A 60,948-nucleotide genomic window follows, 5' to 3' on the forward strand; every position below is an offset into this window, starting at 1 on the left:
CACATCACTTCGAGGGTGTTTGGCTAAGCTTACTTCAAAGAGCTTATAAGTTCTTGGAGCTTATAAGATGTTTCAAGAGCTTATAAGATGTAATTTTTAAGAGCTTATAAGTTGTCAAAGTGTTTGGATAATTGAGCTTATAAGCTAGAGAGAGAATTTCTTTGCTAGAGAGAGAGAATATTTTTTAGAGAGAGAAAATCGAAGAAAAATAAACTTGAATGATATATGATGAAAATAATAAATTATAGTTGAAAAATATTTGTAAAAAGATTATTGCATATGAGATTATAAAAAAATAAGTTGGGGTAGAAGAACTTATTTTTTGAGGAGTTCTCTTGGAGCTTATTTTTGGAGCTTATAAGCTGTTCAGGAGCTTATTTTGCCAAACACTTTAAATGAGCTTATAAGCTCAGCCAAACACCCTCTTTCAACATCGGCACGTCGCTGATAATTTAACTTTGATAAGAGTTATCACACATCACACATCACACATATCAACATGACACCAAAACTTCCCTCAAAAAATAAAAAAAAATAAAAAAAACATGACACCAAAACGAAATAAACAAAAAGCATGAAAATTATACCAAATATAGACACATACATATAATAACTGCTCGGAAACAATCAAATCCCACATGAGATAAATTTAACTCACCGAAAATAGTGTGGACACATATATAATGAGTAATGGGGAACAATCAATCCACACAAGAGAATGAACTCACCGAAAACAGTGTTAACCGAGTTAATGACGACTTGATTCTTGGCAGCGTCACCGACGAGACACTCGGAGTCGGTGAAGGCCACATAAGAGGGCGTGGTGCGGTTGCCCTGATCATTCACTATGATCTCAACATGCTCGTGCTGCCAGGCCGCCACGCACGAATACGTCGTCCCTAAATCGATCCCAATTGCCCGTCCTTGGCCCCTTCTCGCCATTAAAGATGCCAATAATAAACAGACAGTTTAAATGCTTGTCCAGCACGTGAAAATCTGAACAAGGACTGAATATGAAATGCAAGAAACTCGAAAGAGGTCAAACCGGCTAAGAGGGGAATGAAATGATGATGTACGTTGAAAGAAGTCTCAATCTGATACGCTCAATCTATCCAAATAGAGCAAACAAAAAAGTAACTAGGTGTAGCAGGCCTCTTGCTATCACATCTCGGTGTCACGTCAGCATCAACATCAACTTCTTCTCTTTATCTCGCGGTTCGACTCATTTTCGTTGAGACTGCTCAAAAAAAATATCCATCAGTTTCAGTGGAACAGAGGAAGTATGAAACAAAAAAAAATAATACTCCCTCCGTCCACGAAAAAGTGCCCCATTTGGGTGCCGGCACGGGTACTGAGAAAGCTGATAAAGTTATTTTGAGTGGGGTAAAAATTACAATAGGGGTAGTTCTAATGACATTGATTAGTTTGTTAATATTTTCTTGTTTTTTAGTTGTTGAGAGTTTAAACAATCATATTCTTTATTGAGTTCGATTTTAATGTTAAAGACTAGTATTTAATTTTTATGCCTCTTTTAATTCTTGTGTTTTTTTAACATATTCATTCTTGTTTTTTTATGCCTATTTTAATGTTAAAGACTATTTAATTTTTATTTTATTGTGTAATTGTAGAGAAATCAATTGATTAGTTGGCACTAATATATAAAAATAAAATTAAATTTACTTTAATTTGTCAAAATATAAATATAAAAATTATTATCCACACATATATTATGTGTGGTTTAAAAAAAATAATAGAGGTGCACACCAAATATAAAAATAAACTTTATTAAATAAAATAAAACTTAAAAAATAATTACCGCCATATAATAATTGTACAAATAAATTTTCTGCTACACATTTTAAATGTCAATAATTAATTGAAAGTTTCAAATTGTTACACCTACACATTTTTTAAAATATGTGTGGGTAAAACATCAATTAAGATTTACATAAATAATTAATTAAAGCCAAAATATAAATGTAGCTAAAAATATTTTCCCACGTTTCTTACATGTCAAGAATAAATAATGATAAAAATTCATTACCCACACATACATAATTTAGAATTATGTGTGGTTAATAACTTTTATTAGTTTGCCACGTTGGCACAACAAATTTAAAAATAAATTTTATTATACATAAATAAAACTTAAAAATAACCGTAAAATAATAAATGTCACGAAAATATTTTTGCCACACATTTTAAATGTCAATAACTAATGAAATTTTTTTGTGTGAATTACCTACATATTTTGAAATTATGTGTGGCTAAACTACCACACATTATATTATGTGTGGGTAAAAACTCAATTTCTTGTAGTGTGGAATTCACACGTGAAGTCGAGTTAATTTTTAGAACATATTTATTATTCCATTGAGCTAATCAACAAACACACATAGCCCAAAAGCAATTAAATCGGGCTGTAGATACAATTGGAGATACAATTTGGAGGGTTTGTGTGTATTTCTTCCACTTGTTTGAGTTCATAGAAATAGTAATTTAATTTTGGGGGAAATAGGATTGATTAGGCGTGGGGGAGTTGGTTTCGTAGTTTTAATTAGTGAGTTAATTGTGTGGGTTAATTGCATAGATTAAATAAAAGTGTGGATTTATTAATGGCATAAGTTGTAAATAAATTGAAAAGTAAAGGGTATGAATGTACAAAAAGGTAAACAGGACACTTTTTCGTGGACAAAAAAAAGGGGTAAGTAGGGCACTTTTTCGTGGACAGATGGAGTAATAATTAAGCGTGAATAACCGATCATGCAATGTATTGGCAGACTAGCTTTTATAAAGTCGAAATTGGAGCCAAAACTGGCAATTGTGGTGATCGTAGTGAGATACATGTTGCTTCCTGCAGTAGGGATCGAAATTGTAAAAGGAGCAGCGCATTTGGGGCTTCTCTACACTGAAGATATATCTCGCTGCAAAGTTAGATAGGCCAGTTGTGATGACACCCGCTCTTTTTATTTTATTTAAATCCAGTAGCGCGATAGTTAATATCGCATCTTCTAGTAAATGGAATCCAGTTGACAGTTTATGAGAATCCAGCTTATGATCCTGATTTTTATTATCAGAGACGGAGTTATTATTTTAAATGGAATCCAGTTGACAGTTTATGAGAATCCAGCTTATGATCCTAATTTTTATTATCAGAGACGGAATTATTATTTTAGCCTTATGCTTTTGTATCGCGTGAGAAAATCGCAATGAGAATTATTGAGCTATTCAATAATTATTATCTCCAAGTTATAACTGACTTAGCGAAGTCATGTTATTTATTAATCAAGAAACAAATGCAGTTATATTTTATTAGTGCTACTAGAAGTCGTGGAATTATTTTCGACTGCAAAGCAGATTAAATCCACAGACAAGCAAGGAAGCAAATACCAAACAGATGCAGAAACACGATTATTAGCGATTTGAAGTCAATATTTTATTTACAGTTCACGGATTACAGTTAGTTCCCAGCTTGGGGAAATTCGACTAGAATATCACAAAGGTTGGGATTTACATGGCCCACTTACTGCCACTCACTCAAGTTTGGACACAATAGTCAAAGAGAGAGAGAAAGGTAAAAGTAAAGTGCTGCAGGAGGAGCCGACCACCCTCTCTGCACCCCATCTCTTCAGCCGCCTTCCATGGCTGCCCGGTTCCCTTAAATTTCAACTTCCAGCCGCCCTATCTCTGCACACCTTACTAGCATACTTAAGTATGCGACGCTAATTTTTTCTATTAATACCAACCCAGCCAGCAAATGCAAACTTTCACTCTCACTTTATTTCACCAAAAATTATCAAAGAGCAACTGTGAGTTCTGCCAAAGCATCGAGGTAAGGCTTGGCCTCAATGCTCCTTCTCCTTTGATTAAGTTCACTTGCATTAACACAAGAATCACCATTCATTTCAGTTATTCTCCAATTAAAACCAATCGGCTATAACAAATAGTACAACAACTAAGCTAAGCAACTTCAAGGTGAGTTTTATATTTTAACTCTACCATTTCTGTCCAAAGTCTCCTTCATTCATTAAGCATCGGCACCTTCAATTCATTTCAGTTATTACACATTTCTTTCAACTCCAACAGCAAGCAATCAGTTCAAACACATTCGAGGTAATTCACTATCTCAAATACCTATTCCAGTAAACATTCATACCAAGCATGATCATGAGTAGTTTCACAAGGATAGACGACGTTATAAGCATCTTGAACTTAGTAAACACACCAACTACCTTTCATGAGCTAAGGATAGATGATATGAAGTTTTAAACGAGCATAATTTGAGTTTATGCAAAACAAGAAGAGATTACACCTTGTCTTTGATTCACGATTAAGAACCGATAGAAAAGGGGGCGAGATTTTGACTTAGCTTTAGAGAGGAGTGGGCTGCTGCCCTGCTCTGAATCGGGAAGACGGCGCGACGACGGAGCTTCCAAAGGCATCGGAGCTGGAGAATCGCTGAGGCCGACCGGAACTATGGCCGAGCAGAGACTCGTACGCAGCAGCAGCGGTCGCTCGACAGGGGCGATTTTCCCTTTTCTGAGATTAGGGCTCTGTGATGATGGGGGATAGATGCTTCGACAGTCAAGGCCGATGCCGGTGACAGCAAACGACGGCTGGACAGTCTGAGAAGGTGAAGCCGATCGGATTTTGGGGAGGGCCGATCGAGCGCCGATTTTCAGAAGAATGGGCGAGCGGCTCCTTGAGAGAGAGAGGGCCGATTTGAATTTGGGGGATGGGCTCCCATTTTGTTTGAGTTTGGGCTTCCCTTTATTTTAATTGTTTTGGGCCACTCTCATTATTTCTGTTGGGCTCTAAGTGTTTAAAGATTGAAACAATGGTGTCAAATGGCCACATTGAACATGCAAACACAATATTTGACCACTAATTGAAAAAACACAAATTATGGCCATTAATTAGGCAATATGCCTAATATACCCCTAACTGGGCGGACTGGGTAGGGTCAGGAGCGCGGGTCGCGTGCCGGGTAAGATCAGGCACGCGGGTCGGGTTAGGCACTTATGGCACTATTAGTGCCATAAGTGCCAACGAAAATTTTTTTTACCTCCCCCTGCCCTGTCTACCCCCCAAGACCCCCGACCCCACCCACCCCCAAGCCAAAAGGAACTTTTTAAACACTTCCCCTAGGGTTTAGATATTTCATTTAGGGTTTAGATTATCCATTTAGGGTTTAAATGTTTCATTTAGGGTTTAGATGATGTTGTTGTTTCTATATTTGTTCTGCATGTTTGGCACTTATGGCACTAATAGTGCCATAAGTGCTAAAAAGACCATTTTACTTTATTTTATTTTGAATTTTCGTTGGCACTTATGGCACTATTAGTGCCATAAAATAAAATAACAAAAGTAAAATTTGATTTATTTTTATCTAGGGGGAGTAAAATTTTTTTTTTGTTTTTGGCTTGGGGGTGGGTGGGGTCGGGGGTCTGGGGGGTAGACAGGGCAGGGGGAGTAAAAAAAATTTCGTTGGCACTTATGGCACTAATAGTGCCATAAGTGCCTAACCCGACCCGCGTGCCTGATCCTACCCGGCACGCGACCCGCACTCCTGACCCTACCCAGTCCGCCCAATTAAGGGCAAAAACGTCCCAAAGCTATAAAAATGGCCAAAATTTATGTTTTTTCAATGAGTGGCCATAATTTGTGTTTTATGATCCATTTTGCCTATTCCAAAATTTTACTCTTAAAGATTTGGGCTGATGTAAATTTTATGATGTACTATTATTCCAAATCCCCATTTATATTTTGTTGGGCCAGTTTAATTCTTCATTTGGGCCAAATTATTTTTGGGCCATCTTCACTCGAAAAAGTTTGGGCCGATGGTTATGTCAAAAAATGGGCTATTCCTCTTTTAAGTCCTTAAGCCCAGAGTTTTTAGTTCGTTTCATCGAGCTATGTGCTTGATTAATTGGGATCAACTATTATTATTTCCTTCAAGCTCAAATCAATTATTGTTTTTGGACTTCAGACTTTAAAGCGAGCTGTCATTGTTTATTTCATTAAAGCCACTTGTTTATTTAATTAATTGGCTACCCTCTTTTGAGCCTATTAATTATTTGAGGTTATGTTAGTAATTATGTTTCTATCGAAAAGCCCGATAATTTCTACGAGGTCACATCTTGATTAAAGCCGAGTTAGTTCTTTTTTTCGATCGAGTACAAAGGCGAGATTTATTTCACAATTAGAATATTCCGATGAGAACGGAAGAGTCACAGCTTTATTCGACGTCGATAAGCGAGAATTAGCTAAATCTATTAACGATGATTAATAGTAGAATTCCCGACTATCGCTCAGAAGACTAGTACATGTATACCAGATTCATGCATGATATTTATGCATTCTCATTCTGAGAATTTTTCCCGAGTAAGTATCTTATGTATTTTATCGAAATCAAGGTTAAGGTCGGGAATAACGATCGATCAAGGACAAGCGCGAGAGTGAGAGCTACTCAAGGAATCACAGAGCCTTAACAAATCCTTGCTATCAGGTGGGCATTTCTTACGCATAAAATAAGAATGCTATTGAAAAACTATGCAAGTTTTATGCTCAAAAATGCAAATTGGATCTTCAAGTATGTTACGCTTTATTACGCTTAAATGAGTTAAGCTTTATTATGCTTTATTATTACGCTTGTTACGCTAAATGATTTACGCTATGCTATTTATGCTTATTTACGCCTTATGTGAATTACGCTTTGTTATGCTTGAATGCTTTATGCTAATAAGTTAATGCCTGTTATGATGCTAGCGTCTATTGGGGGAGGCCTCCCTCAATAGTACGATGCCGTGTCCGCTGAGGGAGGCCTCCTTCACGGCGCGATGCCCATGTCTGCTAAGGGAGGCCTCCCTCGCGGCGCGATGCCAGTGTTCAAGTAGCGTCTATTGGGGGAGGCCTCCCTCAATAGTACGATGTCGTGTCCGCTGAGGGAGGCCTCCCTCACGGTGCGATGCCTGTGTTCGTTGAGGAAGGCCTTCCTCACGACGCGATGCTTATTAATATGACTTTCGATGAAAAAAGAATGCACTCACGCTATTTATGGTTTTGGAAATGTTTAGTGAACAAAGGATTTGAAAGAAGCTCATGTCTCTTATGCGATGTTATGGGTGTTAATAATGTTATGTTTATTGTTTAACAATGCAAGTACCTATAGGCATATGTGCCCACTGAGTACTTTTGTACTCAGCCCTGCATATATTTCTAAATGTGCAGGTTGAGCAGTAGCCGGTGGTGATGAAGTGACGAGCAGGAAATCCCTTTTTGTCTGAAGTTATATGTATTAATGAACTCTTGAGTACATGTCTTCATACATGTAATCAGAACCTTCTTCCGCTGCGTACTCAAAAGAACTTCATGTTATTTTGGCTAAGTCAGGGCTATCCGAACTTACTAGTTTGACTAAGTCATTACGACTCCAACTCTGTTTCCCTTCGTTATTAATGATTAAGCATGTTTCTTCATTGTTTATTACTTATTCGTTCATCCCCTTTCTATTCCGCTTCTTATCTCCTACCCTTGGTCATGGTTTCCCGGCTTAATTATCCTTAATTAAGTCCGGTCGTGACACCGGTTGAGGAGCCCATGGCTGAGGCAACGGAAGTTGTTGGTGCTTAGATGTCTCTGTTAGCTTTATGTTAAACGGAAGTTGTTGGTGCTTAGATGTCTTGTTAAGCTTCACACTTCAAGCTTAACACTTTGGTAGTAAGAAACATAATCAGAGCTTCAGAAAATGCACTTGAATTGGAAAAGAGGAAGCAACAACTTTATGAAACATAAATGTATGATTGTTTTGGATGAAATATAATATATATTATTGATGGTTTTATCATATTTTTGTTTTAAAACTATTTATTTATTTTTGAGATAAATAGTAGGAAAATTGAGAAAAAAATATTAAATATGCTGAAAGCTATAATTGGAATAGATAACGGTTGATATATTCTATAATAACGGTCACAACCGTTATCTATAATTATTATAGATAACGGTATACAAGCGTTATGTATGAGCGCATCATGTTGTTATCTATTACACTATAGATAACGGCATTCTACCGTTATGTATGAGCGCATCATACTGTTATCTATTCGGCTATAGATAACGGTATTTTATCGTTACGTATGAGTTAATCATACTATTATCTAATATAATAGATAACGGTTTTTTTACCGTTACGTATGAGCGCATCATAAATGACACTACTATATATGACGGGTTTTTTTGGGTTATAGATAATGGAGAATCTCCGTTATCTATGTGCCTTTTTTTGTAGTGAGTCTTAAATAGCTCACCAAATGCAAGAAATTTGCGGGATATGATCTTTTTGAACAGATTTGATGAATTGTTAGTTTACCACTTTGACCTTATGAACCAAAATGACATTTTTTCATGAATTAAAAATGTTAATTAAAATAAAAAAGTGACTTGATCTCAATCGTCTATTCGCTTTCAATGAATAGATCTGATTTCTTATTCCTTATATCTATAAAGGGGGTTTTCCTATAGAAACAGATCATATATAGGGTCAAGTTCTATTGAGAATTTGATTTTCGTAAGAAAAAAGAATAATGAACAAATCAATAAATTCTTCGAACATACCGGTATATCTGATGAACAGATGTATCTATTTAATTTGTTAAAAATCATGTCACCTCCAGGATTCGAACTCAGACCAAAACGCCTCCGTTCATAAAAATTATTGATATGTTCATCAAACTCAAATAACTTGTTCACAATTGTTTGAATGAATTCTCAATCCTCAAAACATTTAACATTCTCAATTGAACATCTCTCTCTCTCTCTATATATATATATATATATATATATATATATATATATATATAGGGTCCGCATCCATTGAGATTTTAGCTTATACTTAGATTTAAGATAGAATCCTGAGCCTCCATACCCAATGATCTAACGGATCCTATGCAGCTGAAATTTTCGATTTTTATTTGTTATTTAATGTTTAAAATACTGTTTTAAGAACGAAAAGGGTAGATCTGTCCCTATGTATTTCTTCCGATATTACAAACAATAACACAATCCCGATAATTTTATGTTCTTTCCAACTGAAATGGAATTAAGATTTGGAAAGATCTGTTATTCCATCACTATATCTTATTTTTATAAGAACTAACCCATACACTAATTTAATCTAGGCACTATATCGTATTTTCATTAGCTTCTATTACTTTAGATTTTCACGTATAGTTAGATATAAGATATAATCTTGTAATTCCATCATGACTGATCCAACGGTTAAGATTAAATCAATTATGCGTATTCTTAATTTTATAGTATATTTCTTTAGACTTTTTAATGAACAATACGGGTATAGATGTCAAACTGTTCACCGGCCAAAGCTACGAATCAAAGCAAGATCCCCATAATTTTGCTAATCCCAACTGAAATTAATCCTCGATTTGGCAAGGATTTGGTTATCATTGTATTTTTTGAACTTACATTAATAATGCGACGAACATCGAGTGTATAAGCAATGAACGTATGGAATGCATCACATATTCTGTTTTTTTAGGAACTAAAGAATTCTACATCTTGCTTGTTTGGCTGAAGATGTAATACAAAGAATTATACACCATTAGAAATTAAGTTAATATTTTTTAGTATATACTGTATGTTTTTTCAAACAATAAAGAGCCACGTATTATCCCGTTAATTAGTTTTTAACCTAATTAAGTTTGTCTTAGTGTTTGTGTTGAACTTAACAAGTAAATAAATGCACATAATATGTTTGATGCATGAACTTATGTTCATCCTGATACATCCTGATACTTGAATTTGATCCCCTTGAGCTTGAGTCGTCAATTTGCCAGCTACAATGAGCAACCAGCCGATTCTCTGCCAATCCCAACTCTCATAGCTATAGTTAACAATCAAAATCGAAACTGTGAGCGATTAAGAAATTTTATTTTGGTATATTATTTATTAATATAATATACTCCATAATTAAATACGAATGATAATTGTAACGACATGCACGAAATAATCTTTCAGATTTTAATTAGCTTAATTACCGTTGCTTGTTGATAAAGATATGGTGTATTTCCGTTGAGAATTATGTATAAGATTACCATGTTAGCCTTTCTATAATTTCTAATAAACAATAACGATAAGATATCAGCCGTTAGATGAATGAATATCAATGGCAGAAAATTCATCTCAATTCTACAAATATATGCTTATCTCAATTGAACCAAATCCTATATATATATATATATATATATATATATATATATATATATATATATATATATTTATATTGCAGTTATTTATAGTGTTACGTAATTAATATCGACGGCCCTGGGCTACGACTACTAGAATAACTACATGTGTACAAACATCGTGGGATATAATAAAGATAATTAACATAGGGCTAGACCATCTATATGGTTGGACCCTCCACAGGGTTAGCCCTTTCACTTGGTTAAGTCATTCACGGGGCTGGACCTCCACAGGGTTAGACCCTTCATTAGGCTAGATCATTCTACAGAAATGGACATTATAGTTGAGTTACACGGCTACACCTCATGGGTGTATGCCTGATCATAAGATGGCACACATTCCTTATTAGACACGCCTAGTCACAAAAGAACAAACGACCAATTATCGGAGGCACACACACCTGATTTTGCATATGCCACAATCATGAGCGCATTCAATTTTTGTGAATATTAGGAAAAACACTAAAATACCCTTAATGTATAAAATAGTATAAATAGTCCACTGGTATATATGCCTTGTATTGATAGGCTCACTTCATCAGTAAAATATGTAACTTTAATTGATTTTCCCCCGAGTGTTTTTTATTCTTAAATCTCTTCCTCTTTCCAATCCTTTATACTAAAATCTACATCCATTTAAAGAACCTTCAAGTTTTATGGTGGAAATTACGTAACAAGGGATCTTGAGTTATATTCTATTTATTTGTTGATATCTTCATGGCTTTGTGAACCAGGTTAAGATTTTTCATTGATTTTAATATCCTATATGAGATTTATGTTTTATGAACTCATCAAATTGCACTTTTATTTTATTTACAACAACTTTATTAAAATCAGTGTCCAACATGATATGAAACTTTTCTCTATAGATGTAAAGAGTACTAACTAAACATTGTAATATAAAAAAATTAATAATGTCTTTCTTTTCTACATACACAACCTATAATTCAACTCAGTTATACAATATTTATATTTTATTAATATACAACTCTCAACCTAAAATATTGGTTAAAAGAAATTTATTTACCCAATGAGCATATGATCTGAGTCATAACAATAGATGATAAAGTTAGTTAATTAATAGTAAAAATCTCACATAGAAATACTTACTAACTTAATACTAAGAAATTTTTAAAATCAAATTTAATACTATGAAATTTTTAAAAACATAATTTAATAACCTAACCAATGTAATAGGAAGCTATACAAATTAGTTTTCGCTTATTTATTAAAAATGATTAAGGGCTCCATTTACACACTTTACTATATGGAAAAAATACATAGAAGTGCAAATTATCACGCTTGAGTATCAAGTTGTAATAAAAAGATTAATAGTTAAAGTGTCACAGAGAACTACTTACTAACTTAATGTTACGAAATTTTAAAAAATATAATTTAATGTCACGACTGGACTTAATTAAGGATAATTAAGCCGGAAAACCATGACCAAGGGTTGGAGATAAGAAGCGGGATAGAAGGGGATGAACGAATAAATAATAAACAATAAAGGAACTTACATAATCATTAATAACGAGGGAATTATAAGTACAGAGTCGAAGTCGTAATGACTTAGTTAATCTAATAAGTTCGGATAGTTCCGACTTAGTCAAAATAACACGAAGTTCTTTTGAGTATGCAGCGGAAGAAGGTTCTGATTACATGTATGAAGATATGTACTCAAGAGTTCATTAATACATATAACTTCAAACAAAAAGGGATTTCATGCTCGTCACTTCATCACCACCTGCTACTGCTCAACCTGCACATTTAGAAATACATGCAGGGCTGAGTACAAAAGTACTCAATGGGTACATATGCCTATAGAAACTTGCATTGAAATAATCAAATTGTCATGCTATCTTAACAGTACAACAAGGGAGTTTTCGTGAAATAGGCCCAAGCTCACTAAATTTTTTTGTGATTCTTAAAGTTCGACTGATCAGTCTAAGTTCTCTTGTAATCTATCATATCTGGAACTGTGTGCCGGAGAGGTGGCCACCTCTCACGAACACTTGACCGGCCAACCCGCTAGATGACTCACGATCACTGGTGTATACTAGTCCTGACAGGATAGCTATCAACTGCTCAGGACCCGAATTCGATTGCATCATTGGCAAAGCCAAAGCAGATAAATATCATACTAAAATTTAAACATTTATAGCAAGACAATAATTGAAATAATTTACAGTTCAAAGATTTGTAACGAAATAACTTTTCAAATGCAACATTAAACTCATTTGATATATATGAAAGTAAACCCACCTGATATGAAATCTCTGTGATTCGGTGGTTCCTTGATTGACTGTTATTCCCGACCTTGACCTTGATTTCGAGAAAATACATAAGATACTTACTCGGAAAAAATTCTCAGAATGAGAATGCATAATTAACCATGCATGAATCTGGTATGCATGAACTAATCTTCTGAGCGATAGTCAGGAATTTCTACTATTCATCCTCGTTAATTGATTAAACAACAAGGTCAGTCGACTCTCGTCTAACGCAGTCGAATAAAGTTGTAACTCTCATTTCCCCATCAAAATATTCTAAATGTAAAATAAATCAATCTCACTCGTATATGCGGTAAAAGAACTGTCTTGGCGTGCCCCATAAGACTTTATCGGGCTTAACAATAATAGAAACATATTTACTATCGTAAGTTCCAATAATTAATAGGCTAAAAAATAGGGTGGCCAATTAATTAAATACACAAGTGGATTTTGATGAAATAAGTAATATAAACTCAATAATTAAGAGGCTCAACGAAGCAGCCTGATAATTAATCACGAATGGCTCGAATTAAAGCACTGCAACTGTCTAAATAAAATAATGGAGGAGTCCAAAATAATATAATAATTAATATGGGCTGGGGAGAATTAATCTTATCCAATAGTCAATTAAATCGGCCCAAGGAAGAAATAAACAGGCCAAACGAAGCATAACTGAGATTAGAATAAACGCCCATCAAAATTTGTACACCAACCCAATTCTCTGAATAATTAAAGCCCAACAGAATAATGAGAGTGGCCCGAAACAACTTAATTAAAAGGGTGAGCCCAATTACACAATAAAGAGAATAGGGCCCAAATTGAATAAAAGAGGAGCCCAAATTAAATAAACAAAACACAGCCCAATCTCTCTCTCTCTAAACTCTCGGTCTCTTCTCCTCATTCCTCAAAGAGCCGCCCGCTCGGCTTCTTCTTTTCCCACCGAGAATCGCTCGGCTCCTCCTTCTCCGGCCATCCAGTCATCGCCTGCTACCACCGGCGTCGGCTATTGACGCGTTTAATCCCGGCGTTGTCCTCTCTCTCCTCATTTCACTCGCAGATCATAAATTGAGCCCTAGGCTCATCTGGTATGTCGCCGTTGCTGTCACGTCCTCGTCTGGAATCCGGCGAGCGGTCGCCGTCTGAGGTGGGCGAGATTCCGGAGCGTTGCTTCTGCTTTCGAAACCCGGCGGAATCCCATGCCTGGTTTGCACCCATCGTCGTTGGCATTCTGGGAGTCGGCGGCTTTGCCGCGATTCTGATTCGGAGCGCCGGTCGGCTTCTTCTTCTTTGGCCGCCGTTGCTGTCATTCCGATGCAGGCAAGACGACGAGAGTTCGCCACCTTTCTTCTTCGTTCCGACAGTTGGGGTTCGGCAGTTTCCTTGGGCAGCCGGCCCTTCCCTCCCTTAAAGCTAAGTTATACTCTCTCTCAATTCGATTCAAAGTTCTAGTCGGTAAGGATTGGGGAAGTTCTTATAACTTGCTATTCTAGAGTGCATCAGGTTGTGAAGCTCATAATCTCCCTATTGTACGACATCTCTTGGCTATTTGATGTAGATGAACTGTGATTATGCTAAATATGGATGCGAACTGAATTGAATACTTGAGATAGCAAATTACCTTGAATGCTTTCAAACAATTGGGTTGTTGTTGGAATTGAACGTGTTGTGGAATATCTCTTGAAGTTTTTTTCTGGTAGAGTCAGAGTAATGAATGAGGGTTCTTTCACCCTTCTTCAGTGTTGGATGTATCAACTGAACTGGAATGGCGGAAACGATTTAAAATTTGTTGTTCCTTCAATAATTACAGGTGGAAGCATGGAGAAGATGGAGGATTTAGAGGCTGGATTTACCTTGAAGTCTTGGCAGAATATTCAAACTAAGTCCCCTTTGCTCTTTGCGTTCGTTGGTGCAAGATGGAGGAGAAGTGTGAAGTGTTGGGAGCAGAAATGTGAGACTAAAGGAGGCAAATGGATAGGTGATCATTGAGCAGCCTAAGGGGAGGTTCAACAGTAGAGTGGCTGATAGGTGATCATTGAGACAATTTCCTCCCTCGACACGACACAAAAGACTCCAAAATAAAAGAACAAACTAACAAGCACACGAAAACTAAACAGAAAGAAGACACTAAACAACGACGAACTCAACTAAAAACAATAGCCAAATAATCATCAAAACACTAGCAACACAACATACTGCCAAGTCAAACTATACAACTCACAATCAACTCTCAACTCTCGAATTCAAGAAAAGGAGAATGTCAAACAAGTGTTTTCATTGTCAATTTAGTCCAAATCAAGCAACAACGAGTTCCTCTCAAGTATTTATTTTGGAAATTCACACACAAGAAGAAAAATTCACTTAGTCGTGATATGTCATGGTCACATAGTAACCTAAGAAGGTCTTTTCTCATTGGTTGTAATGGGGCTAAGGACCATTCATTATGTTGGCAAGATCCTAGGGGTCCTAATCTCAAGCAGTGAAACTCAAAGTGTGCATGTGCAATCCGAACCATCATCCCTACAATCAAGACTATAGAGAGAAGGAAACACTACAAAGCTAAGGGGAAAACTCATCAAAAACTCTAACATGTTTCAAAAATTTGGTGCTGCACTTCTTTCTCTCTTTTTTTTCTTTTTTTTTTTTTTCTTTTTCTCTTTTTTTTCTTCTCTTTTTTTTTTTCTTCTCTTTTTCTCTCTTTTTTTTTTTTACAGCATACAGCAACACCCATTTTTATTTTCATTTCCAACACATGATCATCAGATATAACATTCCCCATAATATCATGTCCCAAAGCTGTTCTGATCAATGCCACTGTTTGGCCAAACGGATCACAGATCCTTATCATTTTACACAAGACATCAGTTTGGGCAAACGGCACATAAATACACAGTGTAACTCTCTCTAATAAATGATGGAATGAGGTTCAAGATTAAACATGCATCACAGGGTCAAGAGAAAAAGTCCAAAACAGGCCTTAGGCTTAATTATTTAGTGACTATTAAGAACAAAAAGGTTCAAGGCTTCAAACATGGCTCACTAGGGGTTAATGTTCAGGTAGGAATTCAAAAGCAGGTCAAATGGCTACCATAGTGCCTCCTATCATGCATTACCAATGACTCACAACATATCACAACTTCATGAATAACAAAGCACTCAAAAAGAAATATAGTAGAGAGTGCTCTACTCTAATAAGCTCAATTCTCACTTATATGTGGCTTTTTACTCATTGTTGCTCTTATTTGTCATTCCAAATGTCATCCAATAAAAACACAAAATTTTCAATCACCAAATCCCAATTCTCAAGTATCTAATCTCAAGTTCATCACACAACTCAACCGGGCAGCATGCTTATCACTAATTCTTCAACAATCACAAAACTCAAGACTCACAAAACAACATAAAACAGACTCAACAGAAAACAAACTCAAAGACGCCCGCCTCACACTTAGATTTTGCTTGCCCTCAAGCAAACAAAATAAAGTATAAGCAAAGGAGCAACAAGACACACAACGGAAAGAGAAAGACAAAGACATAAACGAAACAAGACAAGAGACAAAACACGAAACAAGATAAGGAAGAAAGTCAGCGTGTACGCTGCCGCCGCAGCTCCTGTCGAATGGTGGCGCTCAAATTCGTGATGCTCTCCTATAGGGCTGCTACGTTCCCGTCGATCTGTTTTTTTTTTTTTAACTGAAACATAACAAAAAATTTAAACTAAGGAAGGGAAACTAAGAAACTGAAAAACTTAATGAAAAATGAAAATTAAAGAAAAGAATAATAAAGAGAAAAATTAAAAGGGAAAGAAAATTGGGTTGCCTCCCGATAAGCGCCATTATTTAAAGTCTTTGGCTAGACTATTGATGCAATCAGAATCTCGTCTGAGGTGACAATGGAGTTTCTTCCACTGTTGTTATATGAGATGCATCGCAATATGGCTCCAACTTGTGATAGTTGACTACAAACGTCTTTGTCGTAGCCAAACTCTTAATCTCCACTGGTCCGCCTGGCCAAACAGACTGTATCTCAAAAGGACCTATCCATTGCCTTCCAAGCATGAATCGAACCTTTTCACAGACTTCAAATGTTCTCCAGAATCGATGCTTGTGATAAGCTATTGCTATTAGATCTGCATACCCCATGTTGGTATTATAGGCTTCCAAACGGAGCTCCTCCTCACACTTATCTTTTAAGTCGGGTGGTTCCACATTAAAATGCAAAGTTCTATAACATGGCTTCCGTCTGGGCAAACGAACCGTATGTCCAGAACCTGTGAATTTCGGGTCATCATGAAGAATATTGTCCTGTTTGGGTAAACAGAACGTATTTCCAAAATCTGCCAATTTCGGGTGGGCATGAAGAGATTTGGTAGACTCTTTGACTTCTTCATTGTTCATCCCACGAGCATCAAGGCCAGTTGCCCTTTTGATCAAGGTCAGTTCCAACTTGTCCTGCACAGATTTAGTCTCAAGATATTCTTGGATAGAAGGGTCAGTAATGTTAGTGGCACAAACAGTTTTAACAACAAGAGGATTTTTCATGGTATCATCAATATTGAAAGTGAACTTCTCTCCATGATAATCCAAACAAATAGTACCACTATAAACATCAATGAGTGCCCTAGTGGTCCTTAAGAAAGGACGACCTAACAGAACACCAGTTGACTCATTCGACTGCATACCACTCATTTTCACCATATAGAAATCAGCAGGATAAACAAAATTATTCACTTTCACAAGGACATTCTCAAGCAAACCTTCAGGGTGCACACATGATCCATCGGCTAACTGAATCACAACTCTAGTATCTACCAACTTCACACCATTTAAACTATTATAAACAGCTAAAGGCATGACATTAATAGAAGCTCCTAGATCACACATAGCATGCTCAATCTTAGTATCACCAATGTAACATGGCAGAGAAAACATACCTGGATCCTTGCATTTGGGCGGCAACTCTTTTCGTATCACTGCTGACACGTTCTCGCCCATCACAATTTTTCCAGATTTCTTAGACTTTCCAGCGATGAAGTCCTTCAGAAACTTGCTCAGCTGAGGGAGTTTGAGTGTTTGGAGGAAAGGAAGATTAATCTCCAACTTCCCAAATATCTTCATGAAATCCATTAGCTCATCCTCCGGCTTCTTCTTTGCTAACCTCCTAGGAAAATGAACAGGTATCTCGATCTCGGGATCATGTAGACTCAAAGGTTTATGAACCTTAGACTGCTCACCCTCAACCAATTTGTGTTCTGCTTCATTTTCTTTCTGCACAACTGTCGGATTACCGTTCTATTTGGCCAAACCAGACGTATCTGTATTCTGGGCAGCCGAATCGATTTCCTCTCCAGAATTTTCAAATTTTTCCAGGTTGAATTCGACTCCAGAATCCTTGCTCGAACACCCCTTTGAATTCTGGGTTGTGGGCTCACTCATCTCCTTTCCACTCCTCAAATTAATCATATTGACGTTCTCCATTGGATTCAATTGGACTTGCGATGGCAATTTGCCTTGATGGCCCTTGAGTTGATTCACGGACGTTGCAAGCTGAGACACTTGACGAGCTAACCCTTCTATCTGCACCTTCTGCTCGGCTTGGGATTGTTGGAGTTGTTGCACATTATTCTGCAAAAATTGTTGATTACCAATCAAGTCCGCCATCATCTCCTCGAGTGACTTGCCTTGCTTTTCCGGAACAGATTGTTGAACTTGTGGTGCTTGGTACCCCGTCCTTTGATGTGGAGGACGGTAGTTCTGCTGCTGTGGTTGATGTTGCTGCTGCGGTTGCCTCTGGTCCGGATCCCTCCAACGAAAGTTAGGATGGTTTCTCCATGGTGCATTTTGATTATTCGAGTACTGGTCCCGTTTGGGCAAATGGGGCAGTGGCGCGTCGCAGCTGTAAAAATTGTGAGAAGAATTTGCTTGTGCTTGATATTCTTCCTCACCCCCTGTGCATTGCAAGCTCGTATGGCCAAAGCTACCACACGCTCCACATGGTTTTTTCGTCGGTTGTCCAGCAATTGTAACTTTCTCCACCACAGTACTTAGCATTCTCTCTAACTTTCCCATCCTTTCTTCGAACTTATTATCAAAATCTAACGAACTAGCTTGAGCAGCTTTCTTGAGCAGTTGGATGCGCGGCTCCTCATACTCTCTCGTGGCCTCCACTAAGTGTTGAATTAACCGTTTGGCTTCACTTACAGTATTCTAGGAAAATCCTCCTCCACTTGCTGAGTTCACCAAATTCTTAGTGTCAACGGTCATCCCTTGGTAGAAATATTGCAACAAGTCGCCCTCAGAAAACTTGTGGTTTGGGCAGTTATCCACCAATCTCCTGAACCTGGTCCAATAAGCGCTTAATGACTCATCATACTCCTGCTTCGCTCCACTGATTTCCTTCTTTAGCGCATTCGTCTTGGTGGGAGGGAAAAAATGCTCCAGGAATAGTTTTTTCATCTCCGCCCATGTAGTGATAGAATAAGGTGGAAGACTCGCGAACCAAGAGTTCGCCTCTGCTGTCATAGTGAAGGGGAAAGCCGCTAATCTAAAGTGCTCCTCTGTAACTCCAGTGAGACGTTTCTGGACCTTGCAAATTTTTATGAATTCGCTCAAGAAATTGTACGGATCTTCTCCCTTCTTGCCATAGTACTTCGGGAGAACATTAAGCAGTCCAAGCTTAATCTCAATACCGGTAGCAGCTACCGGCATTCGGATCAGAGTTGGGGGGTCATCAGCTTCGTGGCTGGAGAGATCACACAGTCTAGGATCGTCAGCCATGTCGCTCTCAGTACTTGCGACAGAAATCGAGTCGATTTCCTCTTCACAGTCTGTGCCTGTCTCTGAATCGGGGTCTGTTTGGGCAAACAGATCCTCTGTAGCAATCGAAACTTTAGGTTCAGACTTGAAAAACGTTTCTGTCCGGTCAGACGGAGCAATTTCCGAGCCTTCCAGACCTTGCAGCTTCCTCGCCGTGGCCTCCTTCCTCAATCTCTTCGCGGTTTTCTCGATCTCAAAATCGTAGATGAGGTTCGGTTTAGAAGATCTGCTCATAAACAAAAGAAAATAAAAAAGAAAAATAGATCAAAGGGAAAAGAATTAGATTAACACCGCTCCCCGGCAACGGCGCCAATTTGGTGGACGTCGCCAACCACCAAATAATTCCTGCGGAATTACCAAAATAAATTAGTATAATGGTAAGCAGGGTCGATCCCACAGAGAGCAGTTAAAAATCATTCAAATCCCTAAATCTATAAAATCGGTGATGCCACCACGCCTTAATATTGAGAAGAATTATTAATTAACTAAGAAAGCAAATAAATCAAATAATTAACTCTAGAAAATAATTAATGAAAGGTAACTCGGCTCAAATAAATCCACACTAATTCAAAGCTCTGATCATTGACACAAAGATTAATTAATCCCTATCAACCAACCAGTTATAGGATACCGTGAAACGCAACGGACGTACCCCAATTCCTATTTACCGTGTCGATAAACAGCTGGAGACGCCAGACCTGCTTATTTCCCTTATTAAAATATAACCTAGCTGGAGACGTCAGACCTAGATTTAATATTCTAACAGCATTAAGATGAAGGAACCCAGTTTAGACCAATTATCCTAGATACGCTAGTAATAATTAATCCACCAATTTATTCCTACTACGAACACGGTAGCTTTATCACTAATCAGCCCTATTCCAACAATTACGGATTGGAGGTGCTAATTGACTGTAATCCAATTTAATCTAAGTTGATCGGGCTTAAATAAAATCAGAATTATCTTTAAACCCTAGGAATAAATCGAAATCAATAGGAACCAATTTTATGCTCAATTAGGTCTTACAGATTGATAAATTAGTGTTTCATTATTCTCGCCGAATTAAAGAATTAGCTACTCATAATTAAACTAACAACAATTAATCAAATAAATATACTTAAACATAAAACAAGAGAAAAAGAAATTGCAATTGAATTAAAACTATAAAATAACACTTTGAATCAGGCGAAAACCGTCTGCCTCTTTTCTTCAAACTAGCTGCCACCTTCCAAGCAATCAAAAGCTAAAACAAAATAATTAGAACCTAACTATACTAATTGTAAAAAACGTACAGTGCTCAAATAAGGAATTAAAAAGGTATCCAAAGTCAACCTAAATTTCTAACTATCTCCTAAAGTGGCTGCTAATAGGGATTAAATAGGCTAAGGGATTTTTCACCCCTTAAATAGCCGACCCTAGCCCACAAAATTGGGTAATGTTCGGCCCTTTAAAAACTTAAAGCCTCAAAAAATAATTAAAACATGAGTTTTGGACCTAATTAAATTTAGAATAATTAATTCAAGCCCAATCTCAAAACTCCTCCAAAATCAATTAACTTCTTCCATAATTTTCGACTTTCACTAACTTCCTCCGTTCACGAGCATCCATCTCCAATCCATCTAATTCCTGTGCCAAAACATCACAAATCATGTAAAATCAATATAGAACCACAGCAAAACACACACTAAACTAAGCAACTAAAATGCACACATCAGTGTACTAAGGCATGGCCTTGAAGGGATGGGGGTGTGGTTGTAACTGCAGAGGTAGCAGGGTGGCTGATTACTGTAGCAGAGATGGGGATGGGATGGCTGCTTTACATGGGAATGAGGGGTGCAGCAGTGAGAGGAGTTGGGGCTGTTACTGCAGCTGCTTCTTATCCCACGCCCCTTTCCCTTTTTTTTTTTTTTTATTGCTGCAGTTTCTTTTCTTTGGTGTTGACTAGGTGGAAGGTAGAAGTAGGGATTTGATAACTATAGGTTGTGGAAGTAGAGCTTGTAATGTGATGATAGAAGAAATTAAATCTCGGTCTATGTAATTCTATATTCGTAATGAAAGATTCGAGTTTTGCTAATATACTGAATACACTAATAAATCTCGTATCTCGATACTAGTCTCCTTGCCTTGCTAAAATCAACAAATTGTAACATACTAACTTAAATTAAATTCGTGGATTTAATCAGCTTCGCAATCGGAAATAATTCCACGACTCTGGTTTCAACAAAGTATAACTATAGCTGCATCTTGATTAATAAATAACATGACTTCGCTAAGTCAGTTATAATCTTGAAATACTACTTATTGAATACTTCAATAATTCTCGTCGCGATTTATCTCACGCGATACAAAAGCATAAAGCAAAAGTAATAGCTTCGTCTCTGGTAATAATAATTCAGGTTTATAAGCTGAATTCATATAAAACTGGCAACTGGGCTCCATTTACTGAAAGATGCGACATTAACTATCGCGCTACTGGATTTAAATAAAATAAAAAGAGCGGGTCATTACATTTAATTATATCATGATTCAACAAAATAAAAATGTCATGAATAACCAAAACAATGTACTAGGAACTCATAAAAAATTCGCTTATTTATTAAAGATCATTATGAGCTTCATGTTACACACTTTACTATATGTGAAAAATACATAGAAGTGCAAATATTCAAGCTGTAAAAATATTAAATACTATAATCGCTTTTCTAATTTAGATCCAAAGTTAAGATTGAGAATATTGTTGAAACATAAAAATTGCAGCACATAATTAAAGAAAATTATAATAATAAATCATATACTATTTGAATAGTTATCTTGATTTTCTTTCACCATCCACAAATCAAATAATTACAGGCTAGAATAAAAACACTCTTAAGTGTATAAAATATAAATGATTTTCAGCCCTTAGATCATCAAGATCTACGGTTGATTCGTAACCCTGTTGGATGAATTCGTGGTCCTGAGTTCGAATCCCAAAGGTAGCAAAAAATTATTTTTCACAATTCGTAACCATGTTTGATGAATTCGTAACCCTGTTGGATAAAATTCGTACATTAAAAAACGTTTATATTTATATTTTAAGAAGTGTTTTTACCGTAGCCCTCCCCTATATATATATATATATATATATATATATATAATATTTTCAAATCCAATAAAAACTATATTGTGTAAAATAAAAGAGATGAGAGTAAAATATTTTATTTTGAAATTTCTAACTATGACTCTCTTAGTTTAAATCTATTATTTACATATTATATATCAAATTAAAGCTCTTGTCACTATCTTTAATTTGATATGTATATTGAATATTTTATTATTAACTAAATAGCATACTTTTTAGGAAAAAAGAAAGATAAAAATGAGAATAAAAAGAAAAAGAAAAAAAGCAAAAGAAATAAAGATAATATGTTAATTTATGAAAAAAAAAAATTATGCTTAGTTTGACATTTCCAAATTGAGAGAGATTTTCATGTTTAAATTTCTGCAAAGAGCTCTAGAATTGCATATAAATGTAAATACAAATTCTCATGAAGCCATGTAGGATAGTGAATTAAGGAGAGACCAAAAATCATTAATCGTATAATGATAATGATGATTAATTACACTCAAATTTACGCAGAATTATCATCGATTCTTAGTTAATATCTAACCTTTATTATTCAGGCCCAAAGGTTGAGTCGACATAGAAATTTATATATTCTTTGAATATTTTGCTCAGACTCAAATAGAAGGTTGTGAGTCTTGTGACATTGCATGTCAGTGCTAATGGGAATATTTGTGCTAAGCCTAAGCCGATTGTTGTATTCTCGGAAACATAAGACGCTGCATCATCAGCTGCAAGAAAAAGGCAAGTGAGAAGAGTTATTTGTTGCGAAGATTAGTGATAATTAAAACATGCTTGTTTGTTTATATTATATAAACTGCTTTAATTTCCTTTTATGTTTCTCCGCATCCATTTAACAACTACATGGCATTGGCAGGGTGAGAAGCAACTATACAGATTATCTTCATGATGAAAGTCGTGAGGAAGTTATGAATCCAAACATTTTAAACTTTGGTCTTGCAATAACTTTTGGAGGAAATGAAACTGGAGCCAGCACAAACCGAGTAGTGGGAACATAGTGCGTATAATTTTTCACATTATGAGATGCAATTCCTCTTTTGGCAATGCATATAGGCTACTCGTCCCCATAGTATTGAAATTGATACTCCCTCTGTCCCACTATAAGTCGCTCAAAAAATTTCGGCACGCAGGAATTAAGGAGAAGGTATAAATGGGCTGAAAGTGAAAGGGAATTTTCCATTTATGAAAACGTGTCACTTATAATGGAACAATCCAAAATAAAATATATACATGTCACTTTTAGTGGAACAGAAGGAGTACAAACTTTAAATTTAAATCAATTCAATAAGAAACGCAGAGCTTCATGGAGTGTTATTTAACAATGCCTAAAATTTCTCTACTGTTAATATAATGTGAGATTGACTTCGTTTTTGTGAATGAAATAAACTGGCGTGTCAGTTGTGATTTGGTCATTATGAATACAATAGCTAAAGAAAAGTCAAGGTCTTCTCGTTGTGTTGAAAATTGTGTAGATGTATTGCTTGGGCTGCAATAGTAGACCGTTTACCCTAAGAACATCCACACGCAAAGTATTATTATTCATGGACCGACATTACAAAAGGATTCTCCATGGGCCCAAACATACTCATCCATCAGTTACTCTTGGATTTTAATTGGAGAAGGGAAAAGGTGCAGATTAGCCTCCGAAGTAGTAGCCCTCCCATAGCGTAAAACCCCTTTTAGTCACTGTGTGTGCAACTAAACCCCTGAACTCATTGAAAATGGTGCAAATTCCCCCCTCTAACCTAACGCCGTTAACAGCCGTTAGTCAACTCTTTTTTGTTTTTTTTAAATAACTCTCATCTCTCTCACTCAGCCCTCTTTCTCTCTCGACCACTGCACCGCCGCTAACGGTGATTGAATCACCAAGTTGTTGGATCATCTTTTATCATCAACACAAACGATTAATCCAATTCCAATTCCAATCAAATCGACATTATATAGAAATAGCGAAAATAAGGAGGTTATGATCGTTACATTGTGAGAGGCGTCAAATTTGGCGACGGCGCCGACACCTTGCCAAACATCACAAACTCGCGAAGCTTCGAGAGAGAGAGAGCAACCGGTGGTGATGCGGAGCTTGCACGGCGCTCTTCGTTCAAAATTCGAGCGGTGGAGGCAGGCCGGTGCTAAGGTTCAATCCTTCGTCCTCTTCAAAGGAGAATCGAGCAGGAGGCGGCTCTCCGGCCGGGTGCGACTGCACTGGAACCATGGATTGGCTGCTTGCCGGCCTTTTAGCAGCGGTGGCGGCGATTTCGCCGTATTTGAGATAAAGAGGCGACTCCTCATCGAGAAAAGCTAGGGCTCGCGATCTGTCACAGATTGAGAGAGAGAGCATGCAGTGGGTGTCGTTGGCGGTAGGCAGCCGGTTTGCCGGATATCGTGGCGGCGATTTTGGACAGAAGGGGGGAATTAGGGCTCGCCCTTGACGCTGAGCGTGTGTAGCCGAGAGAGCTCCGGGGTTTAGGGCCCAGGAGAGAAGGAAAGGGGCGGCGCCCTCAGCCAGCCTCGCCTGGCCTCGCCGGAGCTTGAATCAGCGGCGGCGGCGATCAGATTTTGGAGGAGGAGGACTCCCTGTTTTTTTGTGCATGACTTTTTGAGAGAAAAGAGAGATGATAGATAATTAAAAAAAAAAAAAAAGAGTTGACTAACGGCCGTTAACGGCGTTAGGTTAGAGGGGGGAATTTGCACCCTTTTCTCGGAGTTCAGGGGTTTAGTTGCACACACAGTGAGTAAGAGGGGTTATACGCTATAGGGGCTACTACTTCGGGGGCCAATATGCACCTTTTCCCATTGGAAAAATATGACAATTCCTTACAATAATTAGACCTGAATAGCTTATATACTCTCTCAATCCCCAACAAATAATCCAAGTTTGAGTAGATTGTCAATAGAGAAAGAATAGCACCTAAAGAATAATGTTATTAATATTAATACAAAATGAAAAAGATCTATTTTAAGATTTAAAAAAAACAAATAATACACATATTTATAAACGAGAAAATTGCATGATAATACCCGGCCTTATTCCAAAATCTGGTTTCTTGACAAATTTTTTAATTGTATCAAAAATATTACGACTTTTCAATTGATTGCAATGTCGGTTCAGAGACATTTTTCAGCTAAATTAAATTTGTTTTGGCAGACCACCAACGTGGAAGCCAGAATGCCAACGCGGCATCAGAAATACCAAATCACACCCACACACACTCTTCACTCTTTCTTTCACACACTCCTCCCCCAACTCATGCCGAAGGCCCCGCCGCCATTGTCGTCGACATCCTTTCAAATCTCCGGCTAAACAACAGCAGGCAAGCCCACCGCTGCTGCTCGAAGTCTCTCACCCTCCCTCTTGCTCCGATTAGTCGACGATAGGATCGTCGCCCTTCTCGCTGGCAATCGGAATCGTAGGCCCCAACACCAGTCATTCAATTCATCGCCCTTCTCACCGCCAATTTGAACCCTCTCCCTCGACCTCTCCCCATCGTCTTATCTCTCTCATCTCCCTCTTCCTCGTCTCTCACACACTAAACACTACCGCCGCCTCATTTCAAATCTCGGGCTAAACAACGGCAGACAAGCCCACTGCTGATTCTCCAAGTCTCTCATCCTCCCTCTTGCTCCGATTAGTCGGTGATAGGGTCGTGTATGGAAAAGACGCGGCGGTGCAGTGGGTGGGGAGGGGGTTGACGTGTTGCGCAGGTGGAGGGGAGGGTGATGTAAACAGTAAACCCTAATTTAATTTAGCCGGAGAATGTCCCCGAACCGACATTGCAATCAGTTAAAAAGTCGTAAATTTTTGCTACAATTAAAAAGTTTGTCAAAAACCAGATTTTAGAATAAGGTCTGGTATTTTCATTCAATTTACCCTTTATAAAAATTAAAAAGTATCTACTCTGACAATGTTTACCTTTTAACGTATAGACATGTATTAATTAGGTCAATTTTAGCTAATGCACGCTCACACGACACAAGACCTAATGTGTAAACTTGCATTGGATCAGTTTTAGCTAATACACGTTTACACACTCACACAACCTAACATGGAAATATGTATTGATCACATTTCGTAATTAATGCACACTTACACACTCGCACAACCTAGTGTAAGCAGCTTGTATGTATTCATTAAATCAGTTTTAGTTAATACACGCTTACACGCTCGCACGACCAAGTGTGTGAGGATATAAACATGATCTGCACCGATATCATCGACGACGATGATGCAAGGAGTGAGAAGCATCGACATCATAGGTGAATGACCGCAGTAGTACTGATGTGGTGAGAGACAACACATTTCACTCTTGAAAATATGAATTGATTAGGTGAGTGTGAAGGGAGGTTGGGAAAGATGACGAAGGAGTGGAGTTTGTTTTTTTCTTAGGGGAGTTCAGGATCGGAAGACAATGGGGGAGTGCATAAAAGGGTAGCGTGGAAGAAGCGGATTTTTTTTGTGTGTGAATGGGTAAGTTCGGGGAGTGGGGAAGATAATGGATAGTTTTATTTTGTATTTTTTTATTCATTAAGGGTAAAAATGTTATTTTATAAAATTGAGTAGTTTTTAAATATTTTTATAATGGTATACCTCATGAAATTATGTATTTAATAATTTGAAATAATTTGTAAATAATTTGTTATAATTTGTTTTTGTTATATGAAATTAGGTATATCTTAATATTAACCCTTAAATATATTGAGAGTTGATAAAGGGGTCCCCATTATTAAATGACGATTTTATATATAAAAAAGAAAAGAAAAAACCCAAAAAAACCCTTGAAAGCACAGAAGGAGCAGACTAAGGGCCGAACCTCATTAAAACCTTTTCACGGAAAACCCAGTGGAAAAAACCGTGAAAAGGAAAAAGAGTACTCGTCTAAACACAAAACGATAGTAGGAAAGAGCGGAAGGGAAAGTTTCCGGAACTCCGGCCTAACCATCGTCCCCAAACTATCCCGGCTCTCACCCCAAGAAAAAAACTAAACGGCCGGTTAGACGCCGTCGCCGTAAGAAGAACAAACCCAAACAAAGAAAAACCAGAGCAAAACATCGGGTATATGCCATCTCCGTGAGCACTCCACAACCTCCATCCCCAAATCCAAACGCCTGCCAAGTGATCGTAGAAAAACCCAAACCAAGATCTCCCCAAACAGATGCCAACAATACCAAGAAAAAACCGAACCAAACAACAACCCATCAGCCCCAACTACCGTTTCTGACGCAGATGGCTATGCGAAGCCATGTCAAGGCGAACCGCAGCCCTAATCTCCTCAATCTCGTGCGGCCACCACCCTTCCGAACGTTGTTGGTTAGCCATTAAATCTGCCGCCTTGTTTCCTTCTCTAAAGATGTGAGAAACCTGCAGCGAGAAAGCATCTAACATCTTTAAAATCCTATTCCACGCCGCCTTAAAACGCCAAGGCACATTTAAAGAACGAGAATTAAGAATGGATATCACGTAGGTGGAATCTGCTTCAATCCAAAGCTTGTGCCATCCACGATTGTGAGCAATTTGAATCGCTGAGATAACAGCCAGGAGTTCCGCTTCGAAGGCAAAACCCGAGCCACCTTTGAAGTGAAAACAACCACGCACCACATTCCAGTTATCTCTAAACACCCCACCTGCAGCAATAGTGCCCGGAGCTCCCGTCGCCGATCCATCAGTATTCACTTTGATCCACGGCGCCACAGGTGGCCACCAATGCACCTCTACAAACTCCGAAGGAGGAGCACTCCTGGTAGTAACACCCACTGCCCGGAGAATCAGATAATCCGACCAAGAATTCCACATGTAGCCTAATTTAGAAAAGTTATCATCAATCTCTTTGAAAGCAACTTTCACAGTGTGAATGACACGACTTGCTTCGAACTTTTGATTATCAAAGATACAATTGTTTCTCTGCATCCAGATGGCCCAGATGACCGTGATGATACCCACTTTCCAGAAATTACCGGTGAGGGGACTAAGTTTATACTGCCAAGCTGCAACCAAAAAACTATGAATATCATTCTCTTGCAACCCTTGCGTGAAATTAAACCACCCAAGTAACGTAGCCCAAATATTCTTCACACGCTCACAATTCCAGAAAAGGTGATCCTGAGACTCACTTCCTTTTAAGCAAAGCAAACAGACGTTAGGCATGATCATACCGTAGCGGATAAGGCGATCATAAGTCGGCACTCTATAATGAAGAAGACGCCAACAGATCAAAGAACGTCGAATCGGAATAAAAGATTCCCAAAGCCAAGAACCCCAAGACACCTTCGGAAAATGATGACAATGCTTGTTGAAGGCCAACGCAGTAGTGACATTCCCTTGCAACGAGGGTTTCCAGAAACGCACATCTCCCTCAGAACCAAGAGGAGTGAGTAAAATATCACACACTATCTCAGGAAAAGCATTAACAAAGGCTTGCGTGAAATGCCAGACCCCATCGTAGAAATAATCAGCCACCGATTGAGTAAGAAACGGAAGCATGAAAAGCGGAATACCGCATTTATTCATAAGATTATACCCAAGCCAGTCGTCATACCAGAACGAAGTAGAAGTGCCGTCACCAATATACGAGTACGAATCCGCCACCAAGCCATCAATTTCCTCACGTAAGCTCATCCAGATAGTAGAAGCAGCCACCAGAGATTTACAACGCCCAAAGCGATTGAGATATCTATCTCTAATCAAATCATATCCGAACTCACACCCACCAACCACCTTCCATGCCATTTTCATGAGATAGCTCTTATTCATGATTTCGAATGACCTTACCCCGAGACCGCCCTCCTCCTTAATCGAGCAGACCCTCTTCCAACTCACAGAACAAGACGGCGTCTGCTTGATGTTGCCAGTCAAAAGGAAATTACGGCAGCACGCATCGAGCTCCTTAATAAGAGCAGTCGGCCATCTATAAATCATCATGGAGTGCGTCAGGGAGCTTTGGATAACCGACCTGATCAGGCAAATCCTCCCAGCCATCGACAACTGTAATCCCTTCCATTTCGCGAACTTGTTTATCACACGATCATGTATCGGTCGAAGATAGGAGGCACGCACACGGCCCTTAAAGATAGGAACCCCAAGGTAAGAAATTGGAAAGTTGCCCTGGGAAAATCTCAATAAGCTCCTTATAGCCCTGCAGGTTTGAGAAGGAACTTTGCTAGTAAAAAAAATTTGTGACTTTTCCGGGCTCACAATTTGATCTGAAATTTGACCATAATATTCCATAATTTTCTGAATGGTGTGAGCGTTCGTGACCGTGGCGTGACAGAAAACCAGAATATCATCCGCATATAAAAGATGAGTGGAAAAATTAATTCCCTGTCTCATTTGCATCGGGGTAAGGGTGCCCGCGCTAACACAATTTGCAAAGAGCTTACCAAGAACATCCTCGGTGATTCCAAAAAGAATAGGAGAAAGAGGATCGCCTTGTCGAACACCCCTTGAACACGCAAAATAACCTTTAAGCTGACCATTGTACAGAATAGAAATCCTAGCCGAATGAAGCAGAATCTCAATCCAACTAATGAACTTTGAATCATAGCCAGCAACACGAAGAACGTTAAGCAGGAAATCCCAGCTGAGAGTATCAAAAGCTTTTTTGATGTCAATCTTGCAAGCCATGTTTTGACCACGGCTCGTACGATGCATACAGTTCACGCCTTCCGACCCAATCAGAATACAATCGTGAATGGAACGGCCGCTAATAAAACCAAACTGATGACGGGAGACATAAACAGCAGCCACCTGGCTTAGTCTAGACGCCAACACCTTACTAATAATCTTGTAAAGAAAGTTGGACAAAACAATCGGTCTCAGATCCAAGACCGAATTGACGACATCTTTCTTAGGAATCAACACCAAGGTATTAGAATTACAGCCTTGAGGAAGATAAGAATTCCTGAAAAAAGCTTGAACAGCACACCAAATATCCACTTTAATAATCGACCAACAATGCTGAAAGAACTTACCCGAGAAACCATCAGGCCCAGGCGAGCTGTTCGGCTCCATCTGAAAAACCGTAGCAGAAATTTCCTCTTCATCCGGCAAACGAATGAGCAAATTATTATAACGATCTTCGACCATCTCCTCAATAACCGCCTCAACCGCCGTAATATCAGTATTAGTATTACTGCTAGTTGAAAACAAAGAAGAGAAGAAATCCACTATATGATCCCCAATAACCTTTTGATCGTAATTCATATCTCCATTGATCTCCATGTGAGAAACGATGTGAGGTTTACGACGAAACCTAAGCATCGCATGAAAGAACTTCGTATTCCTGTCTCCATCTTGAAGCCAAGACACCCGACTTTTTTGCTGTAAAAGCGAGCTCTGCCTGGAAAGCACAACGTTGATCTTAGCTTGGGCTTCCACTTCTTTATTAAAGAGATCCTCCGTGTAACCTTCCCTGGCAATCTGGTCTTGAATTTCCAAAAGCTCTTGTTGATTATTCATGATGCAAGAATCAACATTTCCAAAAACATTCCGATTCCACGCGCGAAGAACCTGCCGAAGACGCTTTAATTTATGCATAACTTTAAAAATCGGGCAGCCAATCTCGGTATCCATCTGCCAGGACCGTTCCACCGTATGGAGAAAATCCGGATGTAAGGTCCACATGTTAAGGAACTTAAAGAAACGATGGCGAGGAGGAGCATCCACCATGCAATGAAGAACAAGCGGAGAATGATCCGAGGTAATACGTGGAAGAGCTTGAACAAAAACCGAACTCCAGAGATTTGCAAAAGAGTCAGCATAAATCGCTCTATCCAGACGAGACTCCACATGGGTAGGCATAAATCTACGACCAGACCACGTGTAATGCAGACCAACCGTAGGCGCCTCAATGAAACCGGTGGCTTCAATGAAATCACAGAACTCCGCACAAGCAGTAGAGTTAGGCATACAGTCACTACTTCTTTCATGGGCGCCTTTCACCGCATTAAAATCGCCAATAAAGACAACATTACCATCAATATGATCCAGAAGATCCAACCACAAACGCCGTCTGCCAGCAAACGTGTTAACGCCATGCACCACCGCGATTTTAAAATTCCACGTCGACCATCTGCAGTTCATGATAACCACCTGCTCCGAGGAGAAAATCACATCATGAGTAACAGAAGGATGAGAAAAAACCCAAATATTCGAACTCATGTTGTCTCTTGAATTTTGAAAACAAGGAATAAGATTCAGAGAACGCCAAAATCTAGAATAAGTCTTCTTGAGATTCGTCTTAGGCTCAATAATCCCAACAATCACAGGGGAGAAGGAGTCGCAATGCTCCTTTAAAACTCGTTTGGACTCGTCCGTAAGGCCCCGGACATTCCATACGAGGACATTCATCATAAAGACTGAGAATTCGTGTTCGGGTTTTCACCCGATTCCACTTCAGCTGCCCAACTCTTGGCCGCCACATTATTCAGGGCTCTATCATTCTTCGAGCTCCCTGACGTAATAATGAAATCTCGAGGTTTATCTCCTGCTTCCCAAGCTTTGTAAAGTTTATTTTTGATGAAATCTTCAGCCTGTTGGTTAGGTTGCTGGTTAGGTTGCTGGTCTACCGACTTCCGGAGACGACTCTTGATACTCTCTTCCCCACGAATCATCGGTATAATTGCCGCCAAATCTTTCGGCGGTCTCCCCCTTTTTTTCACTTGCGCCTCCGCCTCACAATTCCTGAAAGTTTCCACTATCCGCTAAGCTTTGATAGTGCTTTCCATCATCCTTTGATGTTTCTCACAATTTTTATCCTGATTGACCGAACTTTCAAAAATGACGATCTGTTGTGAATCTGCTTCAGCCGGTGTATTGCCATCATCCGACTGCCCATCAGACTCGTCTCCCGAATCTATCACTTCCGTAACTGGCATAGTGATCGCCTGTAAGATATCCGGACCCGATGTCAATCTATCTCCATTGACATCCTCAAAATCAACATTCCTATCAGTTAAAGCCAACGACTGATTGTGGTTCTTTGTTCCCCGCGGTGTCTGAATCTGCTCTTCTTCAGCAGCAACCTGTTCCAAAACCCCCAACTGATTTATAATCTGCTCTTCTTCGACAGCCACCTGTTCCAAAACCCCAAACTGATTTTCAGTGATAATCTGCGGTCTGTGAGCTTGAGCAGTCCTATTCTGGTCCCAAGATTTAGGCTTCCAGTTAGGTGCCCTAACATCCTTGGCAGCTCCCTTATTAATTATTTCATTGTCTTTACCCAGCGACATGTCTTGGGCCTTCCCATTCCTGCTATCCTCATTGGATTTGTTCTTCATTCTATTGCAGTTATCAATAGAATGTCCAGTGATCTTACACTTAGAGCAGAAGGCGGGGAGTTGTTCGAATTCAAATTCGACGTGAAAGGAACGTTCTTTCCCGTCAACCAGCAAAGCCTCCGGAAGAGGACGCGAGAGATCAATTTCCAACAAAATTCGAGCATAATGTCCAGCAGCACCGCGTGCAGAAGCCCCATCAACTTTAATAGGCGATCCCATCGCCCTTCCAATACCCGTAATGACATCCAGAGTCCAAAATTCTAAGGGCAAATAATAAATGCGCATCCAAACTTCACAAAGTGAGGAAATTTCTTTATAGGGATCGAAGAATCTTACCCATTCGCGTAATCGCATGGTTCCGAAAGGTAACTCCCAAGAAGTGCTTTTCTGAACTAACGCCTTGTCTTCAGAGGTATTAAATTTGATAGTGTAGAAGCTCTTTCCCATGGGGATGATTTGCCAATCATTGTCAATATTCCAAGCCACCTGAAGATCACGTTTAAGATCCGTGAGAAGACGCGGCTTCTCTCCTTTCCTAAGAAGAAGACGACCAATTAAAGCATGCTCAAATTGATTTATCTTGGGCAGCAGATGCTCTTTTGGCACCCTAAGCGTGGGTATTTCACCAGAGAAATCCGGTTGCAGCGAAGTGAAGCGATGAACAAGCACATCCGGTGTACGTTCAATTTGTCGGGGTCTCCTCAGAAGCGAAGCAAAAGAAGTTGTGTTCGGCCGGTTAAACTCCGTCGCCGAGGCCTTCTTAGTATTGTCAGCAAAAGACGTCGGCGTAGATTCCTCAGCCACACCCTTTGAAGATTCAACAGACAATTTCTCTTTGTCGTGACATTCTCCATGGCTATGATTAGAGAAATTATTGGAAACTTGCGGCAGATTCAGCCCTGCCTTATCAACTATTATCGGCAAATGTTGTTGGTTTTGCTTCGTTGGCGTCGATGGCTTGCTCGGCGACGATGACTGGACGTTTGACGGCGTGCCGTTGATCTCAGCAAAGAACTGCATTTTCTTGGGAGATCCCTTAAAGATGACAGTAGAATCTGAATCTGCGAAGTGGTTGATGGCCGGTGGGGAGTCACGGCCGGTCGGAGCTGCTACCAAACGGCTGCGTTCCAGAACGGCGTATCTGCTAAACGGCAGCAGGAGCAGATGAAGGTGAGGACGACGCCGCGGCGGAGAAGAGTAACCGATGCAGGCGCGGCGTGGAGAAGAGCTGAATTCAGATCGGAGCGCCTAATTCTCTTTCATCTTCCGAGAGTCAACTGCTCGGATCGAGGATCGGCGAGGCTGATAGTGGCAGGCCCGGTGGACGGGGCCGGTAGTAGCGGCAGGACGGACGGACGATCAGCGGGTCTTCCGACTGCGCAGATCTTGCTGTAGTTCGCGCAGCAGGACGGACGATCAGCGGGTCTTCAGCGGCGAGTCAGACGCCAGATCCAGGACCTGCCGACTGGATTGTCCGGTGGGTGGCGGCCCCAGCGAGCAGCGGCGACCGAAGCTTGTGCCTTCAGGTGCGGCGCAAGTTTGGGAGCACTTGCTGTGCCGGAAGGTTCGCGCAGCAGGACGGACGAGCAGCGGGTCTTCAGCGGCGATAGATAAAGGGGTCCCCATATATATGGTATAATAGATAAATAAGTTGATACATTGAGAATAATGTCTATAAATAAAAAGTGACTATTTTTTGTGGACGTTCTAAAATTGTAAAAAATGACTATTTTTCAGGAACACATAGGGAGTATACTCCAAAAAAACCGGTGATTACCGGCGGCGTTTGCCGGTATTTCGCCGCCGGTAATTTCGCCGGTATTCAGGCGTTTTTTTTAATACGTATTTTGTAACACAGTTGGAATATATATATGATTATTCATGTAATATGTGAAGAAAATCTTTAATAGATAATAAATTGGACAATCTAAAATTTGATACTATAAGTTATAACAATAATAAAGCTGTCCTTCTCCTTTGTTCATTGTGAGCCAACCAGAAGCAATGAATATGATATGCAGCAGTAGATTCTCTCTCTGTCTGTTTCTATTCACAACCTCCTTTTTCTCAATTCACACAACAGACACCATTGATACTTCCCAAACAGTGAGCGATTCCCGTGATGACACTCTCATCTCATCCAACGGAGCCTTTGCGTTGGGGTTTTACAGCCCAGGGAGCTCCAAGAATCGCTACGTCGGCATATGGTACAACAACATTAAAGACAAGACTGTGGTGTGGGTCGCCAACAGAGACAATCCACTCACGGATCGATCAGGTACACTCAGAGTCATTGAACCAGGTGGCCGTCTGCTTCTTCTCAACGCTACAAATGCTACTATTTGGGCTGCTAATGTATCAAGCAGCGGCGTGCACACTCCGGTCGCACGTTTACTCGACTCCGGAAACCTCATTGTCACAGATGCTAACGATGAGAAAAATATCGTCTGGCAGAGCTTCGACTATCCAACCGACACTTTCTTACCAGGAATGAAGCTTGGTAAGAATTTCGTGACCGGCCATGAAGTCTACATCGCGTCAGCCAAGAACAACGATGATCCTGCAACGGGGAGTTTCACATATCAGATCGATCCCACTGGTTATCCACAGAGTGTGATCAAAGATGGTGCCTCGGTCCGGTGTAAATCAGGGCCGTGGAATGGTGTCCGTTTCAGCGGCAGTCACAACTTGGTGAAGAACATTATTTTCACGTTTGGATTGGTGATAAACAAGGACGAGGTGTACTACCACTACACCCTCCTAAACGACTCCGTATACATGAGGTTTAAGCTGAGCGAGAGTGGTGAAGGACAGAGGTGGCTTTGGTCTTACCAAACCCAAATCTGGTTACTTTATCACACTATTCCAACAGATAACTGTGATATTTATAGTGTGTGTGGTGCGTATGGTGTTTGTAATACTAAAACTTCGCCTTATTGTTCCTGCTTGAATAAATTCGAGCCTAACGATCCTCGAGGTTGGGGTGGTGATGATTTTTCAAATGGATGTATTCGAAGAACCCCGTTGCACTGCCAAGATGGAGATGTTTTTCTCAAGTACTCTGGCGTTAAATTACCAGACACGGAGCGTTCCTGGTCGAATGCTAGTATGAGTTTACAAGAATGCAAAGTAGCATGCTCGAAGAATTGCTCGTGCACAGCGTATGCAAGTCTGAACATAAGCAACGGTGAAAGTGGATGTCTACTCTGGTTCAGTGAGCTTGTCAACATGAGAGAGATATCTCCTGGACAAGATATCTACATTAGAATGGCTAAATCTGAATTAGGTATGAATTCAATCACAATCCTTGTTTTCTCAGATAATGATGGCATGAAAATAATGTATTCTTTCCATAAATAACTTGACAGACTCGGGAAGTAGGAAACGAGGAATACTTATAGTGACGTTGTCAGTGGTAATGGGGATACTTGTGCTAGGCCTGAGCCTGAAGGTTTTGTATTCTCGGAAAAGGAAGGAGGTGGATCATCAGCTGCAACTAAGAGGTAAGAGAGAAGAGTTACTTGTTATATAAATTGGTTTCCTTTATGTTTCTCTGCGTCTTCTTAACAGATCATGCTACAGGCAGACTAAGAAGCAACTACATGGATTATCATCTGCATCAAAGTCGCGAGGATCTGGATCTGCCGGTGTTGGACTTATCCTCGATAATCAAGGCTACTGATCATTTTTCAAACAACAATAAGCTTGGAGAGGGAGGATTTGGACCTGTTTATAAGGTAGACATGCAGGAATTTAAATTCATTGTTTACTCATCATAGCTAAGCTTCCAAAAATTGAAATATGATATTCATACATATTAAGTCTACTAGAAAATAGAATCTCACATAACATATATTTGCACTAGGGCCTGCTAGAAGATGGAGTGGCAATCGCTGTCAAACGATTATCAAGAACTTCACACCAAGGGATGGATGAATTCAAGAATGAAGTAATCTGTATTGCGAAACTTCAGCATCGAAATCTTGTGAAGCTCCTAGGATATTGCATTGAAGAAGAAGAAATGATGCTAGTTTATGAATACATGACCAACAAAAGTCTCGACTTAATACTCTTCGGTAAGGCTTCTTCTTCAGCCAACCTGCTCAATACTAAACATTTAACTAGGAAAGTACTTGGACAAAATATAGAGAGAAACAGAGTTGATAAAAATTTAGTCCCTGATTTCATGAAACTTATACAAGCCTATGAGTCCTTGACATATCTGGCAGATCCTGAGAAAAGCATATTACTGGACTGGCCTAGGCGCTTCAACATTATTAATGGCATTGCTCGGGGACTTATGTATCTTCATCAAGATTCCCGCCTCCGAGTAATCCACAGAGACCTCAAAGCCAGCAATATATTACTAGATTCTGACATGAATCCAAAGATATCAGACTTTGGACTTGCAAGAACTTTTAGAGGAAATGAAATTGGAGCCAACACAAACCGAGTAGTGGGAACATAGTACGTATAATTTTTCATGTCATAAGATGATGCACTTCCTCTGTTTCCTTCTTAACTTTGTTGCAAATGCAGTGGGTACATGTCCCCAGAATATGCTGGAGACGGCATCTTCTCAGTGAAGTCAGACGTGTTTAGCTTCGGAGTTATAGTCCTTGAGATTGTCAGCGGTAAGAGAAATAGGAGATTTTGTTACGGTGATGAGCAGCTCAACTTCCTTGGATATGTAAGTATTTACATGTTGGAGAAACTTGAATCTTTGTTTGAAGTTATATGGCATCTGAATATGAGGTAACAGGCATGGATGCTAAACAGAGAAGAGAAGTCCGTGGAGTTGATAGATTCTTGCATCAGAGAATCATGCAATGTATCACAAGCATTGAGATCAATCCATGTGGGTCTTTTGTGTGTTCAACAACACCCAGATGATAGGCCAACCATGTCTTCAGTGGTACAGACGCTGAGCAATGACGCCATGATTCTGCCTCAACCTAAACATCCTGGTTTTTTCATCCAAAGAGAGATGATAGAAACTAAGATCTCAGCTACTTCAAGCACAGGAAGTTGTACAAACAGAATCACCACTACTAGTGTGCTAGAGGGTCGATAGATTATCTTTACGTTCGAGCATGTTCATCTATATATATATCTGCCAATCTTCACACAATTCTTCTCGAGTCTGTGAGGTCTCTGAATCTGATTTGTGTGACTTTACAAGATATACACCTTACAAGTTCGTAATTAACCTCGACAATATGAGAATGCAAACCAGGAAATCTTGCACTTATACATCCCATGCATAACAAACTGTGAGGTTCCTCGTTAGTGCGTTTCTCAGAATGATTTCAACTATATCTATCTAACAAAAATAAAGTCGTGCATGAAAATTTCCCTCCAAAACTACAGGTATCTCGCTCAATACTACTTTTCCCATGCAGGAAATATTTTTTAATTCACCATGCGCCTATTCCAATGTAGCAAACTATTCAGCTACTGTATTCCTATGAAAAAAAATACTCCTAATAACTCAATGTACATGAATATATATTGTCAATTCTCACACAGAAAAATTATGTTTCTAGTGTATTGTTCTATGAATGAGCAATCTGAACTCAGTCTTTTCAGTTTCCCAAAGCTCTCTCTCTCCCTTTCTTTCAAAATTTAAATTAATATTTTTTAATTTCAAAATTTCAATTAATTTTGTAGTTTCAGGGGAAAAAAAATTCAATACATATATACATGAGAAAAATTCTACAATATTTATATGTATGTTAAATACTACTCTCTCCATCCACTAAAAATAATCCTAAAAGAGAACGGCACGAATTTTAATGAAAATTATTAAGATATTGTAAGTGAAGTAAGAATCCCACTTAAAAAAATAGTATTAATAATGATAATTAATTTATATGTATCATTCACATTATCCCTTAATTCTAGTCTTTTTAATCTCCGTGCCGAAAAGACATAGGCCATAAAGAATGGGACGGAGGGAGTAATTCATAATAGAAATTATTATTTTTATTTAAAATTATTTGAATATTAAATAAAAATGAATGGCATTGCATATAAAGTTGTAAAATAATACTCCCTCCGTCTGCCAAGATTATGTCAAATTGCTTGGGCACAAGATTTAAAAAAATTGATGATGATTTTGATGTAGTGGAGAAAGGGTTCCACCACTTTATGAGATGTGTGGTTGAGATTGAATTTTGGGTGAGTTTTTTTGTAAATAAAGAGTGTTAGTAAGAATAAAATATTACTCTATCCGTCCCATTCAAGTTGGCCACATTCTTTTCGGCACAGAGATTAAGAAGGGGATTGTTATGTTTTAATCAGAGGTGGAGGAAGGCAGCGCTAGGTGCAAGAAATGGAGGCTGTGGAGGGAGGCGGGTGAAGGAAGGCGAGGAGGTGGAGGAAGGCGGCGCAGGGTAGAAGAAATGGAGGGTGTGGAGCGGCGCTAGATGGAAGGAGGCGGTGGAGGGCCAGATCCTCTCCGCCGCTCCTGCTATCACGACAATGGTGTCCTTGGCGACCCATCTCAGTGCGGCTAGGGTCCGGGCAAAAGTCGACGGCCAGATCTCCCATGGTGATTTTCCGGTGTGTGTGTGTGCGCATGTACAACGAGAGAGACATGAGAGAGCCGAGGCGAGGGAGAGTGAGAGGGAGGTCAGGGAACGGGGCAGCCGCCGGAGAAGAAGAGAGAAGGGGGTGGGGCGCTGGGGGGAGGGGGGCTGGTGGTGTGCGTGTGTGTGTGTTTTTAAATAAAGAGGGTTTAGATTTATTTAGAAAATTTTAATTAAATGAACTAATTGAACTTAATTAAAATAAATATTTCCATTTTTAGAAAGTGGTCAATTTTAGTGGGACAAACCAAAAATGTAATGTGGCCAACTTTAATGGGACGAAGGGAGTAAAGAGAATGGTGGGACCATTGCCTTAAAAGAAAAATGACATAATCTTAGCGGACACCCGACATAGTAATTGTAACATAATCTTGATGGACGGAGGGAGTATTAAAATATCAAAAACTAACTAATGTGGAGTAAAGGTCTCGAACAACAAACCTCTAATAAAAGCAAAGAGTCTTAACCAACTTGTTCCATTGTTTTATATAGGGCTGTCAAAATGGGCCGAAAATGGCCCGGCCCGTAGTTTTGGTCGGGCTGAGCTAAGATTTTCAAGGCCCAAAAAAAATCGGGCCTCCCTGGCCCGGCCCATGCGGCCCGCCGGGTCACCCGGCCCGCGGGCCAAAAAGCCCGCCGGGCTTCGGGCCTAAATCGGCCCGTCAATATAGAAGGTGAAAATTTCAAAAATTTATATCTCCTCCCAAATTCCAATGGACCCAACCCAATCTAAGTCCATTTCTTCAATTGACGACAATGACAAGTCGAAGTCTAACTTAGGATTTAAATTAGCAATCAACAATCAATATTAAATTATTTTTACTTGAAATATTTATTTATTTTTGGTGGTTGTTATTTGATTCCAGTTGATTTGATTACTGTATTAATTAATTTGTGAATAAATCATTTTCAGTTTTTGTTGTTTTTGCAATTAGTTTTTGTTTTTTACTTGTATTCATATTGTTTACATTTAGTTTTAGTCATACTCCCTCCGTCCCTTAAATGGCTTCCTCTTTGGGGACGGCACGGGTTTTAATAAAAAGTTGTAAAGTGTATTGATAGTGGAGAAAAAATGATATAATTATTATTGGAAGTTGTGAAAAGTTTTATAATTAGTATTGGGAGTGGTGAAAAGTGAAAAGGAAGAATAAATAAAGTATTATTAGTGGTGGGGTAGGTTTCCAAAAATGGAAAGAAAGAAAGAGGAAGTTATTTGGGGGACGTCCCAAAATGGAAAAAGAGGAAGTTATTTTAGGGACGGAGGGAGTATTTGTTTACATTTAATTTTAGTCAATTACGTAATTTAAATGTAGATTGTTTAAGGCCATTTTTGTTTCATCGAATTTGTCTTCTTTTTTTTCTTTAAATTTGATTTAATTTATTAATTTTTGGAACTATATATATATATATATATCAATTTTGGCCCGACCCGCCCGGCGGCCCGTATAGGGCCGGGCTGGGCTTCAATGTTCAAGGCCCGCTGAAATTTTGGGCCGGCCCAACCCGGCCCAAAAAATGGCCTAGGCCCACTGGGTTGGGCCGGCCCGCAAGGTTTGACAGCTCTAGTTTTATACATTAATGTTTTAAAATTGTAACATAATTTTAGTTCAAACATAATTCCCCCCACATCACATTCTAACCCGACGTAGTATTTCTCTCCCACATGCACGTTCATTCTCCTCTACCGTCTGGTACATAAAACGCCCCCTCTCCCTCAACCGCCATCGTCAGCACCTGAACCGCCGTACCCTCCCCCCCCACGTACAAACTCTAGAGTCCTCAATTGCCGTCATCAGCCGTCCTCTCCCTCAACCGCCGTCGTCGGCCGCTGTCTCCCTCAACCGAGAATGAGCAGTTTCAGACGACATTCCCAGTGATTACATACAGTTTCAGACGCCGTTTCATACCATATTCTGCATCACGTAACTAACTCTCCACCATATCCTGTGTGTGTAACTGAAAGCCCCCACCATGTGAAGATGTATAAAGCTTCTAGGATTAAGTATATATTTGACTCATGTTGGATCTATAAAGATTATTCAGAATTGAATCATATTTACTTGGTGCTCTGCTTTTGCCGTTTATTGTCTGCTGCCTATGCTTTGATCGAAGCTTTGTCTTTGATTATATTTAGATGGAACCATCTGTCCTTATGAAAGTTATGACATTGGAAAGCACTAAGCTTCTTATTGATTCATCGATATTTGGTGCAGATTATTTGTTTATGGTAAATAGTATTCAAAGTTTTGTAGTACTATATAGTATCATCGACTTGTAAATAAACTCAAACTACTTTAAAGTATTAGTGGATATAATGCTTTGTTTAAGGGAAGATTTGTTTTATTATCTTCTTTGTAGGTATATATAAAAAAGGCAGTGATTTTTGGCCACGTAAAAAATCAGTTTTTAGGTGAAAAATGAATGGGTCGATTATTTTATAATTAGTAGATTGACTAAAATATCATTTCATTAAAATACTCAACCAATTTGAATCTAATCGTAGTTCCGTTTTTTCCCTAATTTTCCGATTTTTTATAATACTTTTCCGAAAATTATAAGTTTTTTTTTTAATTTTTTTTATTTATTTGTTTCCAAAATTTTATTATTTTTATTTTTTTCCACTAATTTATGAATTGTTGTAAAAATAATCCTAGATTTGTTCCACTAATTTAGAGATTCTAATTCTCAGAAAGATAATCCTAGATTTGTTTTCACTAATTTAGAGATTTTAATTGAGTTAATATATAAAACTATCCACTTTCATATTGTAAAGATAAAAATTGTCCACTAAGATAAAAATAATAAAAATTGTCCACTTTTTTATTGAAAAGACAGAAATACCCCTCACTTTAAAATTTAAAAAAATGGCCACTCATTTCTCTCTCTCTCTCCTCTCTCTCTTCACCTTCACGTCACTCGTTTCTTCGCTGGATCGCCGCCTTCTTGTCGCCTCGAATCGCCACCAACACCGTCGGCATCAGCAGCAAGCGCCATCGCAATCTCTACTCCATCCAACGGAGACGACTATCCTCCTTAGCATGAGGTTAGATGTTGTTCACTTGTTTGCCTCAAATTAGGGTTCAATTAGCGAATTTCTTTTGTTTTTATGTATCTTTGAGAGGTTTGGGTTAGAAAAATTGGATGAGTTGTTGAGATTGTAGTAATTACTTATTGAGTAGGTGATGCTTTCTTTTGCTTATTTTTGAGCCTCTGTATTTGATCTTGATGGCAGCTTGCTACTTGTTTCCCCAAGTATACTTCATCAGTTGCCAAAAGAAATTTGGAAAATTTCTCAGGTATCTTCCATCCTCTGTAGCTAGGGCACCATATGCTCAGTTCATTTGGTGTTTGCTATCCTTTACTTGATAAAAAAACTTGTAAGTAATATTATTACATGGACATTCAAGGTGATGTAATGTTCTAAAAATCCTTATGTCTAAAATGTAGGCATATTTTTGAATTTTAATTACTTATGCTTTGCTAATTATTCTATACTGAACAATCTTGGACTGAAATCTATATGCTTTGCTAATTTTAGATGTTCGGTTAGGACAAAAGTTGCTGCCACTGTTTGTGAATCAATTTATGTTGTTATGCTCAAATTCTCTATCCTCTAGTATACAAATGCTTTGAAGCTTCCACTGAATATTGCAGATATGCCCAAATTGAAACATCAAAATGGAATATTATGCTGACTATTAGTGAAATAAGTTAGTAGCCTTTCTAGTACAAAATTAGGTACCTGCATTTTGGACAAGCAATTGTTGATGAAGTGTGATGTTGACTATTGGTGGATTAAGTTCTTGTTTAATTAGTTTGATCAAATTTTCCAGGCTGCTCCGTTGCTTTTTTCCAAGCATGGTCAAGCTGAATCAGGATCTACTAGTACAAAGTTTTTCAAGATATTTGCACTTTTTGGTGATCGTCTTCCTCAGCCTTATGCAAACAACCAAGATGCAAGATTTGCAAATGGAGGGGCCTATCCTCCTAATTTAAGTCTTATCACAAAGGTGAGTTCTATACCGTTGAGGTTCCGGGTAAAACATCTTAAGAAAATCTACTTGTTGTGTCTAAAGTTTGTTTCTTTGCTTATTTTCGTCTTTTATATTATTTCCTCCGTGCTACTGTTCTCACTACAACAAAATGGGGCTGTGGGGACTCTTATATTAGAGGAAAGATTGGGGCAATCTTATAACATCATGTCTCCTTCTACTGTCAATGATTTGTTTACACACTTTGAATCTTATTGCAACAGATTATCCGAGACCACTTGACGCGATTGCCAGCTTCGATGAAGAATGTCGAAAGATTCATGTAAGCTTTCAGTTTAGTTTTCTTGAAAAAAAAATTCTTGCAAGTGTGTATTACAAGTGAAAAGAAACATATCTACTCAATTGTGATGTGTTAACCTTTCTTTGTGAGGAATCAAATATACAAGTAATTCATATTTTCTGATTTTTTGTATCCAAAATGCATCACTTTGCTCTACTCCTCCCTTCCAAATTGTTTCCTTGAAGTTTTTCTGGACTCGATGAGGAGTCTTGGCTAGTATTTCAAGAAAGGAATTTGAACTGGTTTACCACTTGTTTTGTTTCAGAATGGGGCAGGTTTGAGAAATAGTGTTGGAGTTGATGGTAAAGGCAGAAGTGCGAGGGGCTGCATTGGAGGCGAAATGCCCGTTGAGCAGCACACAAGGAAATGAGACATAGTTAAGAGGCAGCAACATGCTAAAATGGATGGTGAACTTTGATCAAGCGACAAAAACTCACAGGAAAACGTGGAAAAGCAGCCAAGGCGTCTATCAGTCGTCTTTCCCCTGTTGTTCGAGTAATGCAACTAGGTTGATGACTGAGCTGCTTTCAACTTCAGCTGAGAAATCTCTGACTCTAGCTGCAATTTTAGGGGCCGTCTATGCTCAGAATCAGCAGCAAGAGATTAAGCTCTCTGAATATTTACAAAGAAGTAGGTTTCTTGGAAAGTATGATGAGGTTGATGAAATTAACATTCAACAAGTTCAGATGAGGGCTGAGGCTTTTCTGGGAGAAGGGAGGAGCTCTGAGTCCAAATCTTTCTCCAATGCATTGGAAGTGCTGAGCTAAAAAAGGGACCTATTTATGGAGCTCCTGCCAGATCCCGACTCGTTGCTAGCAAGGCGGTCAAAGAGGATAGTTGAGAAAGATACAATCAAGTCGGCACTAAGTGGCAATGTATCAGAATATGAGGCAATGGATGATGCAATCTCGAACGATAATCTATGGCAGAAAATCGATTATCAGCTCAAGTACTCTTCCAGAACAAATTTCACAGCCCAGCCTTCAGATAAGAGAGTGATACTGAAGCGAGCTCCCCGAATTGAAAAGCATTCTGGGAACTTGACCTTCAGCTGCTCGTCGTTGCAGCTTCCTTACAAATTGAATATAATATACACTGATGTATAGTTGATTTAGATACAATTAATTTTCTATTGAGCTATATTTTTTAGGAATTTGCAAAACGATAATATGATAGTGATTTTGTATATTTATTTTTAATGTTCTTAAATTCACAACTAGATTTATGAATTCACAATTAGATCTATGAATTCACGACCACATTTATGAATTCACAATTGAATATTCTCGAATTCACAACCAGATCTATGAATTCACAATTTAATATTCTCGAATTCACAACCAGCTCGATAAATTCACAACTTAATATTCTCGAATTCATAACCAAATTTATAAATTCACAACTAAAATTCGAATTCACAACCAAAATAAATTCTAGTTTTAGTTGTGAATTCAAACTTTAAAAACTCAAATTCACAACTACTTGAATTCACAACCAAAATAAATTCTAGTTGTGAATTGAATTCTGGTTGTGAATTCACTAAAACTCGAATTCACAATCAAATAAATTCTAGTTTTAATTGTGAATTCAAACTTTAAAAACTCAAATTCACAACTACTTGAATTCACAACCAAAATAAATTATGGTTGTGAATTGAATTCTGGTTGTGAATTCACTAAAACTCGAATTCACAATCAAAATAAATTCTAATTTTAGTTGTAAATTCAAAACTACTTGAATTCACAACCAAAATAAATTGTGGTTGTGAATTCGACTGGTTGTGAATTCACAACCAAAAAATTATGGCCATGAATTAAATATTGGTTGTAAATTCACAACCAAAAAATTCTAGTTGTGAATTCGACTGTGTAGGGTTTAGGTTAGGTTTTAGGGTTTAGGGTTTAGGGTTTAATGTGGGTTTAGGGTTTAGAGTGGATTTAGGATTTATGGTTTAGGTTTTAGGGTTTAGGGTTTAGCTAGAGTGGATTTAGGGTTTAAAATTTAGAGTGGGCTTAGGCTTGTGAATTCACGATCAAAAATTTTTTGTTGTGAATTCGACCTGTTTAAGGTTCAGGGTTTAGGGTTTATGGTTTAGAGTGAGTTTAGGGTTTAGGGTTTAGAGTGAGTTTAGGGTTTAGGGTTTATGGTTTAGAGAGGGTTTACGGTTTAGGGTTTAGGTTTTAAGGTTTAGGAGTTAGAGTGGACTTAGGGTTTAGGATTTAGAGTGGGCTTAGGCTTGTGAATTTACAATCAAAAAATTCTTTTTGTGAGTTCGACTGTTTAAGGTTCAGGGTTTAGGGTTTATGGTTTAGAGTGAGTTTAGGGTTTAGGGTTTAGATAGGGTTTAGGGTTTACAGTTGTGAATTAAATTTTCGTTGTGAATTCGACTGGTTTTGAATTCACAACCAAAAAATTCTTATTGTGAATTAAATTTAGGTTGTGAATTGACAACCAAAAAAATCTGGCTGTTAATTAAATTTTGATTGTGAATTCGACTGGTTGTGAATTCACAAACAAAAAATTCTGGTTGTGAATTCGATTGGTTGTGAATTCACAACCAAAAACTTTTGGTTGTGAATTCACACTGGTTGTGAATTGCGGGATTTTTTAAAGGGGTGATGTAAAGTGGATATTTTTTTAATTTTTAATGTGAAGGGTATTTTGGTAACAGTGGACATTTTTAAAGTTTTTTATTTTAGTGGACATTTTTTATCTTTACAATATGAAAGTGGCCATTTTAAAAGTCCACTCATTTTAATTCTCCTAAAAATAATACTAGATTTGCTTCAACATATATAAGAAAATGTATATAACATATACTTGAAGACAATGTATTATAATATAGTATTGAAGGCAATTTGATGATAAGAAAATGAACTACTATAGTGTAAATAATGAAGTCGAAATAAGTATACTTGATGAAATAAAGTTTAATTAATTAATTGAAATAAATTAGTGAAGTTGTATAAAAAAAATGAATCATACAATGGGATTTTGCTCGGATAACTATATAACATATACTTGAAGACAATGTATTATAATATAGTATTGAATTCGAAATAATTAAACACAACGTTCATCAAGTTTAATTATATAATTGAAGTTGAAAACAAAAAATAAAGTATACTCAATCATACGTAGGGATTTTGCTCGGAAACTATATAACATATACTTGAAGAAAATGTATTATAATAAAGTATTGTAATCGATATGATAATAAGAAATAATTATACTCAATGAAATAAAGTTGAATTAATTAATTGAAATAAATTAGTGAATTTGAAAAAAAAATGAATCATACGTAGAGATTTTGCTCAGAAAATGTTAGGTCCGGAGGGTCTCGAATAGGTGTATGGGGGGGGGGAATACACCTATAGGCTATTTTTTTCAAAATGAAACTTTAAATACAAGCTGACTTAACCTTTTTACTTAAAAAGAGTTTTGTCAAAATAAGGATGACGACTGATACTGAATCCTCTTCAGTAAAGAGCTATCAGTTAAGTCAAAGACTTTAACTGATACATGTGAGGCTTCAGTCGAGTTTGATAAACAGAGAGATGTTATGAATCTTACTGACTATTAGAAGATAGATCAGTTAGACTAATAACACACGCAGCGAAAAACTTTTGTTTCGAAATAGCCTGTGATTTTGATCACGTTGTCAGCAGTTAAGTTTCTCTTTGCAATTAATCAGTTTTCAGTTTAGGAAAGCAAAAGCACAAGTAAGAAGGTAACTACTGAAAGCTGTAAATGTAATGACCCGACTTTTTATTAAGGATTATATACTTTTAAATTACTGATTTAAGGATTGATTATGGTAATTAGGGATCAGCATCCATTAATAAAATACGAACTTATATGAATTTGATAATTTATATATGTGATGATTTATTTTTTTTATTTTCAATAGATGATGCACTCAAAATATATTTTGAGTCCATTAATTTATTGTGGAGAATTTAACACTGAAGTGTTAAATATGAATCTTTTATCGATTGTTTACTTAAGCCCATGAGTAATTTAATTTATGTTAGAGGCAAGCTCAAGTGAATTTTATGCTTCAATGAGAATTAGGCTTATATATCTTAATGTGTTTATATGAGATTAAGCACATATGGTTCTCATTCATCCACATCCCTCTCATTCTTCTATTAAACCAATCACCAATACGTTCACAATTTTCTTCACCTACTACTTCACAATTTTCTTCACCAATACGTTCACAATTTTCTTCACCTACTACTTCACAATTTTCTTCACCAATACGTTCACAATTTTCTTCACCTACTACTTCACAATTTTCTTCACCTCTAAAGTCAATCTCCAAATAGAATTTTGCTTCTTTAAAACCTATTCCACTATCTCAATTCACCCATTCCCACCTCTGCAGCAAGTTTTATAAAGTAATAGAGTGAAGATTATTCATCTCATTCAATTCTTCTTCACAATTGGCTTCTAATCTATGCCATATATAAAATCTGCAGAGACTAATACCATACACCTATTCAAGGTATTCCCGTTTCTATTATATTATGTGAAATTTCTGGGGTATAGATGGGAGTGTGGTGAATATTTGTACAAAGTTTCATGTTATTTGAACTTCGTTTACTACCCTTTTAAAATTTGAGAAGTCTACTGCCCGTATCTGTTGAAACTGTCGTGAGGCAGATGATTAAGTTAACTATTTCAGTAACCATATGTTGATATTTAGCTCTCAAATTTTTATGGTATAAATTTATATGCGTTATCTATCTGCATATAAAATTTGGGGTCATTCCGGAAACGTTTGCTATTTTTCAAAGATCTGGACTTTCAGTTGGCAGAAACTGCCGAATCTGGTAGGCGATGGGAAAATCGCTATATCTCTTAAACTACTTGGAGTTTTTCAACACACTTTTTTTTCAATTAAACTAGACTCAAAGAGGTTTCTATTGAAATAAAATTCGACTCCATACGAGTTCGGAGTAAAAGCAGTTTATTAGTTGAAGTTGAATCTATACAGTTTTGTTGAGATGGAAATGATTCAAAATAATTCCTATTAAGGATTTTAAAGTTTTATTGTTGATAAAATATCACTTTTAGTTTATAAATGAGCTATTGATGTGTATGTATATATATTGGAGATTGGCATTATTAAATGGGGAAAAGGAAAACGTTTTATGTTTATAGAATTATTCTTTATTTATAATAGATAAATAAATGAATAAAATGGAATTTCCTACATCCTCAAAGGTACATGAAGTATTTTGATAAAGGAAGAACGATTGTATATGAGTTAGATATAGTCGTTTAAGGAAATATGGGTAGTTAGAGAAATGAGTGAATAAGTGATTCACTGCATTTGTTGTTATCTTTTCTATTATTCACTCGAACACATGTTTTCGTATTATCAAAGGTTCAAATAAACAAAAGCGTCTGAGTAACCTATCGCGCTAAGGAAAGAGAATCGTTGTCTTAAGTAGCAAAACACTGCAATCAGGTGGGCATTACTTTTACTATACGTATATAGAGATCCCCTGCGTGTCGTAGGCCTCTTATACGAATGAATGCATGAGATGATTTAACTGTTAATTTCAGTTTTATATATCTATCAAACGAATTTAATGTTACATTTAAACAAGATATTTCATTACAAAATCATTGAACTGAAAATTATTTCAATTGTTGTCTTGCCATAAATGTTTAAATTTTAGTATGATATCTATCTGCTTTGGCTTTGCCAATGATGCAATCGAATTCGGGTCCTGAGCAGTTGATAGCTATCCTGCCAGGACTAGTGTACACCAGTGACCGTGAGTCATCTAGCGGGTTGGCCGGTCAAGTGACCGTGAGAGGTGGCCACCTCTCCGGCACACAGTTCCAGATATGATAGATTACAAGAGAACTTAGTCTGCAGACGAACTTTAAGAATCACAAATGAACTTAGTAAGCTTGGGCCTTTTTAGCGAAAAACTCCCTTGCTGTACTGTTTATGATGGCATGACAATTTACAGTTTTGAAGCATGTATTTTTATACCTAGGCATACGTGCCCACTGAGTGCTTTTGTACTCAGCCCTGCATATGTTTTCTAAATGTGCAGGTTGAGCTGATGTGATGATGGTGCTGCAATGAGCGGAGTCTCCAAGGTTGTTAATAAATAGTTAACCTGTCTAGAATATGTCTTCATACATATGTCTAGCTACTTTCCGCTGCAAGATGTTGTTGATGTTATAGTATGTTATGTCATACTTTGAGTCTTAAGAGAATGGTTTCATATGATGTATAACTTGATTAATGATATTAATTAAGTTTTATGCTGTCTTTCATAGACTATTTTCAATTGAGTATTCATGAATAAAAATGACGAGTTTTATTAAGATGAGTAAGTTTTACGGCTATAAATGACGCCCCTTTTCTTCCCCTTCTTCTTTAACCCCATCCCTAGTCGTAGATCACTCGGCTTAACTATCCTTAGTTAGGGCGGGCTGTGACAAAGTGGTATCAGAGCGAGGTTAAGCTCTGAATTAGAAGTCTTGAGTTTAGTCTAGAATGAGTCGCTAGACTAATAGTTATTAACAACCGTGAGCTCAGCGCACCATCACACCAGGCTCAACGAGGTATGTAAAATTTCAAAGTTTATTTGACGTTAAATTTTGAAGAGCATGATGTTGAGGTTATATGATGAGTTATGATGTTACACTTTAAAGGTGCATAGTTTGAGTTTGAGGATGACAACATGATTAATAATGAGTTATTATGTTGTAAGAGCATATGTTGATGTTACATGATGAATCATGAGAGCGTTTATATCATATGATGTTATATGATTGAGGATGCATAATTATGAGTTATGATGTGATGTATTTGAGATGTTTTGTGATGAGAATTGTTTGAGCAGTTGTGATAAGTCACGATGATTTAGATGAAGGAATCTAATGTCATTGTTAAGAGAGATTTTCTACTAAGTAGAAGGATGAAATGAGAACTTAGAGCTAAAGCTTGAGAGAATTAGCAATTGCTTTAAGTACTTGTTGGTTTGAGTTATGAGTTTGAGTTATGAGCTTGAGTATAATAGCATGATTAATGATGAGTTATTAGCATGCTGCAATGAGATATTGTACGATATGTTGAGTTGTTTGGTGACGCGAGTTTTGCTCACGCAACCTTAATGGTACTTGAGGAGGTATCATGAGCCATAGTCTTTGGAGATGGCTTTGAGAGAGAATTGTTGAGTTGTCTTACTGAGTCACGATGATTTAGATTAAGGGATCTAATATCATTGTTTAGAGAGATTCCCTACTAAGTAAAGATGGGACGAGATGAGAATTTAGATGTTTTGAGCTTGAGTTTTAAGATAACAGTACTACTTAATAGGAGTTTTGCTAAGTTATGTTTTGTTTATTTTGTTGCTGGAGCCAAGTAGAGTTAGTTCCTAGAGTCACCTTTAAGTTCTCCTTATAGGTTGGCCAGGACTGTTGGCACTGCACGAAAGTGGACTGTTGTGAGATCGAACTCAGGAAAGATCGGATACGAGGACGAGGCGTACAGTATGTGGTACAGAGATACCCTAGCAGATTTTCAAACACATGTTCATAGACTATGAAAGGATGAAAGCCTTATGGTTGTTACTAGACTGGATGGCATCGTGCACCTAGTCCCCGTGCTACCAATCGAGTGGTAGGATTGAGCAAGGAAGAAAGCCACTCAATATGATGGGACATGTCGTCTTGAGCATTGGACCCACAGGAGATGGGATTTGTTACAGATACCCAGATTTTCTATGCGGATCTACTGACCGGATGCTTGTTTTCTACCAGGGACTCTAGAAGAGTGTAGTAGATATCGAGTCGATCCTTGAGTATCAGTTACCAAAGATGATAAAATGATAAACGATAATGAGGATGAGAAGTAGCCGAGGAGGGCTAGAGTTGATGAGGATGAGAAGAGAATCCGATGTAGGCTAGAGCTAAGGATGATCTTGAGAGTATGAGCAGTACACCTTTGTTTTTGATTAGTTTCAATTACATTGCGATGTATATAACTTACTTAGGAGATACTGATACTTGAGCTTTTGACATGCTGATAGATAAGCATGCGAATATAGTACCCTACTGATGTTAAATAGATGGATGTTCCTAGTGTGCTAAAGTAGCAACTAGATGAGTTAACTGGTAGCAATTACTGTAAGAGGTCCAGACCGAGACATAGTACTATTAATGGTGTCGGTTTAGAAGGGACATTACGATAGATACTATGGTTTTGTAGGGTTTATATAACTCCTTTATGTAAGTCCTCTAAAAAGAGGCATTCTACTGATGGATATATTAGGTTGTTAGCATTTCGTGAGTGCTTATTGCCTTACAGATGAATGTTAAGGTGACCGTGAGGGTTTCCTTAAAGTTGAGTTAGTAAATTGAACTTGAGTTTTGAGGATGCTTAGAGCGTTGGTCGAGTTGAGTTTTCCTTTTGTGATTTCAAAAATGCCTCAAAGATGTCATCAAGAGTGTGATGTGAAGGATAGGCGGGATATATAATTCTCCGCCACCACCACCGCAACATGAGAGGAGAGTCGAAAAATATTGAACTTTCGAAACAAGAGTCTAGAACATAGGACCCTGAGTTTAAGCTTTTAGCTTGCTGGTGTGAACTTAAGTTTTGTTATGTATAGTATGATGAGAATTTAGAAGACCCAGAATTACCAAGTTCGGGATGATGTTTCCTGTGTAACTGGGAAGTGATTATGTTGGACCTGGCCAGTCCACATGATCCAAATCTCAGTAGACGTCTTTTGGGTTTATAAACCCCTGTATTTCAACTTCAGTTTAAAAAAAAAAAAAAAAAAAAAAAAAAAAAATCAGATGGGTTCTCACTCTAGGTCATTTTGTTCGACTTGGTAGTTACTCCTTTCTACCCTCTGGTTATTTATTTGAGTCTCTTGAACAAATTTTCTGCAGCACTTTATATCATTCGAGATTTGAGCCTTTGCAACTTTTGAGTTGTTCTAGTAGATTCTTTTGAGGTATACGACTAAGAAGTGTTAGTATATTGACTTAGTAAGTCACCCAAACTATAGCATGGTTAATTGACTTTCAGTTGTGTCTAAATTAGTTGAGATTAGTATTTCTCCCCTGATTATTATCGACCACTCCTTTTGTTAACAATTTATAGTACAAACCGTAAGGTTGAGAATAAGGACTTGAGTTATTTTGTCTATGCTGATTTCACGATGGAATCATGAAAAAAAAATGTTACACATGTGATATGAGAAAAGGAATGTATTGATGATCGTTTTTTTTAAAATAGAATGTCTGGTAGATGAGAAGCTAGAAACGAGGTGGGGACAGAAATGAACCATCACAAAAGATGGATGAACTTTTTCTCGAGTAAAGATTGTTTTATCCAATGAAACTAAGAATCCAGTTGAGGGTAAACTCTAGATTAAGACGATGAAGAGAATCTTTGATTTTCTTTGTACCGCACAAGAAAGACTTCATGTGTTGCGTTCCAGTTGACTAGATCTACAGATTTTGGTGGGAGGCCAAAAGAAAAGCAATGACTCAAGAATGTTAGCAAACTTGTCTTAGTAAGACTATAAGACGGACACATATTACATATATTTTTTTTTATATATCTGCGATAAGTGGAAAGAAACGAAAATGTTCAACCTCAAGCAAAACAAGATGTCTATGACCAAGTACGACCAGAATTGCTGCGACATATCCGTTATGCCCCACAATAGGTGGACATCGATGAATAGATGCCGAAGAAGTTTCGACCTGGCCTAAAGTATGAGATAAGAATGGCATTCGCCAACCACGGTGAGTTTACGTACTTTGAATTGCTCAACAAAACTCTAGACGCCAAGGTAGTTATGCTCGAGGATCACCCGACACAAATTTAAACTGAACAAGGTGATCAAGACATAAGAAACTTTTCACCCATAGAAGGAACGATGATAGTAACACGTAGTTATATGAACCTTTAATTGAATGTAGGATCACTTAAGGTGGTAGCGAATAACTTGATGTTATACCAATATGGAACGTAGATGTAACCTTAAGAATGGACTGGTTAGCTGAGAACAATATGCTATGATTTATGCAATGAATGGGAAATCTCCTTCAAACCTCCAAGAATAGACACATTAAGTTTTCACGAGATAAGTATAAGGAGCGAATATCAGTTATTTCATACATACAAGCCATGAAGGTGATAAATAAGAAACATTACCAAGCTTTCCTTGTATACCTAAACAGATGAGCTAGCACAGAAAGGACAGTTGAGGACGTAGAAGTTATACGTGAATTTCATCATGATTATCCGGAGAACTTACCAAGACTGCCACCCAATAGACAAGTAGAATTTACCATCGACCTAGCACCAGGATCGACACATGTATCAAAAGCATCGAACAAGATGACTCCAAAGGAATTGGAGAACCTAGAGATCCAATTGCAGAAAACGACTAGACCTAAGTTTAATCATGTCTAGTGCATTCCCATCAGGAGCGCATATTTTGTATGTTATGAAGAAGTATGGTACTTTAAAAAGGCGCACAGACAATAGAGCGTGGAACAAATTAATACTCAAGAATGAATATCCTTTAGTGAGGGTAGATGAATTGTTTGACCAACTCAAAGGTGCAAATGTGTTTCCAAGATCGATTGAGGATCGGATGTCATCACCCAAGACAACTTTTAGAACGGGTTATGACCACTACAAGTTTGTAGTTGTGCCATTCAGGCTCACAAATGCCCAGATATATTCATGGGCATCATTGATAGAGTATTCTACCTTCACCTGGATAAGTTCGTCTTAGTGACTCCAAGAATGAAGATGAACATAAGGAACATTTAGGGACCATGTACAAAAGTACTATTGGGTGAACGAATTTATGCCAAATCAGTAGGTGTGAGTTTTGCTCAAGAAAGTGGCATTTTCTGGAACATATTGAATGATTTGAGTTTATATATGTGTTTATATTTATTAAATATTGCACGTATAATTTACTTAGATTAATTTAAACACCAAGGTTCAGATTTGATGAAGGCCGTGAGTCATAAGGCCAGAGACGAGCGATGCTCGATTTTAATTGAGTTATTTTGAGCATGCCAATGTGTTTAGTTAAAAATATTTGTATTTAAATTTTTGGAATTTATTTCCATTAAATACAAATTTTCTAACTATTCGATGATTTATTAAGTTGAGATATGTGGAGTATGTGAAGTCATGTAAGTGAACTAGCAGTGCATATGAGTTAATGCTATGTTAGTAAGACTATATGAATTATTTGAGTATTTATGAGATGAGCATGATTAGTAAGTTATTGAGCTTTTTGAATTGCATGAGAAATGCATATAAAATGGCTAAGTATGAGAAATTAGCATGGATTAGATTTATTAGTTTAAATGAGATAAATAAATTAGAGAAGCATGTTAATTAATTATAGTTGGAATTTAGTATTTAATTACAAAGTCCGAGATTTAATCGAGAACTATGAGCATGATAAATTGTTAAGATATAATTTATTATTTGAGTTTGATATCGATTATGTGTCTAAATGGAGTGAGTGTGAGAGTTATGAATAACGCACATAAATGTTGGTCTCTGACACTCGAACAATTGGTGTCGAGTATAAATGATAGTTTACTGATAAAGAGTTTTGATGATTTTGAATTGTAGTGCTAGAGATTCTAAAACCTGATAAGGAATTTGTAGTAGCTGATGAGACAAAGAGGATGGGTTGAACCCGTAAAGGATTATGATTTTGGTATTAACCATCACATGGACAAGACCAATGTAGTAGATGATACAGTGAGCCGGAAGGCCTCGTCTAAGATATGATAAGATGATGATAGAAGTGATTAAACCACCCAGCTTGAGGAAAATTGTGGTAGGAGCACGAAGGAAGGATGAGAAGTTACGAGTAAGAATAAGGATAAGAAATTTCAAGAATTACCACGAGGAATCAAATAATGCTATCTTCTTTGAAGGGAAGATATGCATCTCCATGACAATGAACTTAAGAATAAGATAAAGCCATGGCACCCATATACTGTCACCAGGAAGTACTAAGATATATTAAGATCTAGAAAAATTCTAGTTAGGAGAAATGAAACGAGATGTAACCTCATTTGTTGAAATATGTCTTGCGTGCTAGCAAGTGAAGGTTTTACAACATATCATATCGTTACTTTGAGTCTTCGAGCTCATAAAGTCAAGCTTAATGTCATGTTTGGGACAAACCGAGCCCTTAACGAACCAATGAATTTCGTTGTCGAGATGGATTTTTCGAATCCATCAGACTTAAGAAAAGGTTGTCACGAAAGGGGGCAGTCAATGCCCACATGACTCGAGATTCCTTCGATGAATGAATAAAAGTTTATAACGGCGTTTTAGGCTGACTGCCTACATGCTCGAAATGGTTGGTCTCCTTACAAACTGTTTAAGTTGCCTTAAGAATGCTTTAGAGATATTAGTCATTATAGTTCCGCTTAAACGACATAGAAATTACTAATAAGGTATGTTGAAGACGACCGAGCTAAACCGGGGTGAAAGCTGAGAACATGTTTTTGCCACTCTTTGTGAGACATATAATACCAGTTATCAATCGACTATCGATAGGTTGGCAAATGAGGCGTTACACGTGAGAAAATATAGATCACCACTTTGTTGGGATGAAATGACTAGATGATTGAAATCATCCGTCAAAATTTGATAGTGAATAAAATAGGGGCCATGATTGACAGAGTCATATGTTGACAAATGACAAATTGACCTATGATGTGAAAGTGGAGAGATAATTTCCATAAAAGTTTCTCCATCAAGAGAAATCATTGGACTCAATGTGAAGGGTAAACCTAAACCCCGTTTTATAGGCTCATACGAGATTGTAGAAAGGATAGGCCCAATAACTTACTGTTTGGCGTTAGCGCTAAGCTTTGAGAATGTGTGTAATGTATCCCATGTGTCGCAATTAGAGAAAAATGTTTACGATTCAAAACATATGATCCATAAGAACAACATTGTTATTAGTCAATATTTGAGTCACGAAGGAAGATCCAAATCTATCTTAGATCGGGAAGTTCAGGTACTAAGGACTAAGTCGATACCGATAGTAAGGGACCTATGAATATATCATGGTCAAGAATAGACTACGGTCTAACAAGAAAGTGAAGTACTCAGAGTTGTTTTCTGCGGTACAAATTTCGGGACGAAATTTCTTTTAAGGGGGATAGTATGTAATGACCCGACTTTTTATTAAGGATTATATACTTTTAAATTACTGATTTAAGGATTGATTATGGTAATTAGGGATCAGCATCCATTAATAAAATACGAACTTATATGAATTTGATAATTTATATATGTGATGATTTATTTTTTTTATTTTCAATAGATGATGCACTCAAAATATATTTTGAGTCCATTAATTTATTGTGGAGAATTTAACACTGAAGTGTTAAATATGAATCTTTTATCGATTGTTTACTTAAGCCCATGAGTAATTTAATTTATGTTAGAGGCAAGCTCAAGTGAATTTTATGCTTCAATGAGAATTAGGCTTATATATCTTAATGTGTTTATATGAGATTAAGCACATATGGTTCTCATTCATCCACATCCCTCTCATTCTTCTATTAAACCAATCACCAATACGTTCACAATTTTCTTCACCTACTACTTCACAATTTTCTTCACCAATACGTTCACAATTTTCTTCACCTACTACTTCACAATTTTCTTCACCAATACGTTCACAATTTTCTTCACCTACTACTTCACAATTTTCTTCACCTCTAAAGTCAATCTCCAAATAGAATTTTGCTTCTTTAAAACCTATTCCACTATCTCAATTCACCCATTCCCACCTCTGCAGCAAGTTTTATAAAGTAATAGAGTGAAGATTATTCATCTCATTCAATTCTTCTTCACAATTGGCTTCTAATCTATGCCATATATAAAATCTGCAGAGACTAATACCATACACCTATTCAAGGTATTCCCGTTTCTATTATATTATGTGAAATTTCTGGGGTATAGATGGGAGTGTGGTGAATATTTGTACAAAGTTTCATGTTATTTGAACTTCGTTTACTACCCTTTTAAAATTTGAGAAGTCTACTGCCCGTATCTGTTGAAACTGTCGTGAGGCAGATGATTAAGTTAACTATTTCAGTAACCATATGTTGATATTTAGCTCTCAAATTTTTATGGTATAAATTTATATGCGTTATCTATCTGCATATAAAATTTGGGGTCATTCCGGAAACGTTTGCTATTTTTCAAAGATCTGGACTTTCAGTTGGCAGAAACTGCCGAATCTGGTAGGCGATGGGAAAATCGCTATATCTCTTAAACTACTTGGAGTTTTTCAACACACTTTTTTTTCAATTAAACTAGACTCAAAGAGGTTTCTATTGAAATAAAATTCGACTCCATACGAGTTCGGAGTAAAAGCAGTTTATTAGTTGAAGTTGAATCTATACAGTTTTGTTGAGATGGAAATGATTCAAAATAATTCCTATTAAGGATTTTAAAGTTTTATTGTTGATAAAATATCACTTTTAGTTTATAAATGAGCTATTGATGTGTATGTATATATATTGGAGATTGGCATTATTAAATGGGGAAAAGGAAAACGTTTTATGTTTATAGAATTATTCTTTATTTATAATAGATAAATAAATGAATAAAATGGAATTTCCTACATCCTCAAAGGTACATGAAGTATTTTGATAAAGGAAGAACGATTGTATATGAGTTAGATATAGTCGTTTAAGGAAATATGGGTAGTTAGAGAAATGAGTGAATAAGTGATTCACTGCATTTGTTGTTATCTTTTCTATTATTCACTCGAACACATGTTTTCGTATTATCAAAGGTTCAAATAAACAAAAGCGTCTGAGTAACCTATCGCGCTAAGGAAAGAGAATCGTTGTCTTAAGTAGCAAAACACTGCAATCAGGTGGGCATTACTTTTACTATACGTATATAGAGATCCCCTGCGTGTCGTAGGCCTCTTATACGAATGAATGCATGAGATGATTTAACTGTTAATTTCAGTTTTATATATCTATCAAACGAATTTAATGTTACATTTAAACAAGATATTTCATTACAAAATCATTGAACTGAAAATTATTTCAATTGTTGTCTTGCCATAAATGTTTAAATTTTAGTATGATATCTATCTGCTTTGGCTTTGCCAATGATGCAATCGAATTCGGGTCCTGAGCAGTTGATAGCTATCCTGCCAGGACTAGTGTACACCAGTGACCGTGAGTCATCTAGCGGGTTGGCCGGTCAAGTGACCGTGAGAGGTGGCCACCTCTCCGGCACACAGTTCCAGATATGATAGATTACAAGAGAACTTAGTCTGCAGACGAACTTTAAGAATCACAAATGAACTTAGTAAGCTTGGGCCTTTTTAGCGAAAAACTCCCTTGCTGTACTGTTTATGATGGCATGACAATTTACAGTTTTGAAGCATGTATTTTTATACCTAGGCATACGTGCCCACTGAGTGCTTTTGTACTCAGCCCTGCATATGTTTTCTAAATGTGCAGGTTGAGCTGATGTGATGATGGTGCTGCAATGAGCGGAGTCTCCAAGGTTGTTAATAAATAGTTAACCTGTCTAGAATATGTCTTCATACATATGTCTAGCTACTTTCCGCTGCAAGATGTTGTTGATGTTATAGTATGTTATGTCATACTTTGAGTCTTAAGAGAATGGTTTCATATGATGTATAACTTGATTAATGATATTAATTAAGTTTTATGCTGTCTTTCATAGACTATTTTCAATTGAGTATTCATGAATAAAAATGACGAGTTTTATTAAGATGAGTAAGTTTTACGGCTATAAATGACGCCCCTTTTCTTCCCCTTCTTCTTTAACCCCATCCCTAGTCGTAGATCACTCGGCTTAACTATCCTTAGTTAGGGCGGGCTGTGACAGTAAATAACACAGAGATTTTTACGTGGTTCGGAAAACACTTCCTACATCCACAGTCGGTTGATCAGACCAACAACTTCACTGGGCATGTGCTTACGGGTGCACAACAAACCGATGCGTGTGCTTACGGGTGCACAGCAAACCTGAACGTGTGCTTGCGGGTATACAACAAACCGAGACGACTGAAGAGCCTATCTTCAGTACCAACACACTGGGTTGGATTTCTCACTCCTAGCGCACACTGGGCACTAAGATCTCACGGAGACAGAACACTGGTCTGAACTCCTTTTCAACACAAACTCTCAATTCGGTTCGATGAAAAGAGGTTTGAAAACTTGCCAACTAAACCACAAAGAACAAGTTCTTTGCAGTCAGTTTTACTTAGGCTTTGGATATACAATATTTGTCTAAGTTCTAAGAGAATGTATGTAATAAGCAGTGACTGATTTTTGGCTTCGTGATTCTCTTCTTCGATTCAAACTTTGGGGAGGCTTGGTTTTGCTGAGTAACGAATTCGGCAGCGTTTCATCTTATGTTGTTGAATCGGTAAAGATTGAAGTGATCCTTGAGCACAATTTATAGGATACGTCTTGAATAGATCCGTTGGCGGAGATGGTCTTCAAGATTTCTTCCGTTAGAGAGTAATTTGAACTTGGCTGAGGCTTCAATCTTCGAGGTTTCTTGTTTGGTGAGAACGGCTACTTTGAAGAGCCGAAGATGGGACATCTCTGAAAAGGTAATCACCAAAAAGGAATGGCCTCTGCAGAGAAAGGACGATCCTGAGATCTCTGTATTTAATGTGGCTGTACTTCTATAGTACGTGGCTTCCTTTGAACATAGGAGATTCAGTCCGAGGAAGAATGTTTAACTGATACTTGACTTTAGTATCAGTCCGTTAAATCCACGTGGCGCGCATTACGTAATCAGTCAAAACTGATCCTTCGATTGATAAGTCAAATATCAGTATTTGACTTTGCCTTAATCGTTACATCAGTCGGCATCTTCAATCTTCAGTCTTTAGTCCTTCGTTCTTCAGTCTTCAGTCTTCATAACAACAACTAAACTAGAAAAAGAACTCTAACACTTGAGTTCGAAACAGTTCTAGTCTATTACAAGTGAAACCTATTGATTTTGGTATCATCAAAACTAGGATCAGGATATTTCATTAAGTTTCCAACAATTTCCCCCTTTTTGATGATGCCAAAACCACACAACAGTTCTAAGCAAGAAAAAGATTGAACTCAAAACACAAGTTACTCCCTCCGTCCGCCAAGATTATGTCACTTTCATGTACAATTTGTACATGAAAGTGACATAATCTTGGCGGACGGAGGGAGTATTAAACAGG

The 60,948-nt window shown here is 37.7% G+C and overlaps 2 protein-coding genes, 2 long non-coding RNA genes and 1 pseudogene across 9 annotated transcripts; 4 read left to right on the forward strand and 1 right to left on the reverse strand.

Moving 5' to 3' along the window:
- The window catches only part of LOC131007639 (heat shock cognate 70 kDa protein-like), a 14,991-nt pseudogene extending 14,049 nt beyond the window's left edge, over window positions 1–942 (reverse strand).
- Window positions 943–34,742: 33,800 nt separating this feature from the next.
- On the forward strand, window positions 34,743–37,960 carry LOC131008201 (G-type lectin S-receptor-like serine/threonine-protein kinase At4g27290). Its single transcript, XM_057935093.1, has 7 exons — window positions 34,743–36,024; window positions 36,107–36,241; window positions 36,321–36,475; window positions 36,604–36,814; window positions 36,968–37,205; window positions 37,278–37,428; window positions 37,501–37,960. The coding sequence occupies exons 1-7, from the start codon at window positions 34,743–34,745 to the stop codon at window positions 37,810–37,812; spliced, it is 2,484 nt and encodes an 827-aa protein (XP_057791076.1). The 3' UTR covers window positions 37,813–37,960.
- A 4,269-nt stretch (window positions 37,961–42,229) lies between these two features.
- LOC131007706 (uncharacterized) lies at window positions 42,230–44,546 on the forward strand. Of its 4 annotated transcripts, none has more exons than XR_009096204.1 (5): window positions 42,230–42,371; window positions 42,536–42,624; window positions 43,162–43,338; window positions 43,584–43,642; window positions 43,926–44,546. XR_009096204.1 is itself a non-coding variant. In XM_057934640.1 (5 exons), exons 1-5 carry the CDS (start codon window positions 42,367–42,369, stop codon window positions 43,939–43,941), a joined length of 321 nt encoding a protein of 106 aa, XP_057790623.1. In that variant the 5' UTR covers window positions 42,230–42,366; the 3' UTR covers window positions 43,942–44,546. The 4 variants fall into 4 exon arrangements, 2 of the variants coding, with proteins under 2 accessions (XP_057790623.1, XP_057790624.1); XR_009096205.1 differs by having other exon boundaries at window positions 43,936–44,546; XM_057934640.1 differs by having other exon boundaries at window positions 42,561–42,624.
- A 2,877-nt stretch (window positions 44,547–47,423) lies between these two features.
- On the forward strand, window positions 47,424–49,966 carry LOC131007730 (uncharacterized). 2 transcript variants are annotated; one of them, XR_009096235.1, is made up of 3 exons: window positions 47,424–48,170; window positions 49,056–49,139; window positions 49,741–49,966. It is a non-coding gene; the product is annotated as an uncharacterized LOC131007730 (long non-coding RNA). The 2 variants fall into 2 exon arrangements; XR_009096234.1 differs by having other exon boundaries at window positions 49,056–49,966.
- A 6,658-nt stretch (window positions 49,967–56,624) lies between these two features.
- Window positions 56,625–59,435, forward strand: LOC131007731 (uncharacterized). 2 transcript variants are annotated; one of them, XR_009096237.1, is made up of 3 exons: window positions 56,625–57,639; window positions 58,525–58,608; window positions 59,210–59,435. It is a non-coding gene; the product is annotated as an uncharacterized LOC131007731 (long non-coding RNA). The 2 variants fall into 2 exon arrangements; XR_009096236.1 differs by having other exon boundaries at window positions 58,525–59,435.
- The last annotated feature ends 1,513 nt before the right edge of the window (window positions 59,436–60,948 follow it).

The sequence above is a fragment of the Salvia miltiorrhiza genome, chromosome 2, assembly GCF_028751815.1.
Source record: "Salvia miltiorrhiza cultivar Shanhuang (shh) chromosome 2, IMPLAD_Smil_shh, whole genome shotgun sequence".
NCBI classification, from domain to species: Eukaryota; Viridiplantae; Streptophyta; class Magnoliopsida; order Lamiales; family Lamiaceae; genus Salvia; species Salvia miltiorrhiza.

Bases quoted from the DNA above. Each gene is read 5' to 3' on its own strand.
- LOC131008201 (XM_057935093.1), top strand. From the start codon at position 34,743: ATGAATATGATATGCAGCAGTAGATTCTCTCTCTGTCTGTTTCTATTC. The intron at 36,242-36,320 runs GTAAGAGAGAAG...ATCATGCTACAG, and splicing joins TCATCAGCTGCAACTAAGAG to GCAGACTAAGAAGCAACTAC. The intron at 36,476-36,603 runs GTAGACATGCAG...TATTTGCACTAG, and splicing joins GATTTGGACCTGTTTATAAG to GGCCTGCTAGAAGATGGAGT.
- LOC131007706 (XM_057934640.1), top strand. The intron at 42,625-43,161 runs GTATCTTCCATC...CAAATTTTCCAG, and splicing joins AAATTTGGAAAATTTCTCAG to GCTGCTCCGTTGCTTTTTTC. The intron at 43,339-43,583 runs GTGAGTTCTATA...TTATTGCAACAG, and splicing joins ATTTAAGTCTTATCACAAAG to ATTATCCGAGACCACTTGAC.